Below are 72089 nucleotides of genomic sequence, written 5' to 3' on the forward strand. Positions count from 1 at the left end.
CCGAATCAACTAGCCCTGAAAATGGATGGCGCTGGAGCGTCGGGCCCATATACCCGGCCGTCGCCGGCAGCGAGACGCGCTTGGAGGTGCGCTCAGCGCGGCTCCCATATGATTGCGCACTGTCGTGCGTCTGGGCCGTGACAGCGTGGCACGCGAATGTCTGTGCTGCATTGGATCAGTCTCCTTTCTTTAACAGGCAAAAGCTTTATAACCTCACTAATGCCTTGCATCGTCTATATTAGATATATAACAACGGGCGGGTGCGGGCGGATGGCGGGCGGATGCGGTTCTGATCAAATGTTAGATCGGGTGGATTGCGGATGGTTGACGACTTTCTGATGCGGTTGCGGATGAAATAATTGCCTATCCGCGCATCTCTACTAGCTATATATATGTATATATATATATATATATATATATATATATATATATATATATATATATATATATATATATATATATACATACATCCTGAAAATATGCAAACAAAACTGTGTTTAGATAATTGATACTTCAAACTTGCATAAATAAATCTTAAGGAATATAACATAACTTGGCTTCTGAGAGCTTCAAAATGTAATGAATAAAATGCTAAAGTTGTTGATAAACAAGCAATTATTTTAATAATTAAATATGGTCATTTTAAATGAATTATTATGATAATTTAAAATTAATTATTTCAAATATGTTTATTTTAATGTATAATTCTATGGCTGGATGTAATAAGGAGTCAGAAAAAATACAAATAAAAAATACAATTCATTTTGATGTTTTTAGCAAAATATAGTAAACATTTATTTATTTTTTAAATTAATAAATATATTTATTTTTAGGTAAGATAAACATAATAATACAATTTATCCCTAGTCTGCATGATTTAGTTCTTGTCACCCTGTTGTCCTCCCGTCGTGAAAAAAGGCTGTCCTCACTCAGGTCCGCAAGGACCTGGAGGGGGCGTGGCCTCCAGCTCCGGGCTGAAAATCGGGAGATTTTCGGGAGAATATTTGTCCCGGGAGGTTTTCGGGTGAGGCGCTGAATTTCGGGAGTCTCCCGGAAAATTCGGGAGGGTTGGCAAGTATGAGTACAGGCCAACGTTTTGGACACACCAACAAATCCTACATACGTGTATTGTGTGGAATTGATTGATTGATTGAAACTTGTATTAGTAGATTCCACAGTACAGTACATATTCCCTACAATTGACCACTAAATGGTAACACCCCAATAAGTTTTTCCACTTGTTTATCAATTCATGGTAGAGATGTTAGAGAAGGGTTGATTAAGTGAAATTACTCAGACAATGAACATCATCTTAACCTATTTATTACTAACTGTCTTATGCTGTCTTTAAATTGAAGCGGAGTTGTAATAGTTTTTTTTGGGGGCGAATAGATCATGAAGTTTAAGATCGTGATACAGTCAAGTTGAATGATTGTGAACATGCTCGTTACTGGATACTTCTAATACGCACATGGTTTGGAAGCTTTGTGTCTGTAAGGAACATGAAACTATAATTATTTGATACTTGTTTATATCGACAAATGCCACACATACAAAAGTTTGGACACCTTCTCATTCAATGCGTTTTCTTCATTTCCATGACTTGTCACATCAAAACCATGAATGAACACATGTGGAGTTGTGTACTTAACAAAAAAAAGGTGAAATAACTGAAAACATGTTTTGTATTCTAGTTACTTCAAAATAGCCACCCTTTGCTCTGATTACTGTTTCGCACACTGTTGACATTCTCTCCATGAGCTTCAAGAGGTGAACCTGAAAGGGTTTTCACTTCACAGGTGTCATAGTTCTGATGCCTTCAGTGACGATCTACAATGTAAATAGTCCATCCATCCATCCATCCATCTTCTCCCGCTTATCCGAGGTCGGGTCGCGGGGGCAGCAGCCTAAGCAGGGAAGCCCAGACTTCCCTCTCCCCAGCCACTTCGTCCAGCTCTTCCCGGGGGGATCCCGAGGCGTTCCCAGGCCAGCCGGGAGACATAGTCTTCCCAACGTGTCCTGGGTCTTCCCCGTGGCCTCCTACCGGTCGGACGTGCCCTAAACACCTCCCTAGGGAGGCGTTTGGGTGGCATCCTGACCAGATGCCCGAACCACCTCATCTGGCTCCTCTCCATGTGGAGGAGCAACGGCTTTACTTTGAGCTCCCCGCGGATGACAGAGCTTCTCACCCGATCTCTAAGGGAGAGCCCTGCCACCCGGCGGAGGAAACTCATTTCGGCCGCTTGTACCCGTGATCTTGTCCTTTCGGTCATAACCCAAAGCTCATGACCATAGGTGAGGATGGGAACGTAGATCAACTGGTCTAAAAAAGGGGGTCTATTTAAAGGCTAGAGTATACAAATGAGTTTTAAGATGGGACTTAAATGCTTCTACTGAGGTAGCATCTCTAACTGTTACTGATAGAACATTCCATAGTACTGGAGCCCCAATAGAAAACGCTCTATAGCCCGCAGACTTTTTTTGGGCTCTGGGAATCACTAATAAGCCGGAGTTCTTTGAACGCAGATTTCTTGCCGGGACATATGGTACAATACAATCGACAAGATAGGCTGGAGCTAGACCGTGTAGTATTTTATACGTAAGTAGTAAAACCTTAAAGTGCACAGGAAGCCAGTGCAGGTGAGCCAGTATAGGTATATATATATGTATATATGTATATAAAGGTCTATACAGTATAGGTGTAATATGATCAAACTTTCTTGTTCTTGTCAAAAGTCTAGCAGCCACATTTTGTCCCAACTGTACCATTTCTAGCCATTAAGAACAAGACATGTTAGAAAGCGAAAAAAAAACGAATCTTTTTGTCTTCTTGTCTCTCATAACGATTGTGAACGATAGGCAAAATCCCAAAACAGTGCAGTTCCCCTTTAAGCATACTTGCCAACCCTCCCGGATTTCCCGGGGAGACTCCCGAAATTCAGCGCCTCTCCCGAAAACCTCCCGGGACAAATTTTCTCCCGAAAAACTCCCGAAATCCAGGCGGACCTGAGTGACGTGTTGACAACACACAACAACAGTGTCTACCGTAAAGCAGTTCGTCTGCCGTAAACAGCAATGTTGTGACACTCTTAAACAGGACAATACTGCCATCTACTGTACATGCATATGTGACCCACCCATAATGTGTCACATTTTTGTGTTGATTTATTTATTTTATTTTGTGGTTTGAATTCGTTTTTGGAGCTGTCATTACACATTTATCAGTATTCACATTGGTCAGTAGGGGGCAGTAGGGCGTTTCTTCCCAATTGAATGCTATCACCTGCAGACCGGAAGTGTCTTGTCATTCTGATGAGCGCGACCAGTCTGTGAACAATTGAAACGTCCTGTGTGCTTTTTCCTCCTGTATAACAGGTTAGTTTTGGTGAATCAACTCACTGAATAATATCCATGTGATCTTTATAAGTTTAAGTACACATTCTGATGGTGGAGCCTAACTCTAAAGTGTTTGTGGGTTGTAGTTTGTAAATGAACACTGAAATTCAAGTATTTATTTTATTTATATATATATATATATATATATATATATATATATATATATATATATATATATATATATATATATATATATATATATATATATAGCTAGAATTCACTGAAAGTCAAGTATTTCTTATATATATATATATATATATATATATATATATCTCAACCACGCCCACAACCACGCCCCCCGCCCCACCCCCGACCACGCCCCTGCACCCACCCCCCACCCCCCACATCCCGAAATCGGAGGTCTCAAGGTTGGCAAGTATGCCTTTAAGGCTCTACTCAAGGCCATGCTTTTACTGTAATTGTTAGGAAGTTATGAACATTAATAAAGTGGAAGCCATTATGACAAATAGCGCTATTATTGTACAGACTGCAAGTGTGTGACTGGTGGGAAAAAACGAGCGCTATATGGTGGAGGTGTGAGATAGGACTGTTGACTCGGGCTCCAGGATATGGCCTGTGTTTACCTCGTGGTAAGTTTACCCCGAAACAAAGATGTTTCTCTTGATTAGTGCGATTGCTCCTCTCACAAGTCACTCAGGTACGGTTGACCTATTACAGATTACAAAAACAATAGCCGCCACCGAGCAAAAAGGCAAGAATCAAAGAGATTTAAAATAAGGCCAGAAATAATGCACAGTTGTCTTGTATTCAGGTCAACGCGGGATCCTGTAATTGAAACACCAAACGTTATGGCAAGGAAACACCATTTCTGTATTATTATTGGTCAGGCACATTGAGGCCAATAAAGGTTTCCTTTTAAAGGCTTTTGAAAAAGATATGTTAGGCGACTGGCCTTAGACGTCTTGGACTGAACACCAGCTCTAATTCTCTCACAAAAACAGACAAATCTGCTTTTATGATGAAAAGCTGAGAAACAGTCGTCTCATTGTTTCAAAGACCCAGTGTGACTTTCTGTGAGCTGGAGATGTTTCAGAGTCCATTCTCCACAAGGAACTGAAACTGTGTTGTTGTAGGACAGCAGGTGGAAATATTAGATTGAACTCCTGACAGAATCTACTGCAGGCTTGTTATGAGTTTACACTGGATTGTATCCGTTTAGATTTCAATATGAAACCAACCTAGTTTCTTCATTTTCAGGTCTTTGCCCTTTTCCACTGCAGGAACTTTACCCCAGAAATTAAGTTCCTGTCCATTTTGGAAAAAACACATTAGTAAACTTAAAGCACCAGTTTTCGTTAATCATGTCTGTAGTATTTAAGTTCATTGTTTTCAGTTTGTCTTTCTGGTGACATCCCCGCATTTATGCTTCTGCACACTCTCCACACCCTTATGATCCTTGCTGCTCTTTTTTTCATGCCGGTTCCATGCCAAGTAAGTTTTTGTTTATTAAGCCACAGTTAGTGTTTTTTTGTTGTTCATAGTTTCTGCCTTTGTGCAAGTATTTGTTTTCATAGCCAAGTCGTTTCTCCGCCCCTGTGCGCGCTTTTCGTTTAGAGATGCGCGGTTTGCGGGCACAACCGCGGAGTCCGCGGATTATCCGCGTATCGGGCGGATGAAATTTTAAAAAATTAGATTTTATCAGCGGGTCGGGTCGGGTCGGGTCAGGCGATTGAAATTAAAAAAAATTAGATTTTAAATAGATTCAGGCGGGTGGCAGTTAAACCAATTGGGAAATATTTTTACATAGTTAAATGTTGTTACCCACATACGAAAAACGAGCTGGCACCTGCAGCATATGCCACAACAGAAGAAAAAAAAAAGAGATGGACACTTTTACGGAGCGGAGAAGGCCCCCGACGCCTCGCCGGGGTCCGGGACCGAGGCCCCTTCCCCCGAGAGGGCCCCACCGGGAGCCGTAGCTGAGGCGATCCGTGAGAAGGGCCCGACGCACGTCCAGGGTCACCACCGCGCCCACCGCACCGACACCCCGCCTCGTCCGCCTTCGCCGCGGCCGGCGTCACGCGCAGCAGGTAAGCAGCTTACCTGCTCGCCACCCCCGTGGCCGGGGGCTCGTAACAGGGGTCACTTCGCGCGCTCCGCCCGCGCAGCTTACCTGCCCGCCACCCCCGTGGCCGGGGGCTCGTAACAGGGGTCACTCCGCGCGCTCCGCCCGCGCAGCTTACCTGCCCGCCACCCCTGTTGCCGGGGGCACGTAACAGGGATCACTCCGCGCGCAGTGCGCTCACGAAAGGGGTGGGGCTCACCCTGGTTGATATAGACAGCAGCTAGGACGCGGTGGCCATGGAAGTCGGAACCCGCTAAGGAGTGTGTAACAACCCACCTGCCGAATCAACTAGCCCTGAAAATGGATGGCGCTGGAGCGTCGGGCCCATATACCCGGCCGTCGCCGGCAGCGAGACGCGCTTGGAGGTGCGCTCAGCGCAGCTCCCATATGATTGCGCACTGGTGTGCGTCTGGGTCGTGACAGCGTGGCACGCGAATGTCTGGGCTGCATTGGATCAGTCTCCTTTCTTTAACAGGCAAAAGCTTTATAACCTCACTAATGCCTTGCATCGTCTATATTAGATATATAACAACGGGCGGATGGCGGGCGGATGCGGTTCTGATCAAATGTTAGATCGGGTGGATTGCGGATGGTTGACGACTTTCTGATGCGGTTGCGGATGAAATAATTGCCTATCCGCGCATCTCTAATATATATATATATAAATAAATATATATATATATATATATATATATATATATATATATATATATATATATATAAAATAAATACTTGACTTTCAGTGAATTCTAGCTATATATATATATTTATTTTATTATATATATATATATAAATAAGAAAAATATTTTATGGCAAGTATGTATATATATATATATATATATATATATATATATAGAGAGAGATATATATATATATATATATAAGAGAAATACTTGAATTTCAGTGTTCATTTATTTACACATATATACACACATAACACTCATCTACTCATTGTTGAGTTAAGGGTTGAATTGTCCATCCTTGTTCTATTCTCTGTCACTATTTTTCTAACCATGGTGAACACCCTCTCTGATGATGCATTCTGCTTCGTCTCCTTGTTGTGTGCGCAGTTGTGCACTGCACTCTCTAAAAGCCCGAGATGTTATTGTCACATATGCATGTACAGTAGATGGCAGTATTGTCCTGTTTAAGAGTGTCACAACATTGCTGTTTACGGCAGACGAACTGCTATACAGACGTGAAAACAGGCTGTCGACACGTCACGCAGGTCCGCATGAATTTCGGGAGATTTCCGGGAGAAAATTTGTCCCGGGAGGTTTTCGGGAGAGGCGCTGAATTTCGGGAGTCTCCCGGAAAATCCGGGAGGGTTGGCAAGTATGAGCTATTGAGCCATATCGGTTTGAACCGTATGCAAGCGAAACCGACGAAAACGACACGACAGCCAGCGACACGGGAGAAAGCGAGGACAAATTTGGCGATCGCCTTCTAACCAACAATTGGTATGTGTTTGTTTGGCATTAAAGGAAACTAACAACTATGAACTAGGTTTACAGCATATGAAATACATTTGGCAACAACATGCACTTTGAGAGTGCAGACAGCCCAGTTTTCATCAATTAATATATTCTGTAGACATACCCTCATCCGCGCTCTTTTCCTGAAAGCTGATCTGTCCAGTTTTGGAGTTGATGTCAGCATCTGCTTTGAGTGTCGCAGGATATCCACACATTCTTGCCATCTCTGTCGTAGCATAGCTTTCGTCGGTAAAGTGTGCGGAACAAACGACTGACCATTTTCGTCGGCTTTTTCCAAAGCCTCGTATTTTGAACAAATTTCGTCCAATTTCTTGCCACTTTGGCATCTTTGGGCCACTGGTGCAACTTGAATCCGTCCCCGTTCGTGTTGTTACACCCTCCGACGAAAGTGAGAAAATGGCGGATTGCTTCCCGATGCGAAGTCATCGCTCCGAGAGCGAATAATAGAAAGGCGTTTAATTCGCCAAAATTCACCCATTTAGAGTTCGGAAATCGGTTAAAAAAATATATGGTCTTTTTTCTCCAACATCAAGGTATATATTGACGCTTACATAGGTCTGGCGATAATGTTCCCCTTTAAATGGGACAATGAAAAAAGGAGGATTAGCTCCAAATTCTCCAGGACAAGCTAAAATCATCAGCAGTTGGCGCAGTTGGGTGTTCCAACAGGACAATGACCCCAAACACACCTCAAAAGTGGCTAAATCAGGCTAGAATGAAGGTTTTAGAATGGCCTTCCCAAAGTCCCGACTTAAAGGTGTGGACAATGCTGAAGAAACAAGTCCGTGTCAGAAAAGCAACACATTTAGCTGAACTGCACCGATTTTGGTGGTCAAAAATTCAGTCAGAAGCTTGTGGATGGCTACCAAAAGCGCCTTATTGCAGGTAAACTTGCCAAGGGATATGTAAGCAAATATTAACATTGCTGTATGTATACTTTTGACCCTCACATTTTCAGTAGACCCATAATAAATTCATAAAAGAACTTTATGAATGTTTTTTGTGACCAACAAGTATGTGCTCCAATCACAAAAAGGCAGATATTTACATATATCCGAATTTAAGTGTTACTTCTTTTATTTCATAGTCATATTTGAAAACAGCTTGTGTTTTTCCATTTGTTCTCTTTCTGTTTGTCTGCAAGTAAACTGTGTGTGTTAACCTTGAAGCTTTGGAATGTTAGAAAGAGCGATAATGGGCATTTGTTTTGGCTAGAGAGACATGACTGCCAGGGACTTAAGAGGGGAGAGGTTTTGGTCGGGGGGGGGGGCAGACCATCTTGGCGACGCAATTGAATGTTCTATGCTGGACTGGTCTGAATGTATATATGCAAAGCTTTGCAAATATATTACAAAATACCTATTCTGTCTCTGGTGGTTTTTCAACTCAGCTTTAAGTGTCGTAAAGAGCTCGGGAGCGACTTGTGACTTGAATTCCCTGGGAGGAACAACTGGTCCAAAACGCAACACTAGACAGGACAGATTTAAAAAATAAATAGATGAATAAATATGTATTTATTGATTTCTTTACTGGGGACCTCCCACTTGTCAGATTGTGGATGCTGGCAGGCTGGGTCCGGCCCGCAGGCTGCAGTTTTAGGACCCCTGATCTGGAGTTACTAAGTTCCTGTGCGTTTGTTGAAAACTGGAGCCATAGATCTTTTCCTCCTACGGTAACTGTCCAACGACTTCATGGGTTCTGCAGGATATGACCATATAAGGCTTTCCGCTGAGAGCCCACGGTCACAGCGAGAGGAATCACTTTCACATACGTTTACTTTGTTATTTGAAACTTTGGCTTGTCCAACATGAACCCTGTGATCAAAGCTCCTTTATACCTACAAGGTACATGTGTTTTATTGAGGTACTCTGTGTACGACAAGCTGCTTTTGTACTACCAAAGTGTCAAAATCAAATGTTCTATGAACAATGTATAGAACAGGGGTCGGCAACCCGCGGCTCCGGAGCCGCATGCGGCTCTTTGATCACTCTGATGCGGCCCAGTCACATGTAGAATGCGGCCTCTGCTTATACACGTAAGTGACTGCAAGCATACTTGGTCAATAGCCATACAGGTTACACTGAGGGTTGTGATATAAACAACTTTAACACTCTTACTAATATGCGCCACGCTGTGAACCCACACCAAACAAGAATGACAAACACATTTTGGGAGAACATCCGCACTGTAACACAACATAAACACAACAGAACAAATACCCAGAACCCCTTGCAGCCCTAACTCTTCCGGGCTACATTATACACACCCGCTACCACCAAACTTCGCCCCCAGCCCCTCCCACCTCATGGAGGGGGGGAGTTGATGTGTGGGGCACGGAGGGGGGGAGTTGATGTGTGGGGTGGCAGGGTTGGGGGGCGGGGTTTGGTGATAGCGGGGGTGTATAATGTAGCCCATAAGAGTTAGGGATGCATGGGATTCTGGGTATTTGTTCTGTTGTGTTTATGTTGTGTTACGGTGCGGATGTTCTCCCAAAATGTGTTTGTCATTTGTCCAAATGGCTCTTTGAGTGGTAAAGGTTGCCGACCCCTGGTATAGAACAATAAGATGCAAAACTACAGTGCTGTCAAAATTTACTTTTTAACGCGGCTTCTTAATCTGATAAAAAATGTGAATACAATTAAGCCACTGGCACGTCAGAAAGACTTCTGTCCAAATCGTGTTACCGTCATAGGGGTGTCCCAATATAACGGTTTTATTTCCGATATGATACCTGCGATGAGGTCCATGCTGTGTGGAGCCTTAATAGACGCTACTTTGTTTTCTACTCATTTTTGTTACTCTTTGCTTAATTTGTGCCACCTTTTTTCTACCTTTCAACTTTGGTAAGTATCCGTTTAGTGTGCAGCCGAGTCTTGGGAGACTTGTTTGTGTATAGAGACACCAGGCTTAGTGGTGGCTGTCACCCTTGTAGGTTTTGGACCCCTCTTTGGCTGGAGTAGGTAGGTTTATGCTAATTAAATAGCTTTAGTTAGTAAGCTTACCTTTCTTTTTCAGAGGTGTCTTTTGATATGTTTTGTTCATTTCTTTGACAGCACCTGTATTCCCAAGCTAGGCTAGAGTTGTGTCTTGTTGTAACCCCCCACACCCCCCATGGTTATTTTTCAATAACACTAGTTTTGTTTTCAATTCTTGGCTTCGGTGTCTTTAATTTACAACTCATTTGGTTTATACACTTTTATGTTGCGTTCTCCTACCATCCCTAGACTCTGAGCCATCTGAGGTGTACCCCGCCTTCCGCCCGAATGCAGCTGAGATAGGCTCCAGCACACCCCCCGCCACCCTGAAAGGGACAAGCGGTAGAAAAATGGATGGATGGATGATACCGATATCGGAGCACTGGATGATATAGATCCGATACAATTTCAGAACAAATCCTACATACTTGTATTGTGTGGAATGTTAGAGAAGTGAAATTACTCAATTAAAATCATCTTAACCTATTTATTACTAACTGTCTTATGCTGTCTTTAAAGGGGAACATTATCACAATTTCAGAAGGGTTAAAACCATTAAAAATCAGTTCCCAGTGGCTTATTATATTTTTCGAAGTTTTTTTCAAAATTTTACCCATCATGCAATATCCTTAAAAAAAGCTTCAAAGTGCCTGATTTTAACCATCGTTTCTCAACACCCGTCCATTTTCCTGTGACGTCACATAGTGAAGCCAACACAAACAAACATGGCGGATAGAACAGCAAGCTATAGCGACATTAGCTCGGATTCAGACTCGGATTTCAGCGGCTTAAGCGATTCAACAGATTACGCATGTATTGAAACGGATGGTTGTAGTGTGGAGGCAGGTAGCCAAAACGAAATTGAAGAAGAAACTGAAGCTATTGAGCCATATCGGTTTGAACCGTATGCAAGCGAAACCGAGGAAAACGACACGACAGCCAGCGACACGGGAGAAAGCGAGGACGAATTCGGCGATCGCCTTCTAACCAACGATTGGTATGTGTTTGTTTGGCATTAAAGGAAACTAACAACTATGAACTAGGTTTACAGCATATGAAATACATTTGGCAACAACATGCACTTTGAGAGTGCAGACAGCCCAATTTTCATCAATTAATATATTCTGTAGACATACCCTCATCCGCGCTCTTTTCCTGAAAGCTGATCTGTCCAGTTTTGGAGTTGATGTCAGCAGGCCAGGGAAGCTAGGGTCGATAGGGGGTTTAGCTCGCTCGTCTGCAGGAACAAACTGCCGCCATCGCTTGCCGTGCTAGCGAGGTCCTTTGTCCCTGAATTGCTCACACACTCCGGCAGATTCAATGGGGGTCTGGCGGCAGATTTCTTTGACTTTATGGTTGGAAATGCATCTGCTTTGAGTGTCGCAGGATATCCACACATTCTTGCCATCTCTGTCGTAGCATAGCTTTCGTGGGTAAAGTGTGCGGAACAAACGTCCAATTTCTTGCCACTTTGGCATCTTTGGGCCACTGGTGCAACTTGAATCCGTCCCTGTTGGTGTTGTTACACCCTCCGACAACACACCGACGAGGCATGATTTCTCCAAGGTACGGAAAACGGTCGAAAAAACGGAAAATAACAGAGCTGATTTGACTCGGTGTTTGAGAAAATGGCGGATTGCTTCCCGATGTGACGTCACAGCGAATAATAGAAAGGTGTTTAATTCGCCAAAATTCACCCATTTAGAGTTCGGAAATCGGTTAAAAAAATATATGGTCTTTTTTTCTGCAACATCAAGGTATATATTGACGCTTACATAGGTCTGGTGATAATGTTCCCCTTTAAATTGAAGCGGAGTTGTAATTGTTTTTACTTTGGCGAATAGATCAGTTGAACGTTACTGGATACTTCTAATACGCTCATGTTTTGGAGTCTTTGTATCTGTAAGGAACCTGAAAGTAGAATTATTTGATACTTGTTTATACCGACAAATGCCGCACGTTAGAGATGCGCGGTTTGCGGACACAACCGGGGAGTCCGCGGATTATCCGCGGGTCGGGCGGTTGAAATAAAAAAAAATTAGATTTTATCCGCGGGTCGGGTCGGGCGGATGAAATAAAAAAAAATTAGATTTTAAATAGATTCAGGCGGGTGGCAGTTAAACCAATTGGGAAATATATATACATAGTTAAATGTTGTTACCCACATACGAAAAACGAGCAGGCACCTGCAGCATATTCCACAACAGAAGAAGAAAAAAAAAAAGAGATGGACACTTTTACGGAGCGGAGAAGGGACGCCTCGCCGGGGTCCGGGACCGAGGCCCCTTCCCCCGAGAGGGCCCCACCGGGAGCCGTAGCTGAGGTGATCCGCGAGAAGGGCCTGACGCACGTCCAGGGTCACCACCGCAACCGTACCGACAACCCGCCTCGTCCGCCTTCGCCGCGGCCGGCGTCACGCGCAGCAGGTAAGCAGCTTACCTGCCCGCCACCCCCGTGGCCGGGGGCTCGTAACAGGGGTCACTACGCGCGCTCCGCCCGCGCAGCTTACCTGCCCGCCACCCCCGTTGCCAGGGGCGCGTAACAGGGGTCACTCCGCGCGCAGTGCGCTCACGAAAGGGGTGGGGCTCACCCTGGTGAGCCGAGTGGGCCACTTTTGGTAAGCAGAACTGGCGCTGCGGGCTGAACCGAACGCCGGGTTAAAGGTGTTGGTTGATATAGACAGCAGGACGGTGGCCATGGAAGTCGGAACCCGCTAAGGAGTGTGTAACAACCCACCTGCCGAATCAACTAGCCCTGAAAATGGATGGCGCTGGAGCGTCGGGCCCATACCCGACAGCGAGAGCCGCGAGGGCTAGGCCGCGACGAGTAGGATGGCCGCCGCGGTGCGGGCTGAAGCCTCGGGCGCGAGCCCGGGTGGAGCCGCCGCGGGTGCGAGGGACATCGCACCTCCACGCGCTTGGAGGTGCGCTCAGCGGCTGGTGTGCGTCTGGGCCGTGACAGCGTGGCACGCGAATGTCTCTGCTGCATTGGATCAGTCTCCTGTCTTTAACATGCAAAAGCTTTATAACCTCACTAATGTCTTGCATCGTCTATATTAGATATATAACAACGGGCGGGTGGGTGCGGTTTTGATTAAATGTTAGTTCGGGTGGATGGCGGATGGTTGACGACTTTTGTGATGCGGTTGCGGATGAAATAATTGCCTATCCGCGCATCTCTACCGCACCTATATACCTAGCTTGTGTGCTATTGTGTGCTTAGCTGTTGTGTAGGTGCTAGCTCTATGGTTTACCATGTTTATCTTTTGTAAATGACTTCGCTAAAAGACAAGAAAAGACCAACCTTGAGGGCATTTAGACGTTAACTGGCCGTCCAGCTTAGAACAACCAAACGTGCTGCTCGTAACGGAGCACTGATATCGGAGATTTTAGATATAATCCGATATTTTTTTTGTGCGCTGAAATCGCACCAATATCCGATATCAGTATTGTGTCGGGACAAAGTGGCGCATTCACAAATGTGAATGTGCAGAACCGAACCAGTCAAAGACCTTCTTCACTGACCCTTCCTTTCTTGGCAGCAGCTTCCGTAAAGACCGTGGACATGACAACAGGCAATGGATGTCCTGCAGAGTTTTTGTCCAGATGACAAAAATATTGTCCCACAGTGGAATAGTTTCCTCCAGAGGCTAACAAACTGCCTTCCTTTGCCTGTCATCGTGTTAGTCTCACCCCATCATCCTGTCAGAAAAAAACCTGCTCGTTCATTCAGGTTTTGGTTTGTACATGCTTGGATTTCCGCCTTGTGGTTTGTCTTTTAGGACAAAACTCAATTGTCTTTGAATCCTTAGAAAACATGTCTTGATTGTAGTATGTCGTGAATACTGACTGATAGAAGTTGCTGTATGAGGTTAAAAGTCAGTTTCTTTGGGTGATTTTAACCTTCAGGTTTGGATTCGGACCACAAGCAGAATGGTTGATTGCTTTTTTCCCCCAGGAAATGGGCATCTTCCTTGCAAGATGGAGTGTTTTGTTTTAAAGCAGAATGTAAAAGGAGCCCGGTAGGTCACGGTATCAGCAGCACCGCCAGCAAATCACCAGCCCCGCCGACCAGAAGCCTTTATTGAGTGTGTTTAAATCATTAGACTATTAGAAGGCAACAGAACTGCCATATTTCTTCCTGGTGGACATCTAACATGCACAAGTCTGTAAAATAACTCAACGGGGGAGTGAAACCAAGCATGTGCCAGTCCGTTCTGCTATGTATCAACTGTGTATAATTTCATGAAATGTATTCATAATAACATGCACTATTTAAGTAGTTTGCTCATTTCAAGCATACGTTTGCTATTTCCTACAACAACAACTACTAATCATGCAGACTTTATGAGGACCAACGTTGACCTTTTTGGCACAAATGATAATTCACAAACGTAAGTCGGACCCGTTTCCAGTGAGGGTTGGACTCCGCCAAGGCTGCCCTTTGTCACCCATTCCCCTATTGTACACCCTCTTCACACACGACTGTGTGGCCTCCCAGAACAACGCCGGTATCATCAAGTTTGCAGCTGATACTACGGTCGTCGGACTGATCACCGGGGGGAGCTGAGGCAGCGTACAGAAGGGAGGTAGCGGAACTGGTGGCCTGGTGTCAGGATAATAATCTCTCCTTGAACACAGACAAGACCAAGGAGATGATTATTGACCCACGGAGAAGGAGTGCACAGTACACACCTCTGTACATAGGGGGGGACAATAAAGGTGGACAGGGTATTTCCATCCATCCATCCATCCTCTTCCGCTTATCCGAGGTCGGGTCGCAGGGGTAGCAGCCTAAGCAGGGAAGCCCAGACTTCCCTCTCCCCAGCCACTTCGTCCAGCTTCTCCCGGGGGATCCCGAGGCATTCCCAGGCCAGCCGGGAGACATAGTCTTCCCAACGTGTCCTGGGTTTTCCCCGTGGCCTCCTACCGGTCGGACGTGCCCTAAACACCTCCCTAGGGAGGCGCTCAGGTGGCATCCTGACCAGATGCCCGAACCACCTCATCTGGCTCTTCTCGATGTGGAGGAGCAGCGGCTTTACTTTGAGCTCCCCCCGGATGACAGAGCTTCTCACCCTATCTCTAAGGGAGAGACCCGCCACCCGGCGGAGGAAACTCATTTCGGCCGCTTGTACCCGTGATCTTGTCCTTTCGGTCATAACACAAAGCTCGTGACCATAGGTGAGGATGGGAACGTAGATCGACCGGAAGTTTGAGAGCTTTGCCTTCCGGCTCAGCTCCTTCTTCACCACAACGGATCGATACAGCGTCCGCATTACTGAAGACGCCGCACCGATCCGCTTGTCGATCTCACGATCCACTCTTCCCTCACTCGTGAACAAGACTCCGAGGTACTTGAACTCCTCCACTTGGGGCAAGATCTCCTCCCCAACCCGGAGATGGCACTCCACCCTTTTCCGGGCGAGAACCATGGACTCGGCTTGGAGGTGCTGATTCTCGTCCCAGTCGCTTCACACTCAGCTGCGAACCGATCCAGTGAGAGCTGAAGATCCTGACCAGATGAAGCCATCGGGACCACATCATCTGCAAAAAGCAGAGACCTAATCCTGCAGCCACCAAACCGGATCCCCTCAACGCCTTGACTGCGCCTAGAAATTCTGTCCATAAAGGTTATGAACAGAATCGGTGACAAAGGGCAGCCTTGGCGGAGTCCAATCCTCACTGGAAACGTGTCCGACTTACTGCCGGCAATGCGGACCAAGCTCTGACACTGATCATACAGGGAGCGGACTGCCACAATAAGACAGTCCGTTACCCCATACTCTCTGAGCACTCCCCACAGGACTTCCCGGGGTACACGGTCGAATGCCTTCTCCAAGTCCGCAAAGCACATGTACACTGGGTGGGCAAACTCCCATGCACCCTCAAGGACCCTGCCGAGAGTATAGAGCTGGTCCACAGTTCCACGACCAGAACGAAAAGCACACTGTTCCTCCTGAATCCGAGGTTCGACTATCCGGCGTAGCCTCCTCTCCAGTACACCTGGATAGACCTTACCGGGAAGGCTGAGGAGTGTGGACAGGGTAAAAACCTTTAAATTCCCCGGGACCCACATCAGCAAGGACCTCACCTGGGATCACAACACCCAACAAACAATAAAGAAAGCCCAGCAGCGACTGTACTTCCTAAGAAGGCTAAGAAAATTTGGCATGCCACCCAAAATTCTCAGCAACTTCTATAGAAGTACGGTTAAGAGTGTCCTTACCAGCTCAATCACGGTCTGGTATGGAAACTGCACTGCTAAGGACAGGAAGGCACTCCAGCGAGTGATTAAAACTGCTCAGTACATATCAGGAGCAGCCTTCCCCTCACTACAGGACATGTACTCTACCAGGGCCACCAGGAGAGCACACAACATCATAAAGGACAGTACACACCCCCAGCACAGTCTCCTACCATCCGGCAGACGATACAGGAGCCTGAAATCCAGGACTACGAGACAGTTTCTACCCACAGGCCATCAGGCTTGTGAATGCTAACTTGTGAATGCTAGCTCCCCCGTTTTACTTTTGTCTTTTTGAACAAAAGACAGCTACCATGACCACTCCCAAACTGTGAACCATCACTGTAGACACTTTTCACCTTTATCACTAAAGACACTTTAACTGCTGCTGTGACCAAATGTCACCTCCATATTTATTGTCAGGGTATATTGGTGACGAACCCCAAGATGCAGAGATGGCGGCAGGCTTGGTACAAGAAAACATGATTTAATTTAACACTATAGCAAAAAAACAAAGAAAAGGGTACAAACAAAAGGCGCGCACAAGGCGGAGAACAAACTTGGCTATGAACTAAAATAGCACAAAGGCTAACTGTCGACAAGAAACAAAAACACTTACTGTGACACGAAGGAACTATGACATGAGCAGAGTGAACAACAGTAGACAGAGCTACAACGACAAGTATTATGACAGGCAGTAGTGACATCGACAATGACAATAATCCAGCAGTGACTGGAGGGTAGGGCAGGTATAAATAGCAGCTGGCTGATTGACACCAGGTGTGGCCAGGTGCCAATCAGCCACAGCTGAGGGGACACAGCACTCAGGGAGACAAACAGGAAACAGAACCAAAACAAGAGCGCTGACAGGAAATACTACACACACAGAGGAAAAACTAAAACACAACCAAACTGTCAGGGGCAAGCCTGACATTTGCCTTGTATAGACATTTTTATTTTTATTTTTTATTTTTGAAGGGTGGACTAGCAAAGTAAGATTTTCATTGTACGGCAAACTGTTTAACTGTGCATATGACAATAAACAATCTTGAATCTTCATTCTGTTCATAACTTTTATGGACAGAATTTCTAGGCGCAGTCAGGGCGTTGAGGGGATCCGGTTTGGTGGCTGCAAGATTAGGTCTCTGCTTTTTGCAGATGATGTGGTCCTGATGGCTTCATCTGGCCAGGATCTTCAGCTCTCACCGGATCGGTTCGCAGCCGAGTGTGAAGCGACTGGGATGGGAATCAGCACCTCCAAGTCCGAGTCCATGGTTCTCGCCTGGAAAAAGGGTGGAGTGCCATCTCCAGGTTGGGGAGGAGATCTTGCCCCAAGTGGAGGAGTTCAAGTACCTCGGAGTCTTGTTCACGAGTGAGGGAAGAGTGGATTGTGAGGTCGACAGGCGGATCCGTGTGGCGTCTTCAGTAATGCGGACGCTGTATCGATCCGTTGTGGTGAAGAAGGAGCTGAGCCGGAAGGCAAAGCTCTCAATTTACCGGTCGATCTACGTTCCCATCCTCACCTATGGTCATGAGCTTTGGGTTATGACCGAAAGGACAAGATCATGGGTACAAGTGGCCGAAATGAGTTTCCTTCGTCGGGTGGCGGGTCTCTCCCTTAGAGATAGGGTGAGAAGCTCTGTCATCCGGGAGGAGCTCAAAGTAAAGCCAGTGCTCCTCCACATGGAGAGGAGCCAGATGAGGTGGTTCGGGCATCTGGTCAGGATGCCACCCAAACGCTTCCCTAGGGAGATGTTTAGGGCACGTCCGACAGGTAGGAGGCCACGGGGAAGACCCAGGACACGTTGGGTAGACTATGTCTCCCGGCTGGCCTGGGAACGCCTCGGGATCCCCCGGGAGGAGCTGGACGAAGTGGCTGGGGAGAGGGAAGTCTGGGCTTCCCTGCTTAGGCTGCTGCCCCCGCGACCCGACCTCGGATAAGCGGAATAAGATGGATGGATGGATGGATATTTACGTCTTTTTGTGTCTTTCTCGCGATCTCAGGGTCTAAGTTGAATGTCAAAGTTGAGTCCATGGTTCTCGCCTGGAAAAAGGGTGGAGTGCCATCTCCAGGTTGGGGAGGAGATCTTGCCCCAAGTGGAGGAGTTCAAGTACCTCGGAGTCTTGTTCACAAGTGAGGGAAGAGTGGATCGTGAGATCGACAGGCGGATCGGTGCGGCGTCTTCAGTAATGCGGACGCTGTATCGATCCGTTGTGGTGAAGAAGGAGCTGAACCTGAAGGCAAAGCTCTCAATTTACCGGTCGATCTACGTTCCCATCCTCACCTATGGTCATGAGCTTTGGGTTATGACCGAAAGGACAAGATCACGGGTACAAGCGGCCGAAATGAGCTTCCTTCGTCGGGTGGCGGGTCTCTCCCTTAGAGATAGGGTGAGAAGCTCTGTCATCCGGGAGGAACTCAAAGTAAAGCCGCTGCTCCTCCACATGGAGAGGAGCCAGATGAGTTGGTTCAGGCATCTGGTCAGGATGCCACCCGAACGCCTCCCTAGGGAGGCGTTTCGGAGGAGGCCACGGGAAAGACCCAGGACACGTTGGGTAGACTCTGTCTCCCGGCTGGCCTGGGAACGCCTCGGGATCCCCCGGGAGGAGCTAGACAAAGTGGCTGGGGAGAGGGAAGCCTGGGCTTCCCTGCTTAGGCTGCTGCTCCCGCAACCCGACCTCGGATAAGCGGAATAAGATGGATGGATGGATGGATATATTTTTCGCGATCTCAGGGTCTAAGTTGAATGTCAAAGTTGATCGACTTCTCTGTTTATGTCCACAACCTTCTACTATCCAGGTGAGAGGCCTGATTTATAATCTAGAATACACTTTCCCCAACTCAGTATGTCCATAGCCGCATAAGATGCCACTAAAAGTAGTTCCTCAGTGTTAGTGCTTCTAATAAAAATATCGATAGTACTTGGTCAATACTCAGGTTACGACAAGTAAATAGTATTGTTGGCGGTTTTTGGACTGGACTGTCATTATTAACTGTATCCACTCAGCATCCATTGCACCTATCAGCCGAGACTCGAGAGATTCTTGAGACGTTTGTGATTAAGGGCTAATATAAGTCAACTTTGATTGATTGAGTAACTAAGTCATGCAATGCCAACTTGAATATGAATTGAAGTTTGATCCAGAAGGAATGACAACAGCTCACAAATCACAATGATGTATACACATGAAAAGGAAGACAGCACAAAAAAAGAGTGTAACATTAAACTCCGGCATCTGCAACGAGAGTTTAGCTTTACTTGCTATAAATCTCCATAGACAGAATACACCACGCTGGACTATTGCAGTCTTTGGACAGAAAGACAAATAGACTCTGATGAGCTTTTCTTATCATGTCGGAGCTGGAGAAACCATCGCTGTGCTCTACTCACACGGCAGCTGGCGTTTTCAAGGAGTCAAATCAAGAATGATAGCGGGAGGATATTTGTTATCTTAAATCAGTCGCAGCAGTGGGCAGACTTTTATGGAACGACTTGAAGATTTATGATAGCATCCCCTTGTTTGGCTGCATGTTATTCTACAGGGCAATGCCATTTTACATGTAGTCTTATTTAGTCTTGGTTAATCCCGGTACCAATATTTTGGTACCGGTACCAAAATGTATTTCGATACCTTTTGATCCATCCATCCATCTTCTTCCGCTTATCCGAGGTCGGGTCGCGGGGGCAGCAGCCTAAGCAGGGAAGCCCAGACTTCCCTCTCCCCAGCCACTTCGTCCAGCTCTTCCTGTGGGACCCCGAGGCGTTCCCAGGCCAGCCGGGAGACATAGTCTTCCCAACGTGTCCTGGGTCTCAGCCTTCCCGGTAAGGTCTATTCAGGTGAACTGGAGAGGAGGCTACGCCGGATAGTCGAACCTCGGATTCAGGAGGAACAGTGTGGTTTTCGTCCTGGTCGTGGAACTGTGGACCAGCTCTATACTCTCGGCAGGGTCCTTGAGGGTGCATGGGAGTTTGCCCAACCAGTCTACATGTGTTTTGTGGACTTGGAGAAGGCATTCGACCGTGTCCCTCGGGAAGTCCTGTGGGTAATGCTCGGAGAGTATGGGGTATCGGACTGTCTGATTGTGGCAGTCCGCTCCCTGTATGCTCAGTGCCAGAGCTTGGTCCGCATTGCCGGCAGTAAGTCGGACACGTTTCCAGTGAGGGTTGGACTCCGCCAAGGCTGCCCTTTGTCACCGATCCTGTTCATAACTTTTATGGACAGAATTTCTAGGCGCAGTCAAGGCGTTGAGGGGATCTGGTTTGGTGGCTGCAGGATTAGGTCTCTGCTTTTTGCAGATGATGTGGTCCTGATGGCTTCATCTGGCCAGGATCTTCAGCTCTCACTGGATCGGTTCGCAGCCGAGTGTGAAGCGACTGGGATGAGAATCAGCACCTCCAAGTCCGAGTCCATGGTTCTCGCCCGGAAAAGGGTGGAGTGCCATCTCCGGGTTGGGGAGGAGATCTTGCCCCAAGTGGAGGAGTTCAAGTACCTCGGAGTCTTGTTCACGAGTGAGGGAAGAGTGGATGGTGAGATCGACAAGCGGATCGGTGCGGCGTCTTCAGTAATGCGGACGCTGTATCGATCCGTTGTGGTGAAGAAGGAGCTGAGCCGGAAGGCAAAGCTCTCAATTTACCGGTCGATCTACGTTCCCATCCTCACCTATGGTCATGAGCTTTGGGTTATGACCGAAAGGACAAGATCACGGATACAAGCGGCCGAAATGAGTTTCCTCCGCCGGGTGGCGGGGCTCTCCCTTAGAGATAGGGTGAGAAGCTCTGTCATCCGGGAGGAGCTCAAAGTAAAGCCGCTGCTCCTCCACATCGAGAGGAGCCAGATGAGGTGGTTCGGGCATCTGGTCAGGATGCCACCCGAACGCCTCCCTAGGGAGGTGTTTAGGGCACGTCCGACCGGTAGGAGGCCGCGGGGAAGACCCAGGACACGTTGGGAAGACTATGTCTCTCGGCTGGCCTGTGAACGCCTTGGGGTCCCACAGGAAGAGCTGGACGAAGTGGCTGGGGAGAGGGAAGTCTGGGCTTCCCTGCTTAGGCTGCTGCCCCCGCGACCCGACCTCGGATAAGCGGAAGAAGATGGATGGATGGATGGATGTATTCCGTTTATATTTACATCTAACACAATTTCCCAACTCATATGGAGATGGGGTTTGTACTTGTTCATTTACTGTTAATATCTGCTTATTTTCTGTTTTAACATGTTCTATCTACACTTCTGTTAAAATGTAATAATCACTTTTTCTTCTCTTCTTTGATACTTTACATTAGTTTTGGATGATACCACACATTTGGGTATCGATCCGAGTATGATGATCCTCCTGGTAGGGGTGTATCCCTTTATGGAGGATGCCCGTGCGTGACTTAGTTTAACGTGGGGAGACTGGTGCACAGACAGTCACCACACGATCCTTGACAGAATCGGGTCAGGGTCCAGTGGCATGGAGTCCAAGACGTCTGGGGACCCTTTTCTGCTGCAGCCTTCTTCTGCCATTGTGGTAGTTCTTAAAAACTACCGTCTTCCGCCTGCTCCGCCGTTGAGGTCTTAACCGTATCCCTGGCTGGGGAGCAGTCAGGTACTAGGCCTTTGCCAAGGGCCACCTGGGGTAACAGTAGTAACCTCCTAGTGCCCCAAGATCCCTTAGAGGAGCCTCTACTGCCGGATGCACTTTAACGTCATACCCAGGACACAAAATCGATCCGATACCAAGTAGTTACAGGATCATACATTGGTCATATTCCAAGTCCTCATGTGTCCAGGGACGTATTTACTGACTTTATAAACATGCCACAAGGTTCCCACTGTGGTGTGTCAATGGAGAAGTTTGTACAATGAGGCGAGGTTCTACTGTACTACCTTCAGTATCAATACAATCAATATTTGGATCGATCTGCCCACCCTTTAGTAATTTGAGTGTTGGGCAAGTAGGCTTTTAATCTGCCACCTATTTGCGTACTAAGACACAAACTGTCATGTCTGTGTAATCATGTTTTGTGTTAAGTCATGTTTTTGTTTAGTTATAGGACTCTTTAGTTTCTGTCTTTTCACTCCCTTGTCTTGTTTCCATGATTACCCCATTAGTTTCACCTGTTCCACGTTTGGACTCATTGTGCACTCTTGTTTATCACCATAGCAACCATTAGTTTTCACCTGTCACGTCCACGCACCTGTTTCACGTTTTGAGTCACGCACCTGCTTTCACTAATCATGTCCGTAGTATTTAAGTTCATTCATTTTCTGTTGTTCGTCCTGACGACCTCACACCACATGTATGCTCTGTCCATTGTTTCATGTCCATGTTCACGCTGCTCCTTTTTTTGTCCGTGCCAAGTAGGTTTTCTTTATTCAAGCCATAGTTTGCAAGTTTTGTTTAATTGTTCATAGTTTATTCTCCGCCACTGTGCGCGCCTTTTGTTTGATCCTTTTTTTTGTATTTATAGTTAATAAATAAATCATGTACCGTATTTTCCGCACCATAAGGCGCCCTGGGTTATAAGCCGCGCCTTCAATGAACGGCATATTTCAAAACTTTGTCCACCTATAAGCCGCCCCGTGTTGTAAGCCGCATCTAACTGCGCTAAAGGAATGTCAAAAAAACAGTCAAATAGGTCAGTCAAACTTTAATAATATATTAAAACCAGCGTGATGTGGGCGCGCATGGAGTCGTATATCAACATGGACGGAGCTGCGTGAAAAAAGCCACCCGGCCTCTTCGCGTAAACTTAAACTTACCTTAACCACTCGCTCATCTTTTCTTCATCCATCCCTTCGAGTTAGCTTTTATGATGACGCCGGCTGGAAAGGTCTCTTTTGGCAAGGTCTTCCTTTTGAATATCACCATGGGTGGAAGTTTCTGGCCATTAGCATGGCAAGCTAGAACCACAGTGAAGGATGACTTCTCATTCCCTGTGGTGCGAATATTCACCGTACGTGCTCCCGTTGTATCCACAGTGCGGTTCACAGGAATATCAAAAGTCAGTGGAACCTCGTCCATGTTGATAATGTTCTCTGGCCGGATCTTTTTTTCAGCTATCTTGTTTTTACAATATGCACGGAAAGTAGCCAGCTTTTCTTGAAAGTCTTTAGGCAGTTGCTGTGAAATAGTAATCCGTGTGCGGATGGAGAGATTGCGTCTTTTCATGAACCGAATCCCTGTCGCTTAGTAGGAGCCATTTTGTGGTCTTTACAGATGTAAACACACAAAGGAAATGAAACGTACGGTAATATCCGCGCGCTTTTTCTTCTTCTACGCGGGCGGGTGGTTGCTTACAGTAGAAGAAGAAGCGCTTCCTGTTCTATGGGGGCGGGTGCTTACCTTGGCGGTTGCTTGCGTAGAAGAAGAAGCACTTCCTCTTCTACGGGGAAAAAAGATGGCGGCTGTTTACCGTAGTTGCGAGACCGAAACTTTATGAAAATGAATCTTAATATTAATCCATATATAAAGCGCACCGGGTTAAAAGCCGCACTGTCAGCTTTTGAGTAAATTTGTGGTTTTTAGGTGCGGCTAATAGTGCGGAAAATACGGTACCTTAATTCCCGTCTCGCCCGTGCCAACTTTCCGTTGCATCCTGGAGAAGCACACACCCCGGACCCAGTCTTGACACAAACGTATCATTAACTCCCCCCAAAAGCACAATTCCCACACAAAAACCTTGAAATCAACCACCAACAAATCAAGTAAACAAGGTCAGGCTTCTGGACTTAGCCTCTTTCAAGCTTTGCAGATGACCCAAAACTGGATCTTGCCTGACCCATTACGATGGGTTGTTTGTGGACTTCAAGCTTGGCTCTGTTATCCCAATTAGGAAAAGAGGCTGACAGAAAGTCATCGAAAGACAAAGAAGAGAGGGAATAAATGCTTTCTTTCCTTACCTTTTCCTGACCTTGGAGACGACTTCCTCCTCACGGCTTTACCCCCCCTCCACCACGCGCAAAGTGAGCACTGTGGAAAAGGGAAATGTGAAGGTTAGACAACCTGAATTGATGGAGTGACGGTTTGGAACGTCATCAAACAGCGAACTTCTGTATACATCCTGTAAGGCCATGCATCTTGTCCTGATTCAAGGATTCTAGAAGAAAAAAAAAACCCCAACCTGAATATATCAAATCTTTAATTGACTACTTTTGATATTGTTCAAATCAAATGCAGATGGCCCAGAAGCGAGACGACAGACTGGAATTTGCTTCTTTTCCAGCGCTGCCATTTACAAGATGAACGGTGTCAGTTCTGTTTATCTAAGTGCGTTTCAGACTGGGAGTCCGTGGGGCAGCTGAAAGGTGGACCAGGAGGGCTCGCTCCACAATTCAAACAAGAGTACAGCTTGACAAGAATGGCACCTGAGGGCAACAAATCTAACATTTTGGGGTTTTTTTTTTCACCACTATGTTGAGGCAGGTGAAAATGGTAGTAGTTTATGATTTTGAGCAGTTTTGACTAAAAGAGCCGAAGGTCATGGTGGGTCTTATTTGTATAGAAATATGTAACTAACATGCGCACAATGTCGTGACATGAAGACGCTCGGCAGCCTGTACATAGTTTAGATCCACTATGGACTGGACTCTCACACTATTATGTTAGATCCACTATGGACTGGACTCTCACTATTATGTTAGATCCACTATGGACTGGACTCTCACACTATTATGTTAGATCCACTATGGACTGGACTCTCACTATTATGTTAGATCCACTATGGACTGGACTCTCACACTATTATGTTAGATCCACTATGGACTGGACTCTCACACTATTACCGGTATGTTAGATCCACTATGGACTGGACTCTCACTATTATGTTAGATCCACTATGGACTGGACTCTCACTATTATGTTAGATCCACTATGGACTGGACTCTCACACTATTATGTTAGATCCACTATGGACTGGACTCTCACACTATTATGTTAGATCCACTATGGACTGGACTCTCACAATATTATGTTAGATCCACTATGGACTGGACTCTCACACTATTATGTTAGATCCACTATGGACTGGACTCTCACACTATTATGCTAGATCCACTATGGACTGGACTCTCACACTATTATGTTAGATCCACTATGGACTGGACTCTCACACTATTATGCTAGATCCACTATGGACTGGACTCTCACACTATTATGTTAGATCCACTATGGACTGGACTCTCACACTATTATGTTAGATCCACTATGGACTGGACTCTCACACTATTATGTTAGATCCACTATGGACTGGACTCTCACTATTATGTTAGATCCACTATGGACTGGACTCTCACACTATTATGTTAGATCCACTATGGACTGGACTCTCTCACTATTATGTTAGATCCACTATGGACTGGACTCTCACACTATTATGTTAGATCCACTATGGACTGGACTCTCACACTATTATGTTAGATCCACTATGGACTGGAATCTCACAATATTATGTTAGATCCACTATGGACTGGACTCTCACAATATTATGTTAGATCCACTATGGACTGGACTCTCACTATTATGTTAGATCCACTATGGACTGGACTCTCACTATTATGTTAGATCCACTATGGACTGGACTCTCACAATATTATGTTAGATCCACTATGGACTGGACTCTCACTATTATGTTAGATCCACTATGGACTGGACTCTCACTATTATGTTAGATCCACTATGGACTGGACTCTCACAATATTATGTTAGATCCACTATGGACTGGACTCTCACTATTATGTTAGATCCACTATGGACTGGACTCTCACTATTATGTTAGATCCACTATGGACTGGACTCTCACTATTATGTTAGATCCACTATGGACTGGACTCTCACAATATTATGTTAGATCCACTATGGACTGGACTCTCACTATTATGTTAGATCCACTATGGACTGGACTCTCACTATTATGTTAGATCCACTATGGACTGGACTCTCACACTATTATGTTAGATCCACTATGGACTGGACTCTCACTATTATGTTAGATCCACTATGGACTGGACTCTCACACTATTATGTTAGATCCACTATGGACTGGACTCTCACTATTATGTTAGATCCACTATGGACTGGACTCTCACACTATTATGTTAGATCCACTATGGACTGGACTCTCACACTATTACCGGTATGTTAGATCCACTATGGACTGGACTCTCACTATTATGTTAGATCCACTATGGACTGGACTCTCACTATTATGTTAGATCCACTATGGACTGGACTCTCACACTATTATGTTAGATCCACTATGGACTGGACTCTCACACTATTATGTTAGATCCACTATGGACTGGACTCTCACAATATTATGTTAGATCCACTATGGACTGGACTCTCACACTATTATGTTAGATCCACTATGGACTGGACTCTCACACTATTATGCTAGATCCACTATGGACTGGACTCTCACACTATTATGTTAGATCCACTATGGACTGGACTCTCACACTATTATGCTAGATCCACTATGGACTGGACTCTCACACTATTATGTTAGATCCACTATGGACTGGACTCTCACACTATTATGTTAGATCCACTATGGACTGGACTCTCACACTATTATGTTAGATCCACTATGGACTGGACTCTCACTATTATGTTAGATCCACTATGGACTGGACTCTCACACTATTATGTTAGATCCACTATGGACTGGACTCTCTCACTATTATGTTAGATCCACTATGGACTGGACTCTCACACTATTATGTTAGATCCACTATGGACTGGACTCTCACACTATTATGTTAGATCCACTATGGACTGGAATCTCACAATATTATGTTAGATCCACTATGGACTGGACTCTCACAATATTATGTTAGATCCACTATGGACTGGACTCTCACTATTATGTTAGATCCACTATGGACTGGACTCTCACTATTATGTTAGATCCACTATGGACTGGACTCTCACAATATTATGTTAGATCCACTATGGACTGGACTCTCACTATTATGTTAGATCCACTATGGACTGGACTCTCACTATTATGTTAGATCCACTATGGACTGGACTCTCACAATATTATGTTAGATCCACTATGGACTGGACTCTCACTATTATGTTAGATCCACTATGGACTGGACTCTCACTATTATGTTAGATCCACTATGGACTGGACTCTCACTATTATGTTAGATCCACTATGGACTGGACTCTCACAATATTATGTTAGATCCACTATGGACTGGACTCTCACTATTATGTTAGATCCACTATGGACTGGACTCTCACTATTATGTTAGATCCACTATGGACTGGACTCTCACAATATTATGTTAGATCCACTATGGACTGGACTCTCACTATTATGTTAGATCCACTATGGACTGGACTCTCACTATTATGTTAGATCCACTATGGACTGGACTCTCACAATATTATGTTAGATCCACTATGGACTGGACTCTCACTATTATGTTAGATCCACTATGGACTGGACTCTCACTATTATGTTAGATCCACTATGGACTGGACTCTCACACTATTATGTTAGATCCACTATGGACTGGACTCTCACTATTATGTTAGATCCACTATGGACTGGACTCTCACACTATTATGTTAGATCCACTATGGACTGGACTCTCACACTATTATGTTAGATTCACTATGGACTGGACTCTCACACTATTATGTTAGATCCACTATGGACTGGACTCTCACTCTTATGTTAGATCGACTATGGACTGGACTCTCACACTATTATGTTAGATCCACTATGGACTGGACTCTCACACTATTATGTTAGATCCACTATGGACTGGACTCTCACTATTATGTTAGATCCACTATGGACTGGACTCTCACAATATTATGTTAGATCCACTATGGACTGGACTCTCACTATTATGTTAGATCCACTATGGACTGGACTCTCACACTATTATGTTAGATCCACTATGGACTGGACTCTCACTATTATGTTAGATCCACTATGGACTGGACTCTCACTATTATGTTAGATCCACTATGGACTGGACTCTCACACTATTATGTTAGATACACTATGGACTGGACTCTCACTATTATGTTAGATCCACTATGGACTGGACTCTCACTATTATGTTAGATCCACTATGGACTGGACTCTCACACTATTATGTTAGATCCACTATGGACTGGACTCTCACACTATTATGTTAGATCCTCTATGGACTGGACTCTCACTATTATGTTAGATCCACTATGGACTGGACTCTCACACTATTATGTTAGATCCACTATGGACTGGACTCTCACTATTATGTTAGATCCACTATGGACTGGACTCTCACTATTATGTTAGATCCACTATGGACTGGACTCTCACACTATTATGTTAGATCCACTATGGACTGGACTCTCACTATTATGTTAGATCCACTATGGACTGGACTCTCACACTATTATGTTAGATCCACTATGGACTGGACTCTCACACTATTATGTTAGATCCACTATGGACTGGACTCTCACACTATTATGCTAGATCCACTATGGACTGGACTCTCACACTATTATGTTAGATCCACTATGGACTGGACTCTCACACTATTATGCTAGATCCACTATGGACTGGACTCTCACACTATTATGTTAGATCCACTATGGACTGGACTCTCACACTATTATGTTAGATCCACTATGGACTGGACTCTCACACTATTATGTTAGATCCACTATGGACTGGACTCTCACTATTATGTTAGATCCACTATGGACTGGACTCTCACACTATTATGTTAGATCCACTATGGACTGGACTCTCTCACTATTATGTTAGATCCACTATGGACTGGACTCTCACACTATTATGTTAGATCCACTATGGACTGGACTCTCACACTATTATGTTAGATCCACTATGGACTGGAATCTCACAATATTATGTTAGATCCACTATGGACTGGACTCTCACAATATTATGTTAGATCCACTATGGACTGGACTCTCACTATTATGTTAGATCCACTATGGACTGGACTCTCACTATTATGTTAGATCCACTATGGACTGGACTCTCACAATATTATGTTAGATCCACTATGGACTGGACTCTCACTATTATGTTAGATCCACTATGGACTGGACTCTCACTATTATGTTAGATCCACTATGGACTGGACTCTCACAATATTATGTTAGATCCACTATGGACTGGACTCTCACTATTATGTTAGATCCACTATGGACTGGACTCTCACTATTATGTTAGATCCACTATGGACTGGACTCTCACAATATTATGTTAGATCCACTATGGACTGGACTCTCACTATTATGTTAGATCCACTATGGACTGGACTCTCACTATTATGTTAGATCCACTATGGACTGGACTCTCACAATATTATGTTAGATCCACTATGGACTGGACTCTCACACTATTATGTTAGATCCACTATGGACTGGACTCTCACTATTATGTTAGATCCACTATGGACTGGACTCTCACAATATTATGTTAGATCCACTATGGACTGGACTCTCACTATTATGTTAGATCCACTATGGACTGGACTCTCACTATTATGTTAGATCCACTATGGACTGGACTCTCACAATATTATGTTAGATCCACTATGGACTGGACTCTCACTATTATGTTAGATCCACTATGGACTGGACTCTCACTATTATGTTAGATCCACTATGGACTGGACTCTCACAATATTATGTTAGATCCACTATGGACTGGACTCTCACTATTATGTTAGATCCACTATGGACTGGACTCTCACTATTATGTTAGATCCACTATGGACTGGACTCTCACACTATTATGTTAGATCCACTATGGACTGGAATCTCACACTATTATGTTAGATCCACTATGGACTGGACTCTCACACTATTATGTTAGATCCACTATGGACTGGACTCTCACTATTATGTTAGATCCACTATGGACTGGAATCTCACACTATTATGTTAGATCCACTATGGACTGGACTCTCACACTATTATGTTAGATCCACTATGGACTGGACTCTCACTATTATGTTAGATCCACTATGGACTGGACTCTCACACTATTATGTTAGATCCACTATGGACTGGACTCTCACACTATTATGTTAGATCCACTATGGACTGGACTCTCACACTATTATGCTAGATCCACTATGGACTGGACTCTCACACTATTATGTTAGATCCACTATGGACTGGACTCTCACACTATTATGTTAGATCCACTATGGACTGGACTCTCACACTATTATGTTAGATCCACTATGGACTGGACTCTCTCACTATTATGTTAGATCCACTATGGACTGGACTCTCACTATTATGTTAGATCCACTATGGACTGGACTCTCACACTATTATGCTAGATCCACTATGGACTGGACTCTCACACTATTATGTTAGATCCACTATGGACTGGACTCTCACACTATTATGTTAGATCCACTATGGACTGGACTCTCACACTATTATGTTAGATCCACTATGGACTGGACTCTCACTATTATGTTAGATCCACTATGGACTGGACTCTCACACTATTATGTTAGATCCACTATGGACTGGACTCTCTCACTATTATGTTAGATCCACTATGGACTGGACTCTCACACTATTATGTTAGATCCACTATGGACTGGACTCTCACTATTATGTTAGATCCACTATGGACTGGACTCTCGCTATTATGTTAGACCACTATGGACTGGACTCTCACAATATTATTCTCGATCCACTATGGACTGGACTCTCACAATATTATGTTAGATCCACTATGGACTGGACTCTCACTATTATGTTAGATCCACTATGGACTGGACTCTCACTATTATGTTAGATCCACTATGGACTGGACTCTCACACTATTATGTTAGATCCACTATGGACTGGAATCTCACAATATTATTAAAACACTGAGGATTGCGGATGGACGTTAGCCGTTAACTAAAGCATCTGTCAGAGTTTGTTGGTGACGAACCCCAAGATGCAGAGATGACGGCAGGCATTGAGCGAGAAAACATGATTTAATTAAACACTATGGCAAAAAAACAAACAAAAGGGTACAAACAAAAGGCGCACACAAGGCAGAGAACAAACTTGGCTATGAACTAAAATAGCACAAAAGCTAACTGTCGACAAGAAACAAAAACACTTATTGTGACACGAAGGAACTATGACAAGAGCAGAGTGAACAAAAGTAGACAGAGCTACAACAACAATTATTATGACATGTAGTAGTGACAACAAGTATTAGCGACAATGACAATAATCCAGCAGTGACTGGAGGGTAGGGCAGGTATAAATAGCAGCTGGCTGATTGACACCAGGTGTGGCCAGGTGCCAATCAGCCACAGCTGAGGGCACACAGCACTCAGGGAGACAAACAGGAAACAGAACCAAAACAAGAGCGCTGACAGGAAATACTACCGTATTTTCCGCACTATAAGGCGCACCTAAAAACCACAAATTTACTCAAAAGCTGACAGTGCGCCTTATAACCCGGTGCGCTTTATATATGGATAAATATTAAGATTCATTTTCATAAAGTTTCGGTCTCGTAACTACGGTAAACAGCCGCCATCTTTTTTCCCGGTAGAACAGGAAGCGCTTCTTCTTCTACGCAAGCAACCGCCAAGGTAAGCACCCGCCCCCATAGAACAGGAAGCGCTTCTTCTTCTACTGTAAGCAACCACCCGCCCGCGTAGAAGAAGAAAAAGCGCGCGGATATTACGTACGTTTCATTTCCTTTGTGTGTTTACATCTGTAAAGACCACAAAATGGCTCCTACTAAACGACAGGGATCCGGTTCATGAAAAGACGCAATCTCTCCATCCGCACACGGATTACTATTTCACAGCAACTGATATTCCTGTGAACCGCACTGTGGATACAACGGGAGCACGTACGGTGAATATTCGCACCACAGGGAATGAGAAGTCATCCTTCACTGTGGTTCTAGCTTGCCATGCTAATGGCCAGAAACTTCCACCCATGGTGATATTCAAAAGGAAGACCTTGCCAAAAGAGACCTTTCCAGCCGGCGTCATCATAAAAAGCTAACTCGAAGGGATGGATGAAGAAAAGATGAGCGAGTGGTTAAGGTAAGTTTAAGTTTACGCGAAGAGGCCGGGTGGCTTTTTTCACGCAGCTCCGTCCATGTTGATATACGACTCCATGCGCGCCCACATCACGCTGGTTTTAATATATTATTAAAGTTTGACTGACCTATCTGACTGTTTTTTTGACATTCCTTTAGCGCAGTTAGATGCGGCTTACAACACGGGGCGGCTTATAGGTGGACAAAGTTTTGAAATATGCCGTTCATTGAAGGCGCGGCTTATAACCCAGGGCGCCTTATGGTGCGGAAAATACGGTACACACACAGAGGAAAAACTAAAAAAACAACCAAACTGTCAGGGGCAAGCCTGACAGCATCTCTTCCTGAGGGTTTTTCAGAGTTATAACTTCACCTTTATCTTTACTTTTTACACCAAAATGCGTCCATTCTCCCTTTTCTGTCTACACACCGTGTCTGCTTGTAAGTACTCTGTGTGTGTGCACTGCCGAATATGCTCCTTTGCTCGTAAAACCATCAATGTCCTGCTTGTTTAAAAAAAAAAAAAAACAGGAAACCGGTACTTTTTAGAGGCGGTATAGTACCGATTACGGTACATTACTAGTACAACCCAACTCTCTACCCTTCCATGTATGCAACGACGACTGTAGTCACATAGAAATGCATGCTATCAGTTTGAAAATGAGAATAAAGGTGCAGGAGTTGAGTGTTGCCAAATTCCACATTTATTTGACTCATTTTTGCCACATCCTCGTCATCATCTTTGTCCATCCATCCATCCATCTTCTTCCGCTTATCCGAGGTCGGGTCGCGGGGGCAGCAGCCTAAGCAGGGAAGCCCAGACTTCCCTCTCCCCAGCCACTTCGTCCAGCTCCTCCCGGGGGATCCCGAGGCGTTCCCAGGCCAGCCGGGAGACATAGTCTTCCCAACGTGTCCTGGGTCTTCCTCGTGGCCTCCTACCGGTCGGACATGCCCTAAACACCTCCTTAGGGAGGCGCTCGGGTGGCATCCTGACCAGATGCCCGAACCACCTCATCTGGCTCCTCTCGATGCGGAGGAGCAGCGGCTTTACTTTGAGCTCCCCCCGGATGGCAGAGCTTCTCACCCTATCTCTAAGGGAGAGCCCCGCCACCCGGCGGAGGAAACTCATTTCGGCCGCTTGTACCCGTGATCTTGTCCTTTCGGTCATAACCCAAAGCTCATGACCATAGGTGAGGATGGGAACGTAGATCGACCGGTAAATTGAGAGCTTTGCCTTCCGGCTCAGCTCCTTCTTCACCACAACGGATCGATACAGCGTCCGCATTACTGAAGACGCCGCACCGATCCGCCTGTCGATCTCACCATCCACTCTTCCCTCACTCGTGAACAAGACTCCGAGGTACTTGAACTCCTCCACTTGGGGCAAGATCTCCTCCCCAACCCGGAGATGGCACTCCACCCTTTTCCGGGCGAGAACCATGGACTCGGACTTGGAGGTGCTGATTCTCATCCCAGTCGCTTCACACTCAGCTGCGAACCGATCCAGTGAGAGCTGAAGATCCTGGCCAGATGAAGCCATCAGGACCAAATCATCTGCAAAAAGCAGAGACCTAATCCTGCAGCCACCAAACCGGATCCCCTCAACGCCTTGACTGCGCCTAGAAATTCTGTCCATAAAAGTTATGAACAGAATCGGTGACAAAGGGCAGCCTTGGCGGAGTCCAACCCTCACCGGAAACGTGTCCGACTTACTGCCGGCAATGCGAACCAAGCTCTGACACTGATCATACAGGGAGCGGACCGCCACAATCAGACAGTCCGAAACCCCATACTCTCTGAGCACTCCCCACAGGACTTCCCGAGGGACACGGTCGAATGCCTTCTCCAAGTCCACAAAGCACATGTAGACTGGTTGGGCAAACTCCCATGCACCCTCAAGGACCCTGCCGAGAGTATAGAGCTGGTCCACAGTTCCACGACCAGGACGAAAACCACACTGTTCCTCCTGAATCCGAGGTTCGACTATCCGGCGTAGCCTCCTCTCCAGTACACCTGAATAGACCTTACCGGGAAGGCTGAGGAGTGTGATCCCACGATAGTTAGAACACACCCTCCGGTTCCCCTTTTTAAAGAGAGGAACCACCACCCCGGTCTGCCAATCCAGAGGTACTGCCCCCGATGTCCACGCGATGCTGCAGAGTCTTGTCAACCAAGACAGCCCTCTTTGTCTATAATCCATTATAATACGGAGCCTCAAGCCTCATTTTACTGGCTACAAGACGTAGCCGCAGCAGGTAGAAAAATGTCCTTTCTCGTTGTTTTCGAACGGTCCCAACATAATATGTTTCCACCCGGGCTGCCATCGGAACAACTTTGTGCAACTTCACATCCAACACATGCAAATGTAACATTGTTTGTCCATCACCGAGGCCGACACCATCCGAATGGAATGTAGTGGTATGTCCAGCTGGGTTAGGGGAGCCCAACAGCGGTCCCTGCTGACCCGGTGGCTAATGACAGTAAGTGGATTACAAGGAGGCCCTGGTCACTGCTCGCTAGTATCCAGTCCACTAAAGTTACCGCCACAGGGGAAAGAGGGCAGGACCTTGGAGAGAATCTCATTTTTGTAAAGGGACTAAAGACGAAACGACTATGATTCGATTAGTCCGAATATTTCGGTACGCAGCCAATTTTAAAAGCTTTAGTTTCTGCTAGTGATGGGTTGATGAGGCGTCATGAAGCGTTTCGACACATTGCAAAACTGTATTGATACTGTGTCGATACTGTGTCACTAAATACTGACATCTGCTGGACATTAAAAATCCCTACAGGCAACCTATGGACCGACTCAACTGACACTGATTTGATGCCCTAGTACAGGGGTCACCAACCTTTTTGAAACCAAAAACTACTTCTTGGGTACTGATTAATGCGAAGGGCTACCAGTTTGATACACTTAAATAAATAAATATATTGTCATTTGTAAGTTACACGTAAGTGTGATTTAAACAAGAATAGCTAAATAAATACATTTATATATATAAAAAAATGGGTATTTCCGTCTGTCATTCCGTCGTACATTTTTTTTTCCCTTTTACGGAAGGTTTTTTTGTAGAGAATAAATGATGAAAAAAACACTTAATTGAACGGTTTAAAAGAGGAGAAAACATGAAAAAAATTTAAATAAAATTTTGAAACATAGTTTATCTTCAATTTCGACTCTTTGTAATTCAAAATTCAACCGACAAAAAGAAGAGAAAAATTAGCTTATTTGAATCTTTTTGAAAAAATTAAAAAAATAATTTATGGAACATCATTAGTCATTTTTCCCTGATTAAGATACATTTTAGAATTTTGATGACATGTTTTGAATTGGTTAAAATCCAATCTGCACTTTGTTAGAATATTTAACAAATTGGACCGAGCTATATTTCTAACAAAGACAAATCAGTCTTCTAGATTTTCCAGAACAAAAATTTTAAAAGAAATTCAAAATACTTTGAAATAAGATTTAAATTTGATTCTACAGATTTTCTAGATTTGCCAGAATAATTTTTTTGAATTTTAATCATAGTAAGTTTGAAGAAATATTTCGCAAATATTCTTCGTCGAAAAAACAGAAGCTAAAATATTTATTATTCTTTACAATAAAAAATAAATAAATTTACTTGAACATTGATTTAAATTGTCAGGAAAGAAGAGGAAGAAATTTAAAAATTTGTTTAAAAATCCTAAAATCATTTTTAAGGTTGTATTTTTTCTCTAAAATTGTATTTCTAAAAGTAATAAGAAGCAAAGTAATCATTTCTACAACTCTTATTGTTTTGTGATTGGAGCACATACTTGTTGGTCACAAAAAACATTGCTTCTTTTAAGAATTTATTATGGCTCTACTGCATACTTGCCAACCTTGAGACCTCCGATTTCGGGAGGTGGGGGGGGGGGGGGGGGGGGGGGGGGCGTGGCTAAAAGGGGAGGAGTATATTTACAGCTAGAATTCACCAAGTCAAGTATTTCATATATATATATATATATTATATATATATATATATATATATATATATATATATGTATAAGAAATACTTGACTTTCAGTGAATTCTAGCTATATATATATATATATATATATATATATATATATATATATATATATATATATATATATATATATATATATATATACGTATATATATATATTTATTTTATTATATGTATATATATATATACATACGTGTATATATATATATTAATTTTATTATATATATATATATATATATAAAATAAATACTTGAATTTCAGTGTTCATTTATCAATCAATCAATCAATCAATGTTTATTTATATAGCCCTAAATCACAAGTGTCTCAAAGGGCTGCACAAGCCACAACGACATCCTCGGTACAGAGCCCACATAAGGGCAAGGAAAAACTCACCCCAGTGGGACGTCGATGTGAATGACTATGAGAAACCTTGGAGAGGACCGCATATGTGGGTAACCCCCCCGCCCCCCTCTAGGGGAGACCGAAAGCAATGGATGTCGAGTGGGTCTGACATAATATTGTGAGAGTCCAGTCCATAGCGGATCCAACATAATAGTAAGAGTCCAGTCCATAGTGGGGCCAGCAGGACACCATCCCGTGCGGAGACGGGTCAGCAGCGCAGAGATGTTCCCAGCCGATGCACAGGCGAGCGGTCCACCCCGGGTCCCGACTCTGGACAGCCAGCACTTCATCCATGGCCACCGGACCTGTGCCCCCCCTCCCCCCTCGAGGAAAAGGGGAGCAGAGGAGTAAAGAAAAGAAACGGCAGATCAACTGGTCTAACAGGGGGGCTATTTAAAGGCTAGAGTATACAAATGAGTTTTAAGATGGGACTTAAATGCTTCTACTGAGGTAGCATCTCTAATTGTTACCGTTAACTATTGTTATTATTTATTTACACATATACACACACATAACACTCATCTACTCATTGTTGAGTTAAGGCTTGAATTGGCCATCCTTGTTCTACTCTCTGTCACTATTTTTCTAACCATGCTGAACACCCTCTCTGATGATGCATTGCTGTGTGGCACGCACACAAGTGCTTTCATCAAATGCAACTAGATGGCAGTATTGTCCTGTTTAAAAGTGTCACAACATTGCTGTTTACGGCAGACGGACTGCTTAACGGTATACAAAAACGTGACTGCTGTTGTTGTGTGTTGTTACCGCGCTGGGAGGACGTTAATGAAACTGCCTAACAATAAACACACATAAGAAACCAAGAACTCGCCCTCCATCATTCTACAGTTATAACGTGATTGGGCAGGTATGCTGGTTATATTGTGGGTTAGCGGACTCAGGTCCTCATGGACCTGAGTCCGCCTGAATTTCGGGAGAAAATTTGTCCCGGGAGGTTTTCGGTAGAGGCGCTGAATTTCGGGAGTCTCCCGAAAATCCGGGAGGGTTGGCAAGTATGCTCTACTGAAAATGTGAGGGTCAAAAGTATACATACAGCAATGTTAATATTTGCTTACATGTCCCTTGGCAAGTTTACCTGCAATAAGGCGCTTTTGGTAGCCATCCACAAGCTTCTGCTTGACCACTTGACCACAAAATTGCTGCAGTTCAGCTAAATGTGTTGCTTTTCTGACATGGACTAGCATTGTCCACACGTTTAAGTCAGGACTCTGGGAAGGCCATTCTAAAACCTTCATTCTAGCCTGATTTAGCCATTCCTTTACCACTTTTGAGGTGTGTTTAGGACAGGCGTCGGCAACCCAAAATGTTGAAAGAGCCATATTGGACCAAAAGTACAAAAAAAAATCTGTCTGGAGCCTCAAAAAATTAAAAGCCATAATACATACATATAGTGTGTCATGAGATATAAATTGAAGTAAGAGGACTTAAAGGAAACTAAATGAGCTCAAATATAGCTACAAATGAGGCATAATGATGCAATATGTACATATAGCTAGCCTAAATAGCATGTTAGCATCGATTAGCTCGCAGTCATGCAGTGACCAAATATGTCTGATTAGCACTCCACACAAGTCAATAACATCAACAAAAGTCACCTTTCATGCACAACGTTAAAAGTTTGGTGGACAAAATGAGACAGAAAAAGAAGTGGCATAAAACACGTCCCGGAAAGTTATACATGTAAACAAACTACGGCGAGTTCAAGGACCGCCAAAATTAGTAGGACAAAACGGCGCTCGCCAAATACTCGAATCAGTGAAGCATGTTTAATATAAACAGTGCGCTTTATAACAATTAGGGATGTTTGTGTCATGTTTGTCCTCCTACGGAAACTATATTAACACAAAAAATATATTTTTTTCCCCCTCATCTTTTTCCATTTTTTCATACATTTTTGAAAAAGCTCCAAAGAGCCACTAGGGCGGCGCTAAAGAGCCGCATGCGGCTCTAGAGCCGCGGGTTGCCGACCCCCGGTTTAGGGTCATTGTCCTGTTGGAACACCCAACTGACACCCCTGCTTATTTCAGCAAGACACTGCCAAGTCACGTGTTACATCAACGTGGCTTCATAGTAAAAGAGTGCGGGTACTAGACTGGCCCGCCTGTAGTCCAGACCTGTCTCCCATTGAAAATGTGAAGCCTAAAATAGCACAACGGAGACCCCCGGACTGTTGAACAACTTAAGCTGTACATCAAGCAAAAATGGGACAGAATTCCACCTGAGAAGCTTCAAAAATGTGTCTCCTCAGTTCCCAAACCTTTATTGAGTGTTGTTAAAAGGAAAGGCCATGTAACACAGTGGTGAACATGCCCTTTCCCAACTACTTTGGCACGTGTTGCAGCCATGAAATTCTAAGTTAATTATTATTTGCAAAAAATAAAATAAAGTTTATGAGTTTGAACATCAAATATGTTGTCTTTGTAGCATATTCAACTGAATATGGGTTGAAAAGGATTTGCAAATCATTGTATTCCGTTCGCTTCCTCTTTGGTCCGGAGGACACGACGTCCACAGTTTACAAAAACAATTTGAAATGTGGACTCGTCAGACCACAGAACACTTTTTCCACTTTGCATGAGTCCATCTTAGATGATCTCGGGCCCAGAGAAGCCGGCGGCGTTTCTGGGTGTTGTTGATAAATGGCTTTCGCTTTGCATAGTAGAGCTTTAACTTGCACTTACAGATGTAGCAACAAACTGTATTTAGTGACAGTGGTTTTCTGAAGTGTTCCTGAGCCCATGTGGTGATATCCTTTAGAGATTGATGTGGGTTTTTGATACGGTGCCGTCTGAGGGATCGAAGGTCACGGTCATTCAGTGTTACGTGGAGTGATTTCTCCAGATTCTCTGAACCTTTTGATGATATTATGGACCGTAGATGTTGAAATCCCTAAATTCCTTGCAATTGCACTTTGAGAAACGTTGTTCTTAAACTGTTTGACTATTTGCTCACGCACTTGTAGACAAAGGGGTGTACCTCGCCCCATTGGCGTTGTTAGGCCCCCCTAAATAATTTGGTGTTATATTTTTTTTTAAATTTTTTTTACAAATACATGCCGACATATTCATTATAAAGTGGCCCGAATATGAGTTTAAATAAATAATCATCCATCCATCCATCCATCTTCTTCCGCTTATCCGAGGTCGGGTCGCGGGGGCAGCAGCTTAAGCAGGGAAGCCCAGACTTCCCTCTCCCCAGCCACTTTGTCCAGCTCCTCCCGGGGGATCCCGAGGCGTTCCCAGGCCAGCCGGGAGACATAGTCTTCCCAACGTGTCCTGGGTCTTCCTCGTGGCCTCCTACCGGTCGGACATGCCCTAAACACCTCCTTAGGGAGGCGCTCGGGTGGCATCCTGAGCAGATGCCCGAACCACCTCATCTGGTTCCTCTCGATGTGGAGGAACAGCGGCTTTACTTTGAGCTCCCCCCGGATGACAGAGCTTCTCACCCTATCTCTAAGGGAGAGCCCCGCCACTCGGCGGAGGAAACTCATTTCGGCCGCTTGTACCCGTGATCTTGTCCTTTCGGTCATAACCCAAAGCTCATGACCATAGGTGAGGATGGGAACGTAGATCGACCGGTAAATCGAGAGCTTTGCCTTCCGGCTCAGCTCCTTCTTCACCACAACGGATCGATACAGCGTCCGCATTACTGAAGACGCCGCACCGATCCGCCTGTCGATCTCACGATCCACTCTTCCCCCATTCGTGAACAAGACTCCGAGGTACTTGAACTCCTCCACTTGGGGCAAGATCTCCTCCCCAACCCAGAGATGGCCCTCCACCCTTTTCCGGGAGAGAACCATGGACTCGGACTTGGAGGTGCTGATTCCCATCCCAGTCGCTTCACACTCGGCTGCGAACCGATCCAGTGAGAGCTGAAGATCTTGGCCGGAGGAAGCCATCAGGACCACATCATCTGCAAATAGCAGAGACCTAATCTTGCAGCCACCAAACCAGATCCCCTCAACGCCTTGACTGCGCCTAGAAATTCTGTCCATAAAAGTTATGAACAGAATGGGTGACAAAGGGCAGCCTTGGCGGAGTCCAACCCTCACTGGAAACGTGTCCGACTTACTGCCGGCAATGCGGACCAAGCTCTGGCACTGATCATACAGGGAGCGAACTGCCACAATAAGACAGTCCGTTACCCCATACTCTCTGAGCACTCCCACAGGACTTCCCGAGGGACACGGTCGAATGCCTTCTCCAAGTCCACAAAGCACATGTAGACTGGTGGGGAAAACTCCCATGCACCCTCAAGGACCCTGCCGAGAGTATAGAGCTGGTCCACAGTTCCACGACCAGGACGAAAACCACACTGTTCCTCCTGAATCCGAGGTTCGACTATCCGGCGTAGCCTCCTCTCCAGTACACCTGAATAGACCTTACCGGGAAGGCTGAGGAGTGTGATCCCACGATAGTTAGAACACACCCTCCGGTTCCCCTTCTTAAAGAGAGGAACCACCACCCCGGTCTGCCAATCCAGAGGTACCGCCCCCGATGTCCACGCCATGTTGCAGAGTCTTGTCAACCAAGACAGCCCCACAACATCCAGAGCCTTAAGGAACTCCGGGCGGGTCTCATCCACCCCCGGGGCCTTGCCACCGAGGAGCTTTTTAACTACCTCGGCAACCTCAGCCCCAGAAATAGGAGAGCCCACCACAGATTCCCCAGGCACTGCTTCCTCATAGGAAGACGTGCTGGTAGGATTGAGGAGGTCTTCGAAGTATTCTCTCCACCGACCCACAACATCCGCAGTCGAGGTCAGCAGAACACCATCCCCACCATACACGGTGTTGACACTGCACTGCTTCACCTTCCTGAGGCGGCAGATGGTGGTCCAGAATTGCTTCGAAGCCGTCCGGAAGTCTTTTTCCATGGCCTCCCCGAACTCCTCCCATGTCCGAGTTTTTGCCTCCGCGACCGCTGAAGCCGCACACCGCTTGGCCTGTCGGTACCTGTCCGCTGCCTCAGGAGTCCCATGAGCCAAAAGAACCCGATAGGACTCCTTCTTCAGCCTGACGGCATCCCTCACCGCCGGCGTCCACCAACGGGTTCTAGGATTACCGCCACGACAGGCACCAACTACCTTGCGGCCACAGCTCCAATCGGCCGCCTCGACAACAGAGTCCACTCGGACTCAATGTCCAGCGCCTCCCTCGTGACATTTTCAAAAAACATCATTAAATATATTTGTTTTATTGTATTGTTACATTAATAGCTGTTTTATTATTATAGGATGGCTTGTTAAACATTTCATAGGATTTTCAGAGAGAGGAAAAACCAAGACATTTAATATAAAATGTAAAATGAATAAATACATAAAAATAAAAATAAAAAAAATGGTTAAAAGCCAAGCATTTCATTCCGTCCCGTGCATTTAAAAAAAATAATAACAATGAATAATTTCTAAGTCTTTGTTAGCCGTTTGTGAAGTTTTGTGCGTAACGTTCGCTAGCATCCTGTGCATCTCCTGGGGGCAAAGCCCCCCCCCTGTCCTTAAAAGCTAGTGACGCCCCTGGCCAGAAGGATGGACTTATGGGGATTTTCAGACATCAAAGGGAAAACATTTTTAGGAAAACCGACTTGGGATTGTGGGTTAAAAGAGTGACTTAAGGTAGAGTATGACTGTGCCTGTCAATGTAATAATAAGGTCAACTAGAAGACATATACTTTTGTTCAATACTTAAAGAGTAGTCGTCTCGTTTGAGGTTTGCAGAGATATTACAGTTTCGTACTTGTCTGGATAATTGTATGCACATTTATCAAGACTCCGTCCAATATGGGAATGTCCCCTGTTATTTTCAGTCTAATTGGATTAGGAAGCGGTGCCACTTGTCTTTGTAAACATCAGCAGTGGAGTCACCGCTCTGTTTCTGTGCTCGTGCTCATACTGTCCACATCTACAGTGGTGGTCATAAGTGTACATACACTTGTAAAGAACATCCTGTCATGGCTGTCTGGACTTTACAATCATTTCTACAACTGCTGCTTTACAGAGAGTAAATGGGACAATGAAAAAGGAGGATTAGCTCCAAATTGTTCAGGACAAGCTAAAATCATCAGCCCGGAGGTTGGGTCTTGGGCGCAGTTGGGTGTTCCAACAGGACAATCCATCAATCAATCAATCAATATTATTTATATAGCCCTAAATCACAAGTGTCTCAAAGGGCTGCACAAGCCACAACGACATCCTCGGCTCAGAGCCCACATAAGGGCAAGGAAAAACTCACCCCAGTGGGATGTCACTTGGAGAGGACCGCAGATGTGGGTGCCTCCCCACTCTCGGGGAGACCGGATGCAATGGACGTCAAGTGGGTCTAGCATAATATTGTGAAAGTCCAGTCCATAGTGGATCTAACATAATAGTGAGAGTCCAGTCCATAGTGGATCTAACATAATAGTGAGAGTCCAGTCCATAGTGGATCTAACATAATAGTGAGAGTCCAGTCCATAGTGGATCTAACATAATAGTGAGAGTCCAGTCCATAGTGGATCTAACATAATAGTGAGAGTCCAGTCCATAGTGGATCAAACATAATAGTGGGAGTCCAGTCCATAGTGGATCTAACATAATAGTGTGAGTCCAGTCCATAGTGGATCTAACATAATAGTGAGAGTCTAGTCCATAGTGGCTCTAACATAATAGTGAGAGTCCAGTCCATAGTGGATCTAACATAATAGTGAGAGTCTAGTCCATAGTGGATCTAACATAATAGTGTGAGAGTCCAGTCCATAGTGGATCTAACATAATAGTGTGAGAGTCCAGTCCATAGTGGATATAACATAATAGTGTGAGAGTCCAGTCCATAGTGGATCTAACATAATAGTGAGAGTCTAGTCCATAGTGGATCTAACATAATAGTGAGAGTCCAGTCCATAGTGGATCTAACATAATAGTGTGAGAGTCCAGTCCATAGTGGATCTAACATAATAGTGAGAGTCCAGTCCATAGTGGATCTAACATAATAGTGAGAGTCCAGTCCATAGTGGATCTAACATAATAGTGAGAGAGTCCAGTCCATAGTGGATCTAACATAATAGTGTGAGAGTCCAGTCCATAGTGGATCTAACATAATAGTGTGAGAGTCTAGTCCATAGTGGATCTAATATAATAGCGAGAGTCCAGTCCATAGTGGATCTAATATAATAGCGAGAGTCCAGTCCATAGTGGATCTAATATAATAGCGAGAGTCCAGTCCATAGTGGATCTAACATAATAGTGAGAGTCCAGTCCATAGTGGATCCAACATAATAGTGTGAGAGTCCAGTCCATAGTGGATCTAGCATAATAGTGTGAGAGTCCAGTCCATAGTGGGTCTAACATAACAGTGAGAGTCCAGTCCATAGTGGATCTAACATAATAGTGTGAGAGTCCAGTCCATAGTGGATCTTACATAATAGTGTGAGTCCAGTCCATAGTGGATCTAACATAATAGTGTGAGAGTCCAGTCCATAGTGGATCTAACATAATAGTGAGAGTCCAGTCCATTGTGGATCTAACATAATAGTGAGAGAGTCCAGTCCATAGTGGATCTAACATAATAGTGTGAGAGTCCAGTCCATAGTGGATCTAACATAATAGTGAGAGTCCAGTCCATAGTGGATCTAACATAATAGTGAGAGTCCAGTCCATAGTGGATCTAACATAATAGTGAGAGAGTCCAGTCCATAGTGGATCTAACATAATAGTGTGAGAGTCCAGTCCATAGTGGATCTAACATAATAGTGTGAGAGTCTAGTCCATAGTGGATCTAATATAATAGCGAGAGTCCAGTCCATAGTGGATCTAATATAATAGCGAGAGTCCAGTCCATAGTGGCTCTAATATAATAGCGAGAGTCCAGTCCATAGTGGATCTAACATAATAGTGAGAGTCCAGTCCATAGTGGATCTAACATAATAGTGTGAGAGTCCAGTCCATAGTGGATCTAGCATAATAGTGTGAGAGTCCAGTCCATAGTGGGTCTAACATAACAGTGAGAGTCCAGTCCATAGTGGATCTAACATAATAGTGTGAGAGTCCAGTCCATAGTGGATCTTACATAATAGTGTGAGTCCAGTCCATAGTGGATCTAACATAATAGTGTGAGAGTCCAGTCCATAGTGGATCTAACATAATAGTGAGAGTCCAGTCCATAGTGGATCTAACATAATAGTGTGAGAGTCCAGTCCATAGTGGATCTAACATAATAGTGGGAGTCCAGTCCATAGTGGATCTAAGATAATAGTGAGAGTCTAGTCCATAGTGGCTCTAACATAATAGTGAGAGTCCAGTCCATAGTGGATCTAACATAATAGTGTGAGAGTCCAGTCCATAGTGGATCTAACATAATAGTGTGAGAGTCCAGTCCATAGTGGATCTAACATAATAGTGAGAGTCCAGTCCATAGTGGATCTAACATAATAGTGTGAGGGTCCAGTCCATAGTGGATCTAACATAATAGTGTGAGAGTCCAGTCCATAGTGGATCTAGCATAATAGTGTGAGAGTCCAGTCCATAGTGGATCTAACATAATAGTGAGAGTCCAGTCCATAGTGGATCTAACATAATAGTGTGAGGGTCCAGTCCATAGTGGATCTAACATAATAGTGTGAGAGTTCAGTCCATAGTGGATCTAACATAATATTGTGAGATTCCAGTCCATAGTGGATCTAACATAATAGTGAGAGTCCAGTCCATAGTGGATCTAACATAATATTGTGAAAGTTCAGTCCATAGTGGATCTGACATAATATTGTGAGAGTCCAGTCCATAGTGGATCTAACATAATAATGAGAGTCCAGTCCATAGTGGATCTAACGTAATAATGGGAGTCCAGTCCATAGTGGATCTAACATAATAGTGAGAGTCCAGTCTATAGTGGATCTAACATAATAGTGTGAGAGTCCAGTCCATAGTGGATATAACATGATAGTAAGAGTCCAGTCCATAGTGGATATAACATAATAGTGGGAGTCCAGTCCATAGTGGATCTAGCTTAATAGTGTGAGAGTCCAGTCCATAGTGGATCTAACATAATAGTGTGAGAGTCCAGTCCATAGTGGATCAAACATAATAGTGAGAGTCCAGTTCATAGTGGATCAAACATAATAGTGAGAGTCCAGTCCATAGTGGATCTAACATAATAGTGTGAGAGTCCAGTCCATAGTGGATCTAATAGAATAGTGAGAGTCCAGTCCATAGTGGATCCAACATAATAGTGTGAGAGTCCAGTCCATAGTGGATCTAACATAATAGTGTGAGAGTCCAGTCCATAGTGGATCAAACATAATAGTGTGAGAGTCCAGTCCATAGTGGATCTAACATAATAGTGTGAGAGTCCAGTCCATAGTGGATCAAACATAATAGTGAGAGTCCAGTCCATAGTGGATCTAACATAATAGTAAGAGTCCAGTCCATAGTGGATCTAACATAATAGTGAGAGTCCAGTCCATAGTGGATCTAACATAATAGTGAGAGTCCAGTCCATAGTGGATCTTACATAATAGTGAGAGTCCAGTCCATAGTGGATCTAACATAATAGTGTGAGAGTCCAGTCCATAGTGGATCTAACATAATAGTGTGAGAGTCCAGTCCATAGTGGATCTGACATAATATTGTGAAAGTCCAGTCCATAGTGGATCTGACATAATAGTGTGAGAGTCCAGTCCATAGTGGATCTAACATAATAGTAAGAGTCCAGTCCATAGTGGATCTAACATAATAGTGAGAGTCCAGTCCATAGTGGATCTAACATAACAGTGAGAGTCCAGTCCATAGTGGATCTAACATAATAGTGAGAGTCCAGTCCATAGTGGATCTAGCATAATATTGTGAGAGTCCAGTCCATAGTGGATCTAACATAATAGTGTGAGAGTCCAGTCCATAGTGGATCTAACATAATAGTGAGAGTCTAGTCCATAGTGGATCTAACATAATAGTGTGAGAGTCCAGTCCATAGTGGATCTAACATAATAGTGTGAGAGTCCAGTCCATAGTGGATCTAACATAATAGTGAGAGTCCAGTCCATAGTGGATCTAACATAATAGTGAGAATCCAGTCCATAGTGGATCTAACATAATAGTGTGAGAGTCCAGTCCATAGTGGATCTAACATAATAGTGAGAGTCCAGTCCATAGTGGATCTAACATAATAGTGTGAGAGTCCAGTCCATAGTGGATCTAACATAATAGTGAGAGTCCAGTCCATAGTGGATCTAACATAATAGTGAGAGTCCAGTCCATAGTGGATCTAACATAACAGTGAGAGTCCAGTCCATAGTGGATCTAACATAATAGTGAAAGTCCAGTCCATAGTGGATCTAACATAATAGTGAGAGTCCAGTCCATAGTGGATCTAACATAATAGTGTGAGAGTCCAGTCCATAGTGGATCTAAAATAATAGTGAGAGTCCAGTCCATAGTGGATCTAACATAATAGTGAGAGTCCAGTCCATAGTGGATCTAACATAATACTAAGAGTCCAGTCCATAGTGGATCTAACATAATAGTAAGAGTCCAGTCCATAGTGGGGCCAGCAGGACACCATCCCGAGCGGAGACGGGTCAGCAGTGCAGAGATGTCCCCAACCGATGCACAGGCGAGCGGTCCACCCCGGGTCCCGACTCTGGACAGCCAGCACTTCATCCATGGCCACCGGACCTGTGTGTCTCCCCCTCCACAAGGGAGAGGGGGGCTGAGGATAAAATCAAATAAACGGCAGATCAACTGGTCTAAAAAAGGGGGGTCTATTTAAAGGCTAGAGTATACAAATGAGTTTTAAGATGGGACTTAAATGCATCTCCAATGACCCCAAACACACATCAAAAGGAATGGCTAAGTCAGGCTAGAATGAAGGTTTTAGAATGGCCTTGTTGTAGAAATGATTGTAAAGTCCAGACAGTTCTTTACACGTCTATGTACACTTTTCATCGTACTCGTCAGTTTTCCTTGCGCTCGTTAGCGTGACCCATCAGGTCAGAGGTCGTCGACCTTGCTGTGTTAGGGACCTGACCTTTGCCCTGGGAGCTGGCGGCTGCAAGGGAGCGAGCGTGGGGGCGGAGGCGGGCTGGGAAAACCATCAAGCTGCTCCACCGACTGGTCTCAACTCCCTCCCTGGCCGTCACGTCACAGCGGCAGTGAACGACAGTTAATTGGTTCCATCTGCGTGGCCGCTGGGCTGGGAGGAAGGTGTGTGAGGGGTGACCTCATCACACACACTCTGTGGACGTGGGGCGCAGATAGTGTTTCTGGCCATGGTGTGTTTAGTGTGAAGCCATATGTTTCTAAAGCACTCCCACAGTGATCTTACAGTCCACAACCAGCATAGTTCCTGACATATATATATATATATATATATATATATATATAAATAAAATAAATAAATACTTGAATTTCAGTGTTCATTTACAAACTACAACTCACAAACACTTTAGAGTTAGGCTCCACCATCAGAATGTGTACTTAAACTTATAAAGGTCACATGGATATTATTCAGTGAGTTGATTCACCAAAACTAACCTGTTATACAGGAGGAAACAGCACACAGGACGTTTCAATTGTTCACAGACTGGTCGCGCTCATCAGAATGACAAGCCACTTCCCAGTCTGCAGGTGATAGCATTCAATTGGGAAGAAACGCCCTACTGCCCCCTACTGACCAATGTGAATACTGATAAATGTGTAATGACAGCTCCAAAAACGAATTCAAACCACAAAATAAAATAAATAAATCAACACAAAAATGTGACACATTATGGGTGGGTCACATATGCATGTACAGTAGATGGCAGTATTGTCCTGTTTAAAAGTGTCACAACATTGCTGTTTACGGCAGACGAACTGTTGTTGTGTGTTGTCAACACGTCACTCAGGTCCGCCTGAATTTCGGGAGTTTTTCGGGAGAAAATTTGTCCCGGGAGGTTTTCGGGAGAGGCAAGTATGCCACAAATGTATGCCAAAAAAGAACAGCTTCACCCGACACTTACACTGTGGCCAAGCACTCTAGTACGAGCTCCCCTAACTGGTAAGGTCAAGGTGGTTTTCGGAGCATGCCAGGCTAATCCAAGAAACAGTTATATCGTGGTCTGCCCTGGATGTGTTTTTATCCAAGAACAAAGAGGCCAACTAAAGAGAGCGGACAATAAACGCTCTGACCAGGAAAGTCATGCACTGGGGTGTGTTGCAGTTACAAGGTTATGAGAGCCACCACCCCAAGATCCACAAGCCAAACTGTGGAAAATGTCTGGCAATCGCGTCCTCAAGAATGCTTGCTTTAAAACCCTAAAAAGCCAGGAACCAGAGATCTGCGTCTGAGATAATGAATAGAACGCAGAAGCCACAGAAATACAACGCAGGAAAGAATGACACGAGTTGTTTTTGTCAGGCGTTTGAAAGTCCACATCCACTTAGAGTCGAGTCTAAATTGTCTAAATCTGATGAAGCCGAGCGGTGAGAAGGTGATTGCATGGAACATCTCAGTCGTGTTCCCGTACCAATCACCCGTTCAATGCGAGGCCGCGTGATGTTCTTTGGAAGTAACGTCGGATTTTCATCCTGTCACACGAAGGAAATCCATCAGAGAAATGATTTACAAAAATCCTACAAATCTTCCGGATTATACTCTTCTAACCGCTGTCAGATCTGAAGATAGTGTTCCTCTGCAAATGGAAGTAACAGACATCTTGGCCCAGCTTGTTTTTATATAATCCTTGACATTACCTTTTCAATCAAACACACCTGTCAGCGCTCGTATGTACGACTACAAAGACCCTGAAACACCGAGTCAAATCAGCTCTGTTATTTTCCTTTTTTTTCGACTGTTTTCCGTACCTTGGAGACATCATGCCTCGTCGGTGTGTTGTCGGAGGGTGTAACAACACCAACAGGGACGGATTCAAGTTGCACCAGTGGCCCAAAGATGCCCAAGTGGCAAGAAATCGTTCCGCACACTTTACCGACGAAAGCTATGCTACGACAGAGATGGCAAGAATGTGTGGATATCCTGCGACACTCAAAGCAGATGCATTTCCAACCATAAAGTCAAAGAAATCTGCCTCCAGACCCCCATTGAATCTGCCGGAGTGTGTGAGCAATTCAGGGACAAAGGACCCTCGGTAGCACGGCAAGCAATGGCGGCAGTTTGTTCCCGCAGACGAGCGAGCTAAACCCCCTATCGACCCTAGCTCCCCTGGCCTGCTGACATCAACTCCAAAACTGGACAGATCAGCTTTCAGGAAAAGAGAGTAGGATGAGGGTATGTCTACAGAATATATTAATTGATGAAAATTGGGCTGTCTGCACTCTCAAAGTGCATGTTGTTGCCAAATGTATTTCATATGCTGTAAACCTAGTTCATAGTTGTTAGTTTCAATGCCAAACAAACACATACCAATCGTTGGTTGGAAGGCGATCGCCGAATTCGTCCTCGCTTTCTCCCGTGTCGTTTTCGTCGGTTTCGCTTGCATACGGTTCAAACCGATATGGCTCAATAGCTTCAGTTTCTTCTTCAATATCGTTTTCGCTACCTGCCTCCAGACTACAACCATCCGTTTCAATACATGCGTAATCTGTTGAATCGCTTAAGCCGCTGAAATCCGAGTCTGAATCCGAGCTAATGTCGCTATAGCTTGCTGTTCTATCCGCCATGTTTGTTTGTGTTGGCATCACTATGTGACGTCACAGGAAAATGGACGGGTGTTGAGAAACGATGGTTAAAATCAGGCACTTTGAAGCTTTTTTTTAGGGATATTGCGTGATGGGTAAAATTTAAAAAAAAACTTCGAAAAATATAATAAGCCACTGGGAACTGATTTTTAATGGTTTTAACCCTTCTGAAATTGTGATAATGTTCCCCTTTAAAGACAGCATAAGACAGTTAGTAATAAATAGGTTAAGATGATTTTAATTGAGTAATTTCACTTCTCTAACATTCCACACAATACAAGTATGTAGGATTTGTTCTGAAATTGTATCGGATCTATATCATCCAGTGCTCCGATATCGGTACCATTTTTCTACCGCTTGTCCCTTTCAGGGTGGCGGGGGGTGCTGGAGCCTATCTCAGCTGCATTCGGGCGGAAGGCGGGGTACACCTCAGATGGCTCAGAGTCTAGGGATCGTAGGAGAACGCAACAGAACAAATACCCAGAATCCCATGCATCCCTAACTCTTATGGGCTACACCCGCCCCTCCAACCCTGCCTCCCCACACATCAACTCCCCCCCTCCGTGCGTCGGTTGAGGTGGGCGGGGTTGGAGGGGGGCCAAGTTTGGTGGTAGCGGGGGGTGTATAATGTAGCCCGGAAGAGTTAGGGCTGCAAGGGGTTCTGGGTATTTGTTCTGTTGTGTTTATGTTGTGTTACAGTGCGGATGTTCTCCCAAAATGTGTTTGTCATTCATGTTTGGTGTGGGTTCACAGTGTGGCGCATATTAGTAAGAGTGTTAAAGTTGTTTATATCACAACCCTCAGTGTAACCTGTATGGCTGTTGACCAAGTATGCTTGCAGTCACTTACGTGTATAAGCGCCATGTTTGTTTGTGTTGGCATCACTATGTGACGTCACAGGAAAATGGACGGGTGTTTATAACGATGGTTAAAATCAGGCACTTTGAAGCTTTTTTTAGGGATATTGCGTGATGGGTAAAATTTTGAAAAAGAACTTCGAAAAATATAATAAGCCACTGGGAACTGATTTTTAATGGTTTTAACCCTTCTGAAATTGTGATAATGTTCCCCTTTAAGTCAGGACTTTGGGAAGGCCATTCTAAAACCTTCATTCTAGCCTGATTTAGCCATTCCTTTACCACTTTTGAGGTGTGTCCTGTTGGAACACCCAACTGCGCCCAAGACCCAACCTCCGGGCTGATGATTTGATCTTGTCCTGAACAATTTGGAGCTAATCCTCCTTTTTCATTGTCCCATTTAAAGCAGCAGTTCCATTGGCAGCAAAACAGGCCCAGAGCATAATACTACCACCACCATGCTTGACGGTAGGCGTGGTGTTCCTGGAATTAAAGGCCTTACCTTTTCTCCTCCAAACATATTGCTGGGTATTGTGGCCAAACAGCTCCATTTTTGTTTCATCTGACCACAGAACTTTCCTCCAGAAGGTCTTATCTTTGTCCATGTGATGTCAGATGAAACAAAAATGGAGCTGTTTGGCCACAATACCCAGCAATATGTTTGGAGGAGAAATCCCAGGAACACCACACCTACCGTCAAGCATGGTGGTGGTAGTATTATGCTCTGGGCCTGTTTTGCTGCCAATGGAACTGCTGCTTTATGGAGAGTAAATGGGACAATGAAAAAGGAGGATTACCTCGAAATTGTTCAGGACAACCTACCTAAATCATCAGCCCGGAGGTTGGGTCTTGGGCGCAGTTGGGTGTTCCAACAGGACAATGACCCCAAACACACCTCAAAAGTGGCTAAATCAGGCTAGAATGAAGGTTTTAGAATGGCCTTCCCAAAGTCCTGACTTAAAGGTGTGGACAATGCTGAAGAAACAAGTCCATGTCAGAAAAGCAACACATTTAGCTGAACTGCACCAATTTTGGTGGTCAAAAATTCAGTCAGAAGCTTGTGGATGGCTACCAAAAGCGCCTTATTGCAGGTAAACTTGCCAAGGGACATGTAAGCAAATATTAACATTGCTGTATGTATACTTTTGACCCTCACATTTTCAGTAGAGCCATAATAAATTCATAAAAGAAGCAAACTTCATGAATGTTTTTTGTGACCAACAAGTATGTGCTCCAATCACTACATCACAAAAAAATAAGAGTTGTAAAGTCCAGACAGCCATGACATGATGTTCTTTACAAGTGTATGTACACTTTTGACCACCACTGTACATCTTGAAAAAGACTTCAAGGGAATACAGTAGCCTGTTAAAAACCCTCCGCACTACCATAAGCAGGTTTGGTTACAATGAAAATATAGAACATCGGGGGCGGTACCTCTGGATTGGCAGACCGGGGTGGTGGTTCCTCTCTTTAAGAAGGGGAACCGGAGGGTGTGTTCCAACTATCGTGGGATCACACTCCTCAGCCTTCCCGGTAAGGTCTATTCAGGTGTACTGGAGAGGAGGCTACGCCGGATAGTCGAACCTCGGATTCAGGAGGAACAGTGTGGTTTTCGTCCTGGTCGTGGAACTGTGGACCAGCTCTATACTCTCGGCAGGGTCCTTGAGGGTGCATGGGAGTTTGCCCAACCAGTCTACATGTGTTTTGTGGACTTGGAGAAGGCATTCGACCGTGTACCCTGGGAAGTCCTGTGGGGAGTGCTCAGAGAGTATGGGGGTAACGGACTGTCTTATTGTGGCAGTTCGCTCCCTTTATGATCAGTGTCAGAGCTTGGTCCGCATTGCCGGCAGTAAGTCGGACACGTTTCCAGTGAGGGTTGGACTCCGCCAAGGCTGCCCTTTGTCACCGATTCTGTTCATAACCTTTATGGACAGAATTTCTAGGCGCAGTCAAGGCGTTGAGGAGATCTGGTTTGGTGGCTGCAGGATTAGGTCTCTGCTATTTGCAGATGATGTGGTCCTGATGGCTTCATCTGGCCAGGATCTTCAGCTCTCACTGGATCGGTTCGCAGCCGAGTGTGAAGCGACTGGGATGGGAATCAGCACCTCCAAGTCCGAGTCCATGGTTCTCTCCCGGAAAAGGGTGGAGTGCCATCTCCGGGTTGGGGAGGAGATCTTGCCCCAAGTGGAGGAGTTCAAGTACCTCGGAGTCTTGTTCACGAGTGGGGGAAGAGTGGATGGTGAGATCAACAGGCGGATCGGTGCGGCGTCTTCAGTAATGCGGACGCTGTATCGATCCGTTGTGGTGAAGAAGGAGCTGAGCCGGAAGGCAAAGCTCTCGATTTACCGGTCGATCTACGTTCCCATCCTCACCTATGGTCATGAGCTTTGGGTCATGACCGAAAGGACAAGATCACGGGTACAAGCGGCCGAAATGAGTTTCCTCCGCCGAGTGGCGGGGCTCTCCCTTAGAGATAGGGTGAGAAGCTCTGTCATTCGGGGGGAGCTCAAAGTAAAGCCGCTGCTCCTCCACATGGAGAGGAGCCAGATGAGGTGGTTCGGGCATCTGGTCAGGAACGAACGCCTCCCTAGGAAGGTGTTTCGGGCACGTCCGACCGGTAGGAGGCCACGGGGAAGACCCAGGACACGCTGGGAAGACTATCTCTCCCGGCTGGCCTGGGAACGCCTCGGGATCCCCCGGGAGGAGCTGGACGAAGTGGCTGGGGAGAGGGAAGTCTGGGCTTCCCTGCTTAAGCTGCTGCCCCCGCGACCCGACCTCCGATAAGCGGAAGAAGATGGATGGATGGATGGATGGATGAAAATATAGAAGACACTTGAGGAACTTGATGCTTTTAAAAAAGTCTTTTTGCTCAGAGTGCATCATTTCTGTTGCATGCAATGAGCCGGAACACAAACAACTTCATTTCCCTCCCCGTCTACTTTCCTGCCTTGTAATTTGAGCGTGTCCCGCACAAAAAAAAACCACACTACAGCTCTGTCACACACCCCTCCCACTCTCTGGAAAACATTGCATGCCTTAGTATACACCATAACATGTCTGGAATACAACACCGCAGGCTTCCTATATCACCATTGCTATATTTACGCTGCATATTTTGCATTGGCAACTATTTTTTTCCGGCTAGCTTCTCTGTTGTTTGCGGACCATTACAACATGCATGTCAGCCCGTGGGCCGCATATGTCATAGCCGGGCTGCAGTGTGGCTAAATTCAGAGAGCGTGCTGAAGGAGAGGAGGAAGCAGAGGCAGGAGACCTTGGGGCCGGCGTCTGGAGATCCGTTACCAACGCAAGGCCCAGTCCTGTCAACACCAGCTCTCGCTCTGAGTTACACACACACACCAAACACACACACACACACACACACACACGTACTATATACGCAGCGGGGAGACCGTGTTTGAACAGTAGCTGCAAGTAGCGGACAAGGCAGCTGCTTGTAATGCTACTCTGACGTACGCATCAAATCTAAAATAAACAAACTAGATTATGTTGACCAAGCTCATACGGTCGTGTTTGTTTTGTCTCTGGAAGTTATGATTAATAACTGGTGGGCTCTCAATTATACTTGTATTGCATCGCCAAAAGGGTTGTACGGTATACCGGTACTGGTATAGCATACTTGCCAACCTTGAGACCTCCGATTTCGGGAGGTGGGGGGTGGCGGGGGGCGTGGTTAAGAGGGGAGGAGTATATTTACAGCTAGAATTCCCCAAGTCAAGTATTTCATATATATATATATATTAGAGATGCGCGGATAGGCAATTATTTCATCCGCAACCGCATCAGAAAGTCGTCAACCATCCGCCATCCACCCGATGTAACATTTGATCAGAACCGCACCCGCCCGCACCCGCCCGTTGTTATATATCTAATATAGACGATGTAAGGCATTAGTGAGGTTATAAAGCTTTTGCCTGTTAAAGAAAGGAGACTGATCCAATGCAGCACAGACATTCGCGCGCCACGCTGTCACGGCCCAGACGCACACCAGTGCGCAATCATATGGGAGCCGCGCTGAGCGCACCTCCAAGCGCGTCTCGCTGCCGGCGACGGCCGGGTATGGGTTCGACGCTCCAGCGCCATCCATTTTCAGGGCTAGTTGATTCGGCAGGTGGGTTGTTACACACTCCTTAGCGGGTTCCGACTTCCATGGCCACCGTCCTGCTGTCTATATCAACCAGGGTGAGCCCCACCTCTTTCGTGAGCGCACTGCGCGCGGAGTGACCCCTGTTACGCGCCCCCGGCAACAGGGGTGGCGGGCAGGTAAGCTGCGCGGGCGGAGCGCGCGGAGTGACCCCTGTTACGAGCCCCCGGCCACGGGGGTGGCGGGCAGGTAAGCTGCTTACCTGCTGCGCGTGACGCCGGCCGCGGCGAAGGCGGACGAGGCGGGGTGTCGGTGCGGTGGGCGCGGTGGTGACCCTGGACGTGCGTCGGGCCCTTCTCGCGGATCGCCTCAGCTACGGCTCCCGGTGGGGCCCTCTCGGGGGAAGGGGCCTCGGTCCCGGACCCCGGCGAGGCGTCCCTTCTCCGCTCCGTAAAAGTGTCCATCTCTTTTTTTTTCTTCTTCTGTTGTGGCATATGCTGCAGGTGCCTGCTCGTTTTTCGTATGTGGGTAACAACATTTAACTATGTATATATATTTCCCAATTGGTTTAACTGCCACCCGCCTGAATCTATTTAAAATCTAATTTTTTTTTATTTCAACCGCCCGACCCGACCCGACCCGACCCGACCCGACCCGACCCGACCCGACCCGCGGATGAAATCTAATTTTTTTAAATTTTTTTTAAATTTAAATTTTTTGATTTCTGCTTCGTCTCCTTGTTGTGTGCGCAGTTGTGCACTGCACTCTCTAAAAGCCCTAGATGTTATTGTCACATATGCATGTACAGTAGATGGCAGTATTGTCCTGTTTAAGAGTGTCACAACATTGCTGTTTACGGCAGACGAACTGCTTTACGGTAGACGAAAACGTGACTGCTGTTGTTGTGTGTTGTTGCCGTGCTGGGAGGACGTTAATGAAACTGCCTCACAATAAACCTGGAGGGGGGCGTGGCCTCCAGCTCCGCCTGAATTTCGGGAGATTTTCGGGAGAAAATTTGTCCCGGGAGGTTTTCGGGAGAGGCGCTGAATTTCGGGAGTCTCCCGGAAAATCCGGGAGGGTTGGCAAGTATGTGATGTAGTATCGCGGTACTAATGAATCAAAAACTCTGTTTGAAAAGTACCAGTTCGGCATTTTGTTTTCTTTACAGGCATGACGGCGTGTCGTCGTCATGTCGTGACATTGCTGGTTTTACGAGCAGAGGAGCATGTTCGGCAGCGCGCGCACACAGAGTACTTACAAGCAGACACAGTGTGTAGACAGAAAAGGGAGAATGGACGCATTTTGGCGTAAAAAGTAAAGATAAAGGTGTCATGTCGGTGTAATCATGTTTTGTTTTAGTCATATTTTTGTTTAGTTATTGGACTCTTTAGTTTCTGGCTTTTCACTCCTTGGTCTTGTTTCCATAGTTACCCATTAGTTTCACCTGTTTCACGTTTGGACTCATTGTGCACTCTTGTTTTGTCACCATAGCAACCCATTAGTTTTCACCTGTCACGTCACGCACCTGTTTCACGTTTTGAGTCACGCACCTGTTTTCACTAATCATATCTGTAGTATTTAAGTTCATTGTTTTCAGTTTGTCGTTCTGGTGACATCCCCGCATTCTTACCCCTGTCACACTCTGTCTACCTTCATGCCAATGTCCAAGTAAGTTTTTTCTATTAATGCCACAGTTTGTGTTTTTGTTTAATTGTTCACAGTTTTTTTTGCCCACGTGCAAGTCTTTTTGTTTCGTTAGTCAAGTTTGTACATCCGCCTTGAGCGCGCTTTTTGTTCCTTTGAGTGTTATTATTAAATATGTATTTACCTTCACGCCATGACCAGTCCAGCTTTACTTGCATCTCGGGAAAACAAAACTGAAAATAATACAGCTCTCCAAAAAGTGCACTTCTGCTGCTATTGGAACATACTAACTACACACACACACAGAGTACTTACAAGCAGACACAGTGTGTAGACAGAAAAGGGAGAATGGACGCATTTTGGCGTAAAAAGTAAAGATAAAGGTAGGGATGATGTTTGATAAGAAATTATCAAGTTCTAGCCCATTATCCAATCCTCTTATCGAACTGATTCCTTATCGATTCTCTTATCGAATCCAGATAGGTTGTTGTATATGGAAAAAAACACAATATTTGGTTTAACAAAAGCTCACTTTTATTTTATAAAAAAAACTAAAATAAAATAAATAAATAAACATTGACTGTTACCCCCCTAAAAAAATAAAAAATAAATAAATACTGACTGTTGTTACCCAAAGTATATTAAGTGGGATTTTTCAGAAAAACAAATATATACAGTAACACAAAAACAACCTGTCTCTGTGATCACTATAGGTGTATAAATAATAATATAGTGTTAAATAAAATCAGTCCCTTGGGCACAAAACTGAAAATAACACAGCTCTCCAAAAAGTGCACTTCTGCTGCTATTGGAACATACTAACTACACACACACACCGAGTACTTACAAGCAGACACAGGGTGTAGACAGAAAAGGGAGAATGGACGCATTTTGGCGTAAAAAGTAAAGATAAAGGTAGGGATGATGTTTGATAAGAAATTATCGAGTTCGAGCCCATTATCGAATCCTCTTATCAAACCGATTCCTTATCAATTCTATTATCAAATCCAGATAGGTTGTATACAGAAGAAACCCCAATATTTGGTTTAACAAAAGCTCACTTTTATTTTATAAAAAAAAACTAAAATAAAATAAATAAATAAACATTGACTGTTACCCCCCTAAAAAAAAAAAAAAAAAAAAAATACTGACTGTTGTTACCCAAAGTATGTTAAGTGGGATTTTTCAGAAAAACAAATATATACAGTGAAACAAAAACAACCTGTCTCTGTGATCACTATAGGTGTATAAATAATAATATAGGGTTAAATAAAATCAGTCCCTTGGGCACAAAACTGAAAATAATACAGCTCTCCAAAAAGTGCACTTCTGCTGCTATTGGAACATACTAACTACACACACAGGCAGACACCTAACAAAGTTCCAAAGCAGATTAATCCATTTAGGCTCTTTATTGTTGTTGATCTTGCTTTGTCTTTTCCTATCTTTACTTTTGTCTTGCACTGGACTGTTATTTTTAATTTTTTTAAACTGAAATACACACAATGACAAATGTATAAGCTATGTGATTCAATGAACATGCTGAAATGTAATACACAATATGTAAATATTAGCTTCACACAAATATACAGTACTATCATCAAACAAATACTTGAGTGTTGAAACTATTTCGATGGTAGAAATACACGACTGGCAGCCATTTTAAGTCCTCAAAACATCCATTGAAACAGTGCACAAAAATCGTTTCTTAACCACTTTCCACCTTAATATTGAGTTACATAAACAAGTTAAACAGTTTACTTACAGACGTATCTTTTCCAAGGCTTGTAAGAGCTAACACAACTTGTCTACTTCTCAATTGTCTCATGAACTGGACTAACATCGTCAACCCGGAAGTGCCCAAACTATTGATGCGTAGTATTTTCATGTCGCCACAAGGTGTCAGTAAGAGTCTACAATCAAATGGGCATAACATTGCCCATTTGGGATTCGTTCCCAGGGATTCGAATAAAGAACCAACTCTTTTTCTTTACTATAGTGGCCTTGATAATGGGAATCGGTTCTCAAAAAGGGATTCGAGTCCATGGAATCGGTTCTTTTCTTATCGAACAACCGGGAGAATCGGTTTCGAACATCATCCCAGATAAAGGTGAAGTTATAACACTTTAGTTAACCGCTAATGTCCATCCGCAGTCTGGAGTGTTTCAGCTACTTCTAAATCACTAATCCTGGCCTCCATGGCGACAGATAAAGTAAGCTTCTTACAAGTATCATTATCACTGGAGGACGAGGAATAGCTAAACATGCTTCACTACACACCGTAGGAGGATACAATAGCTCACCGGCGTCACAATGTAAACAAACGCCATGGGTGGATCTACACCCATACTTGCCAACCTTGAGACCTCCGATTTCGGGATGTGGGGGGTGGGGGGTGGGGGGCTTGGTCGGGGGGTGGGGCGGAGCGTGGTTGGGGGCGTGGTTAAGAGGGGAGGAGTATATTGACAGCTAGAATTCACCAAGTCAAGTATTTAATATATATATATATATATATATATATATATATATATATATATATATATATATATATATATATATATATATAGTATTTAATATATATATATATACATATATATATATATATATATATACATATAAATATATATAAATATATATATACATATAAATATATATAAATATATATATACATATAAATATATATAAATATATATATACATATAAATATATATAAATACATATATATAAATATATATATATATATATAAATAAATATATATATATATATATATATATATATATATAAATATATATATATATAAATATATATATATATATATATATATATATAAATATATATATATATATATATATATATATATATATATATATATATATATATATATATATATATATATATATATATATATATATATATATATCCTGAAAATATGCAAACAAAACTGTGTTTAGATAATTGATACTTCAAACTTGCATAAATAAATATTAAGGAATATAACATAACTTGGCTTCTGAGAGCTTCAAAATGTAATGAATAAAATGCTAAAGTTGTTGATAAACAAGCAATTATTTTAATAATTAAATATGGTCATTTTAAATGAATTATCATGATAATTTAAAATTAATTATTTCAAATATGTTTATTTTAATGTATAATTTTATGGCTGGTTGTAATAAGGAGTCAGAAAAAATACAAATAAAAATACAATTAATTTTGATGTTTTTAGCAAAATATAGTAAAAATGTATTTAGTTATTTTAAAAAAAATTAATAAATATATTCATTTTTAGGTAAGATAAACATAATAATACAATTTGTCTCTCGTCTGGATGATTTAGTTCTTGTCACCCTGTTGTCCTCCCGTCGTGAAAAAAGGCTGTCCTCACTCAGGTCCTCATGGAGCTGGGGGGGGGGCGTGGCCTCCAGTTCCGGCTGAAAATCGGGAGATTTTCGGGAGAATATTTGTCCCGGGAGGTTTTCGGGGGAGGTGCTGAATTTCGGGAGTCTCCCGGAAAATTCGGGAGGGTTGGCAAGTATGATCTACACCTGACATCCACTGTAATGATACCAAGTACAGGAGCGTAGAAATACGTGCCATTAGATCCAATACATTTCTGTGGATTTTTAGTTCCATTCTAAAAGTTATGTATTCATATTTTGTGCAATAGCCCAAAGGAGATGTGTATTTAAGGTGTGTTGGTCATGTAGGATGTCTTTTTGTTATTTTTGTTTTTGTGATGTGTAATGTCTATTGTTCAAATGTACGGCAGTGAAAATGAATTTCCTTCAGTATTATATGCAACGGACAAGTATTATATGCAACAATTTAGCACTTCTCCATCTGTCTTGTGCACTTGAACTACTATGGTCACTTTGTTCCTGACCCGCCCGGATCTTAGGTCATCAACCTGCCGCCGACTGCAGGTGGAACCAAGCTAATCCTCCATTTTCATTGTCCCATTTACTCTCTGTAAAGCAGCAGTTCCATTGGCAGCAAAACAGGCCCAGAGCATAATACTACCACCACCATGCTTGGCGGTAGGTATGGTGTTCCTGGGATAAAAGGCCTCACCTTTTCTCCTCCAAACATATTGCTGGGTATTGTGGCCAAACAGCTCCATTTTTGTTTCATCTGACATCACATGGACAAAGATAAGACCTTCTGGAGGAAAGTTCTGTGGTCAGATGAAACAAAAAGTGAGCTGTTTGGCCACAATACCCAGCAATATGTTTGGAGGAGAAAAGGTGAGGCCTTTAATCCCAGGAACACCATGCCCAAATTCTTCAGGACAAGCTAAAATCATCAGCCCGGAGGTTGGGTCTTGGGCGCAGTTGGGTTTTCCAACAGAACAATGACCCCAAACACACCTCAAAAGTGGTAAAGGAATGGCTAAAGGCCCAGAGCATAATACTTGTCATGCTTGATGGTAGGATTAAAGGCCTCACCTTTTCTCCTCCAAACATATTTCTAGGTATTTTGGCCAAACAACTAAATAAAATAAAAATAAGAGTTGTCGAAATGATTGTAAACTCCAGACAGCCATGACATGATGTTCTTTACAAGTGTATGTACACTTTTGACCAGAACTGTAAATCTAATTGACAAGACTCTGCAGCATCGCGTGGACATCGGGGGCGGTACCACTGGATTGGCAGACCGGGGTGGTGGTTCCTCTCTTTAAGAAGGGGAACCGGAGGGTGTGTTCTAACTATCGTGGGATCACACTCCTCAGCCTTCCCGGTAAGGTCTATTCAGGTGTACTGGAGAGGAGGCTACGCCGGATAGTCGAACCTCGGATTCAGGAGGAACAGTGTGGTTTTTGTCCTGGTCGTGGAACTGTGGACCAGCTCTATACTCTCGGCAGGGTCTTTGAGGGTGCATGGGAGTTTGCCCAACCAGTCTACATGTGCTTTGTGGACTTGGAGAAGGCATTCGACCGTGTCCCTCGGGAAGTCCTGTGGGGAGTGCTCAGAGAGTATGGGGTATCGGACTGTCTGATTGTGGCAGTCCGCTCCCTGTATGATCAGTGCCAGAGCTTGGTCCGCATTGCCGGTAGTAAGTCGGACACGTTTCCAGTGAGGGTTGGACTCCGCCAAGGCTGCCCTTTGTCACCGATTCTGTTCATAACTTTTATGGACAGAATTTCTAGGCACAGTCAAGGCGTTGAGGGGATCTGGTTTGGTGGCTGCAGGATTAGGTCTCTGCTTTTTGCAGATGATGTGGTCCTGATGGCTTCATCTGGCCAGGATCTTCAGCTCTCACTGAATCGGTTCGCAGCTGAGTGTGAAGCGACTGGGATGAGAATCAGCACCTCCGAGTCCGAGTCCATGGTTCTCGCCCGGAAAAGGGTGGAGTGCCATCTCCGGGTTGGGGAGGAGATCTTGCCCCAAGTGGAGGAGTTCAAGTACCTCGGAGTCTTGTTCACGAGTGGGGGAAGAGTGGATCGTGAGATCGACAGGTGGATCGGTGCGGCGTTTTCAGTAATGCGGACGCTGTATCGATCCGTTGTGGTGAAGAAGGAGCTGAGCCGGAAGGCAAAGCTCTCAATTTACCGGTCGATCTACGTTCCCATCCTCACCTATGGTCATGAGCTTTGGGTTATGACCGAAAGGACAAGATCACGGGTACAAGCGGCCCAAATGAGTTTCGTCCGCCGGGTGGTGGGTCTCTCCCTTAGAGATAGGGTGAGAAGCTCTGTCATCCGGAAGGAGTTTAAAGTAAAGCCGCTGCTCCTCCACATGGAGAGGAGCCAGATGAGGTGGTTCGGGCATCTGGTCAGGATGCCACCCAAACGCCTCCCTGGGGAGGTGTTTAGGGCACGTCCGACCGGTAAGAAGCCACAGGGAAGACCCAGGACACGTTGGGAAGACTATGTCTCCCGACTGGCCTGGTTGGGGAGGAGACCCTACCCCAAGTGGAGGAGTTCAAGTACCTCGGAGTCTTGTTCACAAGTGAGGGAAGAGTGGAACGTGAGGTCGACAGGCAGATCGGTGCGGCGTTTTCAGTAATGCGGACGCTGTATCGATCCGTTGTGGTGAAGAAGGAGCTGAGCCGGAAGGCAAAGCTCTCAATTTACCGGTCGATCTACGTTCCCATCCTCACCTATGGTCATGAGCTTTGGGTTATGACCGAAAGGACAAGATCACGAGTTTCTTCCGCCGGGTGGCGGGTCTCTCCCTTAAAGATAGGGTGAGAAGCTCTGTCATCCGGGAGGAACTCAGAGTAAAGCCGCTGCTCCTCCACATGGAGAGAAGCCAGATGAGGTGGTTCGGGCATCTGGTCAGGATGCCACCCGAACGCCTCCTTCGGGAGGTGTTTAGGGCACGTCCGACCGGTAAGAAGCCACAGGGAAGACCCAGGACACGTTGGGAAGACTATGTCTCCCGACTGGCCTGGTTGGGGAGGAGACCCTACCCCAAGTGGAGGAGTTCAAGTACCTCGGAGTCTTGTTCACGAGTGAGGGAAGAGTGGAATGTGAGGTCGACAGGCAGATCGGTGCGGCGTTTTCAGTAATGCGGACGCTGTATTGATCCGTTGTGGTGAAGAAGGAGCTGAGCCGGAAGGCAAAGCTCTCAATTTACCGGTTCCCATCCTCACCTATGGTCATGAGCTTTGGGTTATGACCGAAAGGACAAGATCACGGGTTGAAATGAGTTTCCTCCGCCGGGTGGTGGGTCTCTCCCTTAGAGATAGGGTGAGAAGCTCTGTCATCCGGGAGGAACTCATAGTAAAGCCGCTGCTCCTCCACATGGAGAGGAGCAAGATGAGGTGGTTCGGGCATCTGGTCAGGATGCCACCCGAACGCCTCCTTAAGGAGGTGTTTCGGGCACGTCCGACCGGTAGGAGGCCACGGGGAAGACCCAGGACACGTTGGGAAGACTATGTCTCCCAGCTGGCCTGGGAACGCCTCGGGATCCCCCGGGAGGAGCTGGACCAAGTGGCTGGGGAGAGGGAAGTCTGGGCTTCCCTGCTTCGCGACCCGACCTCAGATAAGCGGAAGAAGATGGATGGATGGATGTTTATTTGTGGGGGATCCCCATTATGAAAATGTAAAGTGGAAGGCAGCCCTATAGTGTATATAGTCTCACTAACTAGAGAAGAAGAGATAAAAGTCAAAGTCTGGTCTTGAAGACGCCAAAGACAAGTCTGACACGAGGAGAGCAGATGAGCTTGTCATACTGGAAGATAACATGTATTTAATATGCCAGCCATTAAAAAAACATGTAAGATAGAAAGCAGCCTCTTGAGTGCTGCACCAACAAAAACCACCATGACTTACTTTGACATCTGTTCTGTGGTCCAGAAAATAATTACTGTTCATCAAAAGAATGTTCATTCCCAAATTCATGGAAAATAACTGTAAAGTTGGACGGGAATCAAAATGTTTAACCCCCAGCTCTAATGACTTATTGGAGTTTTCCTTGTGTTTTTCTTCGAAGTGCTGGTTAGGTTTAGTCCGTGGTCACCCGAGCTCCGACGAAACGGTTGATGCTTTTAGGCCTAATTTGAAAGAACAGCAAGTGTTAAACACATCCATGTGTCCGCTGGCAGCCAGCGTTCGAATTCGGAGATGAGACCGTCTTTCCGCTCGTCTTCCAGATGGGTTACCAGGAAATTGTCTGGCCAACATCGCAGGTTGCTGTCATCAAGTATACAGCAAGAAGCAGTAATGGGTTACATTTCATGTTAGCAAACAACTATCTCTGAGAAAGAACCTGAGACTGTGCAGGTGGACGATGGAGGTTCATCTGCAACTCAGATAAATATTTATCTAAAACGAGGAATGTGGAAATACAAAATTTTTTTTTACTTTCAATACCAATATTGGGGAAAAAAAGGCAAGTATGAAATACACTAACTTGTTTGTTATTACTAGTGATGGGTCCGGCAACACCGATGCATCGGCGCATGCGTCGAGCTCATAGAGCGAAACCCTGTGTCGGTGCGCGTACCGCTTTTGGAAAGTCACGTGACCGATCATGAGCTGTTTTGGTCACGTGACCGATACGCCAACTGTGTCGCCTCCTCTGTGCCCTGTGAGCGGGTCTTTTCTACAGCCGGAGAAATAATAACTAAGAAGAGAAATCGTCTAAAATGTAATACGTCAGAAAAACTTTATTTTTTTATTTTTTATAAAAATGGGTAAAAAATAAAATTAAAAAAAATACAGAGTCCACAATCATCCACAACACGTTCTCTTAGATTTCCATGTTATGATACATGTTCACATTATTTATTGACTGTATCTAAAAAAGATAAACATATATTTTTATTTAAATGAAGATATGAAATAATCCTAAATGAAATACGATGACTTGGTTTATATTATTGTATATACTAGGGCAGGGGTCACCAACGCGGTGCCCGCGGTCACCAGGTAGCCCGTAAGGACCAGATCAGTCGCCCGCTGGCCTGTTCTAAAAATAGCTCAAAGAGCAGCACTTACCAGTGAGCTGCCTCTATTTTTTAAATTTGATTTATTTACTGGCAAGCTGGTCTCGCTTTGCTCGACATTTTTAATTCTAAAAGAGACAAAACTCAAATAGAATTTGAAAATCCAAGAAAATATTTTCAAGACTTGGTCTTCACTTGGAATAAGCGGTAGAAAATGGATGGATGGATGGGTCTTCACTTGTTTAAATAAATTCATTTATTTTTTTACTTTGCTTCTTATTACTTTTAGAAATACAATTTTAGAGAAAAAATACAACCTTAAAAATGATTTTAGGATTTTTAAACACATTTTTAAATTTCTTCCTCTTCTTTCCTGACAATTTAAATCAATGTTCAAGTAAATTTATTTATTTTTTTATTGTAAAGAATAATAAATATTTTAGCTTCTGTTTTTTCAACGAAGAATATTTGTGAAATATTTCTTCAAACTTACTATGATTGAAATTCAAAAAAATTATTCTGGCAAATCTAGAAAATCTGTAGAATCAAATTTAAATCTTATTTCAAAGTATTTTGAATTTCTTTTAAAATTTTTGTTCTGGAAAATCTGGAAGAAATACTGATTTGTCTTTGTTAGAAATGTAGCTTGGTCCAATTTGTTAAATATTCTAACAAAGTGCAGATTGGATTTTAACCAATTTAAAACATGTCATCAAAATTCTAAAATGTATCTTAATTGGGAAAAATGACTAATGATGTTCCATAAATTATTTTTTTAATTTTTTCAAAAAGATTCAAATAAGCTAGTTTTTCTCTTCTTTTTGTCGGTTGAATTTTGAATTATAAAGAGTCGAAATTGAAGATAAACTATGTTTCAAAATTTTATTTTAAATTTTTTCTTGTTTTCTACTCTTTTAAACCGTTCAATTAAGTGTTTTTTTTTCATCATTTATTCTCTACAAAAAACCTTCCGTAAAAAGGAAAAAAATATATACGACAGAATGACAGACATAAATACCCATTTTTTAATATATATAAATGTATTTATTTAGCTATTCTTGTTTAAATCACACTTACGTGTAACTTACAAATGACAATATATTTATTTATTTAAGTGTGTATCAAACTGGTAGCCCTTCGCATTAATCAGTACCCAAGAAGTAGTTTTTGGTTTCAAAAAGGTTGGTGACCCCTGTACTAGGGCATCAAATCAGTGTCAGTTGAGTCGGTCCATAGGTTGCCTGTAGGGATTTTTAATGTCCAGCAGATGTCAGTATTTAGTGACACAGTATCGACACAGTATCAATACAGTTTTGCAATGTGTCGAAACGCTTCATGACGCCTCATCAACCCATCACTAGTTATTACCGTATTTCCTTGAATTAGCGCCGGGGCGGTAATTAATTTAAAACCTCTTCTCACTCCGGCGCTTACCAAAGGCATGCGGTAAATTTAGGCCTACTGTAACGACGGGGTCGCATCGTGATGCGGGTGTTGTTCTCCCAAGGATGCAGACGGCTTCGGACACAGCTTGCAGGTAGGAAAATGATTTATTGAAAATATAAATCGTACGGGGAACAAACAAAAGACGTGCACATAGCACAAAAGGCAAAACAAAAGGACTAGCGTGGGAGCTAGCAGGCAAAAATGGCATAGCGTGAAAAGCTAGCATGAATCAAAGTAGTCGTTATCAGTTGTATGGGAACAAACTAGGAAGCCAGACCGAGTGAGGCCAGGGCAAAGACTAAATAGCCCTCTGATTAGCGCCCGGGCAATAGGTGCGCGTCCCGAACACTAACCAGAGGCAGGTGTGTACAATCTGTCGTCATAGCAACTGAAACAAAACTCAAGGTGCTCAAAACACATGTGACTCAAAAACATAAACAAACTATGATCCGGGCAGCGGATCCCCTTAAAGGACAGATTCCAGATGTCCCTTGACACAAAACAAAACTAGAACCCAAAAAACAAGAAATAGTTCAAGAGTCAAGGGAGGGCGGAGGGAGGATTTGGTGGTGGGTCGCCGGGCCACGTGTCCCCGAATCCACCGGGGAAGAGTCAGGTGGCGGCGGCGAATGGAACGCCGCTGCCGCAGGCGAGGCGGGCGACCACGTAAAGGCCACGTTCGCGGTCGCCGAGAAGGTGGTCGCGAGTGGCGCCAAAAGTTCATCAGCCGGAGAGTTCTATGACGACGTCTCGGGTGTCGCTGCTGTTTGCGCCACTGGCGTCCATACGCTAACCTCCAAGAGCGCCGCTTGCGCAGCCAAACCACTCAAGGTCGCTGAGACGTCGCCGTGGAAGCAGGAGGAGTCGACGTCGTTGTGAAACAAAACTCAAGGTGCTCAAAACACATGTGACTCAAAAGCATAAACAAACTATGATCCGGGCAGCGGATCATAACAGTACCCACCCCTTAAAGGACAGATTCCAGATGTCCCTTGACACAAAATAAAACTAGAACTCAAAAAACAAGAAATAGTTCAAGAGTCAAGGGAGGGCGGAGGGAGGATTTGGTGGTGGGTCGCCAGGCCACGTGTCCCCGAATCCACCGGGGAAGAGTCAGGTGGCGGCGGCGAATGGAACGCCGCTGCCGCAGTAGAGGCGGGCGACCACGTAAAGGCCACATTCGTGGTCGCCGAGAAGGTGGTCGCGAGTGGCGCCAAAAGTTCATCAGCTGGAGAGTTCTATGACGACGTCTCGGGTGTCGCTGCTGTTTGCGCCACTGGCGTCCATACACTAACCTCCAAGAGCGCCGCTTGCGCAGCCAGACCACTCGAGGTCGCTGAGACGACGAGGAGAGAGCAGACGTCGCCGTGGAAGCAGGACGAGTCGACGTCGCCGTGAAACAAAACTCAAGGTGCTCAAAACACATGTGACTCAAAAACATAAACAAACTATGATCCGGGCAGCGGATCATAACACCTGCGCTTATAGATTTGAGTGTGATGTAAGGATACCATCATGAAAAGCACATTTAATAAAAAAAACGTTATGAGCTTTTAAACATAACCCGTTAACTGCTGCCAATCAAATGGTGAATAAGATACTCTTTAGGGTTCATATGTTTGTAAATCTGACTGTGATGAAGTCAGTGCCTCACCAGTCATCAACCTCACCGCACGTCACTGATATTAATATAAAAATCAAAATTGCGCTCTAGCGCCCCCTAGAAAAAAACAAAACTAGACTGCCTGTAACTCCCACTAGGAAGGTCGGAAAGACATGAAACAAAAACTTCTATGTAGGTCTGACTTAGACCTACTTTTTATAATTGTATATTCTCGGGCAAAAATCAACAGGAAGTTGGCAATTCCCCCTTCAAGACAAAAAAGTACTAAAAACAGTCACTTTTGCCTCTTTGAGCTGTATTTTGACCCCCTTAACATGCTTCAAAACTCACCAAACTGAACACACATATCAGGCCTGGCAAATATTGCGATCTAATAAAAAAAACCTAACCCCAAATTTAAAAATTGCGCTCTTGAGCAATTTTTGAATAAAACGGAGAAAAAACTGCTCCTCGGAAGAAAAAAACTACATAACTGCCTGTAACTCCCACTGGGAAGGTCGGAGAGACATGAAACAAAAACCTCTCCGTAGGTCTTAGACCTACATTTCATTAATTGACAACCCCCAGCAAAAATCAACAGGAAGTTTGCTATTCCCCCTTCAAAACAATTTTTTTGTAAAAACCGGTCACCTTCCTTCAAAAACGAACTGCTCTGAGCGCGTTTGTCGTTTCGCCTTCAAACTAACACAGGAGATTGAACCCTTGTGATTACAATGACAGAAGCGCTTTTTTTCTAACTGCTCCGGTTTTGATTTTATGACCCTTCAAAGACCCGCTGCGCTGCTGCTGCTGCGCTGCTGCTGCTGCGCTGCTGTTTTTTTAAGATGGCTGCTTAAAAGCAGGAAGCACCAACGTGCCCACACAATGCAGACAAGGTAGGTACACTAGACAAAAGTCTTGGGACACTTCAGACTAAAAGTAGACAAAAGTATTGGGACACTTATGACTATCACTGGACAAAAGTATTGGGACAGTTAGGACTAGCACCTGCCAAATACGCGGGCCCGACCAATGCTGCTTGCAGCTTTAATTGTAAGTGTATCTTGTGTTTTTTATGTTGATTTAAAAAAAAAAAACTAAAAAAAAACCCGATACCGATAATAAAAAAACGATACCGATAATAAAAAAACCATACCGATAATTTCCGATATTACATTTTAAAGCATTTATCGGCCCATAATATCGGCCTGCATCTCTAACAGAGACAATTAAGTACAAATGATTGCAGAGATAACCAAAAGTAGGAGTTGTGTTGCGGTTGTGCGCCACCTAGTGCTGGGGATGTTGCATCTTCCATGGTTGCGATTCTTTCCCGGTGACAAAATCCATCAGACGGACGGACAGACAGTCATAATAAAACGTCTGGCAAAGTCCTCATAAGTGCTGCTGCTGATTTTAATATGGTGGAATGTAGCATTTGTACAGCTGTCTTTGATAGGCCCTCTGCAGTATTTTATGGTGTGCACAGTTATTGGCGCTGCATGGAGCTTTTTTTAAAAGACAGGACAAGAAATCAGTTAAAAAAATGCAGCACTTGATTGGAAGCGGAGATTGTTTGCATGCCTGACGTTTCTGGGCGAGCACCGACTCTTTGGCTTTCTCCAGGTAAATGCATCCAGCAGACCTTAAAACGGACGGACAAGGAGCTCACTAAACCAGGCGGACTTCGAAAGACGGAGAGAAAGAGAAATGTTTTTATTTATATCATACTTGCCAACCCTCCCGAATTTTCCGGGAGACTCCCGAAATTCAGCACCTCTCCCGAAAAACTCCCGGGACAAATATTCTCCCGAAAAAACTCCCGATTTTCAGCTGGAGCTGGAGGCCACGCCCCCTCCAGCTCCATGCGGACCTGAGTGAGGACAGCCATTTTTCACGACGGGAGGACAACAGGGTGACAAGAACTAAATCATCCAGACTAGAGATAAATTGTATTATTATGTTTATTTGACCTAAAATTAAATATATACATTAATTTAAAAAAAATAAATACATTTTTACTATATTTTGCTAAAAACATCAAAATTAATTGTATTTTTATTTGTATTTTTTCGTGACTCCTTACTACATCCAGCCATAGAATTATACATTAAAATAAACATATTTGAAATAATTGATTTTAAATTATCATAATAATTCATTTAAAATTACCATATTTAATTATTAAAATAATTGCTTGTTTATCAATCACTTTAGCATTTTATTCATTACATTTTGAAACTCTCAGAAGCCAAGTTATGTTATATTCCTTAATATTTATTTACGCAAGTTTGAAGTATCAATTATCTAAACACAGTTTTGTTTGCATATTTTCAGGATGTAGATATCTATCTATATATTTATATATATATATATGTATGAAATACTTGACTTGGTGAATTCTAGCTGTCAATATACTCCTCCCCTCTTAACCACGCCCCCAACCACGCCCTGCCCCACCCCCGACCACGCCCCCACCCCCCACCTCCCGAAATCGGAGGTCTCAAGGTTGGCAAGTATGATTTATATATATATATATATATATATATATATATATATATATATATATATATATATATACAGGCCCGGCCCTAACCAATCTGGCGCCCTAGGCAAGATTTTAGGTGGCGCCCCCCCCACATCGGCAGTGAAGTGTATATACTCACAAGAAACCGAATAGCTTTGTCTTTGACCTTTTTTTTTTTACTTACAACTATACCTAATATATAAAGGGGTGGAAAAGTGACTATTACCTGCAGGGCAAACATTAGCTAACCAGAAGGCAATAACAATGTAAACAAAAAACACCTGCTTAAAAGATCTAATACAAATGTCCCTGAGGAATGTAAGGTGGGAGTACTGTAATTACCTAACGTTACATTATTATTTTCCATAACAATTTAGCCCCCTCCACAATATTAACCCGACGTTAAAACAGAACTAGCTATTTATTGATTAGCAATTGCCGAATCATGTAACATTAGCTTAATGCTAAAAAGCCAGGCTACTATCACATTCTGTAACAGACAAATAATTTCATGTAGGCTAACGTTACCTACCTGCTACCTCTGTCTTTTCTCGTTTCTCCTCCTCTTCTTTTCTCTTTTTTCTTCCCTGGGCACCTGACAGTTTTGGCCGTTTTGACATCTTGTGTTGATTTTTTGATGTGGTGACGTCCAAAAAGAGTCATGAAACGGGAAGGGGGGGGGGGGGGGCGCACCGTGCGGGGGGTGGGGGAGGGGGGGCGTAATGTTGTAACAAATAATATTTCTATTAAATAGGCTTTACTTTGCATTTTAATTAACGTGGGATTATTTTTTGTATTTAGAAATAATAGTACCAACTTTTTTTTTTTTTTTTCTCCAACATTTGTGGCACTGGCATGGCGCCCCCTGATGGACGGCGCCCTTAGCATTTGCCTATTCGGCCTATGCCACGGACCGGCCCTGTATATATATACAAACCCCGTTTCCATATGAGTTGGGAAATTGTGTTAGATGTAAATATAAACGGAATACAATGATTTGCAAATCATTTTCAAGCCATATTCAGTTGAATATGCTACAAAGACAACATATTTGATGTTCAAACTCATAAAAAAAAAATTTTTGTTGTTGCAAATAATCATTAACTTTAGAATTTGATGGCAGCAACATGTGACAAAGAAGTTGGGAAAGGTGGCAATAAATACTGATAAAGTTGAGGAATGCTCATCAAACA

This window comes from Nerophis lumbriciformis, linkage group LG07 (assembly GCF_033978685.3).
Source record: "Nerophis lumbriciformis linkage group LG07, RoL_Nlum_v2.1, whole genome shotgun sequence".
Taxonomy (NCBI): Eukaryota; Metazoa; Chordata; class Actinopteri; order Syngnathiformes; family Syngnathidae; genus Nerophis; species Nerophis lumbriciformis.